Below are 58,223 nucleotides of genomic sequence, written 5' to 3' on the forward strand. Positions count from 1 at the left end.
AACCAGTACTAAGCTTAATCAGTGGTTTATCTTCCTCTTCTGAGGGTCTAGTCATTATTTGAGATTTCCTCTCAATAACTGTGACAACTGAGCTGTCTGAGCTATCAGTGTCATCATCATCAGTACCACTGAAATCTGTGACATCAGAAAAATCATCATCATCAGAATCATCTGTGGAAAAAGTGTGAACAATCACTCTCTCCCGTTCAGGAGCACTCTCTAGATACTTTGTGAGAATCACCTGACCAGATTCAGACAAAATTACTCTGTAGAGACCTTTTTCATAACCCACGAAGATGCCTCTGGCATTCTTTACCCCACTTGGAGCTTCTGTTCTCACGTGAGACCCGAAAACCTTGAAATAGGCAACAGAAGGTTTTCTATTAAACAGCTTCTCAAAAGGAGAACATCCCAACTCTGTTGAGACTTTTCTCAACCACACATGAAGATAGGACGCTAGAGATTCGGCCCAATAATCATGTGGCAAATGTGAACTTAGCAATTGCGCATTCATCCCCTTTTGCAATTCTTTGTTCACCCTAACACAGACACATTTCTTCCACGCTTCTTCGGAAGTAGCAAGTTTGTGTCTTATCCCTTTTCCATCCAGGAACCTCTGGAAATCCTGTAAAAGAAAAACTGGCTTGTCATCTGTGAAAAGACAATCAATGTTAGCATCATGCATACTTTTAACCTTGTCACAAAACTCCTGAAACTTTTCTAAAGTTTCCTGCGGTTTCTTCATCATATAAACCCAAGAATAATTTGTGTAACAATCAACACACACAAGGTAATATTTTGCACCGCCCCTAGATGGTTCTAGAGGACCAATCACATCAGCATACACCCGCTGAAAAGCTCTGTGGACCTTCTTAACCACCTTCTTGGTGTCCTCTTTGTTGGTCAGACCTGTAAGAGAAATTTCGTTAGAATCAGAAGTATTACATTTCATGTAATCACTTTGATCAAAAGTCAACAAATACAGTCCATCTTTCTCTTTGGCAGTAAGAAACAGTTCTCCATCTTTGTAGATCTTGCATCTTTTAGCATCATAGTACAGTTTTAGTCCCTTCTTTGCAATCTGCGAAGCACTCAGCAGACTAAATTTCAGTTCTGGAACCAGGTAAACATCGCTTATAGTCAAGTTCAGACTCTCAAGATACACAGTTCCAATTCCGGTCGCTTCCAGTTCTTGACCGTTGGCTTGTTTCACAGTGAAGCTTTGCTTCTTCAACGTCGAAAACAGTTCTCTGTGTGGGCAGAGATGCTTCGTGGCGCCGGTATCGATTATGAATGCGTTCCCAACATCTGGCGTGGTTCCTTTCGCCATCATCGCCTTTGCAGTTTTCACCTGGCTGTTGGTACGGCTTTTGCTTGACGCCTCAGGCTTCGTAGAGCTGTTCTTGGCTCCTTTTGACTGTCGCGGCTTCTTACAGTTTCGCTGTAGATGCCCAGTCTGTCCACAATTATAGCATCGGACGGCACTCAATGCTACGGCATGCTCTCCAGTAGCATCACCAGTGGGAAGATTTGAACTCTGTTCTTGCCTCCCTCTGTCTTTCACTTCCAGTGCAGCAAGTCTGTCGTGTTCGTTCAGGACCACAGCACACACTCTTTCCGCGGTTAGCTGAGCCGCCGGTAGGGAACCAAGCTGACTGGCAACAACCTTGTAGGTGCGGCTAAGGCTGTTTATCATCATGAAGCAAAACACTTCCTCCTGTAGACGGAAATTGCGTTCCACCATCTGTTGACGCAGATACTTCATCTCTGTCAGGTGCGCTTGAACATCTCCATCAGGCGCTAATCTCAGATTGGTCAACTTCTCAAAATACAGCAACGCTGAAGAACCAGCATCTCTCTGATGCGTTGTACGCAGCGCGTTCCAAACCTCTTGCGCAAATTCCAAATGCTGTATATGCACGAGCTGCTCATCTGAGACACACAGAATTATAGCAGTCCTAGCCTTCACATTCTGTGACTCCCAAGCACGCGTTGGTGCTGCTGGGATGGGATTCTCAATCACCCCAAACAGTCTCTGATTCTGCAGCAGGGCCTTCATCTTTACAGACCAAGATGAATAATTGTCATTGGTCAGGAGGGGTGGAGAAGGCAAGCCTCCCCCCTTCTTGGCATCCATTTTGAGTCCTTGCATTGACTCTAAAACACAAGCCTCTAAAATCCAATAGCTGGCTTGTTTACACTCTTGACACCTGGCAACTCTGACACTGGCTGCGATGGAAAGTCCCTTCCAGCAGTTCGTGAGGACCTAGTCATAACAAAACTTTGTTTACGCCTCTCTGAGGCATAGTCTGACTGTCCAGCCCTCTCGAGTAGCTTTCCATTTCTCCTCTGTGAGGCACAGCCTTCTGAAGGACGTTGCTTAGCAACAGCGCATTCCTTTCCTCGGACAGGAAACCACAAAAATGCCTGGTATGCAGGCCTCTTCTAAGTTGGAGCTGTTTTCCCACACTCGATCTCCGTGAAGCAGAGAATGAATCAATCTGCATTCACTCTTCTAAGCCCTTAAAGTCTCATACCTTGAGCATTGGCTTGGCTGTCAGCCTTCTTCTGGTCAGCTTCTGGCTGCAGAGAATCAGCCTCTCAATTCAGGCTTCCATGGAGCAGAGGAGGACAATTCACCAGCCTCTCATACAGAGGTCGATGGATCGAAACCATCCTCTGCTACCACTGTTGGAATTCTGCTTGGGTCAGAGGAATGTGCCACAGCGTAGGCACCGGCAGATATTCCTGTCGACCTCCCCGCGTCTCCACTCTGCTGATAAGCAGGCGAGGTCCCGGCGATTCATCTCAGATGTGTGAGAGGAACACACCGTTCACCCTCTCTCCCCTTTGGTGTCCCCAAGGAGGGGAAAGAAGCAGACAGAAAACTATTTACATCTTTTATTTCTGTCTCTCATATCAGTACAGAGAAACACGTCTGCACTCGACAACAGCAAGAAGAAACTCCACCCATGTACTTCCAGTACAGGTCATATGACACACACACTGAGCTAACATCCGGTGCTCAGTTCAGATTGGACTGCCCCTTTGTTTCCATGGCAACAGTCACAAACATCCTGTCTGGCTTTCCAGCCACAAGCAGCTGACTGAGCTGCTGGAGCCTTTGCTTGCTGCAGCATTGGTGCTTTATGGTAACATAAAAACTACGTGCATGTTATGGTCGGGTGCGTGTTATAGAGCGAAAAATACGGTAAATCCTGCAGGGCCCTGGTCTCATGGGACAGAGCATTCCACCAGGTCGGAGCCATCACTGAGAAGGCCCTGGCCCTGGTGTTTGTGCCTCATTCCCTCCCTTTCCCCTGCCTGAACTTTTTCGCAGCCCCCGGAGGGGCTAAGGAGAGCCTCCCCCATGGAATTGTGAGCAAGGCCAGACACCATGTGTGGAGTAATACTTTGCCCATTTTACGCAAGCACTATACCTAATTTCTGTCCCACAATACCATCCAATCAAAGAAGTATTTGCAGAGTTTAGAAGCATGATAAACCCCTGTTTGACCAGAGACTATAGCACATTTGGGAGGGATGAAAACCTTTATACGGAGCAGCAGAAGAGCCATGGGATTCTGTTAATAGCAGACACGCTGCGAGACAGAGAAATGGAAAGGGGTGCATTTCAGATTCTGCCCAGTGCATCCTCTTTGCCAGCAACAAGCTACAAAAACAGTCTTTAGGCGCACCAAGGAATCTATTACAGGTCAGTGCAAAGCAGCAAAAAGCTTATTATCAGTGGACTTGTATGCTTAAGACACTTCTTTTTTAAAAAAACAACAGTTTGGGAAAACATTAAAACAAACTGCAGAAGAGACTGTCAGTCATCCGACCACTTATGCACTCCTTGGCCATTTCATGAATATACTCATATTTATGCCCAATATGTTGTTGTTGTTTAGTCATTTAGTCGTGTCCAACTCTTCGTGACTCCATGGACCAGAGCACGCCAGGCACTCCTGTCTTCCACTGCCTCCCACAGTTTGGTCAAACTTATGCTGGTAGCTTTGAGAGCACTGTCCAACCATCTTGTCCTCTGTCGTCCCCTTCTCCTTGTGCCCTCCATCTTTCCCAGCATCAGGGTCTTTTCCAGGGAGTCTTCTCTTCTCATGTGGTGGCCAAAGTATTGGAGCCTCAGCTTCACAATCTGTCCTTCCAGTGAGCACTCAGGGCTGATTTCCTTAAGAATGGAGAGGTTTGATCTTCTTGCAGTCCATGGGACTCTCAAGAGTCTCCTCCAGCACCATAATTCAAAAGCATCAATTCTTCGGCGATCAGCCTTCTTTATGGTCCAGCTTTATGCCCAATATAATTTACCCTAATATATGCATTTTTGCATTTCACTATACACACACCTAGGGACATGGGTGGCACTGTGGTGTAAACCACTGAACCTAGGGCTTGCCAATCAGAAGGTCGGTGGTTCGAATCCCCACGACAGGGTGAGCTCCCGTTGCTCGGTCCCTGCTCCTGCCAACCTAGCAGTTCGAAAGCACGTCAAAGTGCAAGTAGATAAATAGGTACTGCTCTGGCGGGAAGGTAAACGGCGTTTCCATGCGCAGCGGCTTAGTCATGCTGGCCACAAGACCCGGAAGCTGTACGCCAGCTCCCTCGGCCAGTAAAGCGAGATGAGTGCCGCAACCCCAGAGTCGTCCACGACTGGACCTAATGGCCAGGGGAACCTTTACCTTTACCTTTATACACACACCTGCTATTTCAGCCATGCACCTTCGTTCCTCCAGTGGGCCCATAACACCCACACAACTACCCTTTGTGATACTTGGGCAACACCTGCTATTCCAACCAGCTTGAATCCAACGTTCCGCTTTTGCTATTCTGCTCTGGCTCCATTTCTGCATAAATCATTCATTTTCTGTTTACATTTCTCAACCAGGGATCAAGACAGCTGCCTTAGTTACACTGATGCTATATCTTTTTTCTTCTTTAATAAATGAAACAAGTCGGTGTCCTGCTGAGCATCAACCCATGTGCCTCTGTGGGGGCTTTCCTGGTGCAAAGTCTTCAGAGAGCACAGAAGGGGTAAGGTGAGCTCCTAGCACTTCTGACATCAAATCTGACATCAAGAATCACAAAACAGAGAAACCAGTAGGAGAACACTTCAATCTCCCAGGACATTCTATACAAGATCTCAAAGTAGCTGTTTTACTACAAAGGAATTTCAGAAATAGACTGGAAAGGGAAGCTGCTGAATTGCAACTCATTACCAAACTTAAAGCCATGGAGAGACCTGGTCTGAACAAAGACATTGGATTCTTATCTCATTATACATGACTAAGCCATTTCTCACCTTCTCACCCCTTGCCTTTTCCTGTAAGACCTATTACAGTCGTTAAGAGTCGTCAACAGGCTCATCTCAGCTATCTGCCAATCTCCCATTCCCACCACCCTTCTGAGTAATACCCCTCCCCACCTTCTCACTATATAGAAGGATCTGGCAACTTCTGTTTCAGTGTATCTGAAGAAGTGTGCATGCACACGAAAGCTCATACCAAGAACTAACTTAGTTGGTCTTTAAGGTGCTACTGGAAGGAATTTTTTTATTTTGACTATGGCAGACCAACACGGCTACCTATCTGCTCCTAGCACTTCTGACAGCTTTGTTCTGTTCTGATGCCCAAAGCCAGGGATCCATGGTTTCTGCAGGCTGCAATGGTACAGAAAAGGGGGCAAGGGTGGCCCTTGACTTGAGCACAGTCCCAGCAGGCCCTTCCTTCCCCCACCCGCAGGGAATAAGAACAGCCTGACCCTTGCCAGCCTCCCATGTAATCTCCCGCACGCTGATAAAACTCCTGAAGATCATGCAGGGCCTCTGCTACTGCCCTCCTTCTTGTGCATCGACTCAGAAGGCCCCTGAATGCTATTTTTAGTGCAGTGATAGGATCAGGTAGAATAAGCTCCCTTAAAGCACACTCTGCGTCCCCAGGCGTGTCGCTAAAGGGTCCCGAGAGGTTGGTCCTTTTGCGGGTAAGTTTGGGCTTCTCTTTTTCAGGGGTCGTCTTTGTGGGAAATGAATGCCCTTCTCCCCAGTGCATAGATGGGGGAGGAATCATGCTCACGATGCCCTTTCGGCAAGGATGTCAAAGGGTCTAGGCATTTATTCAATGTATATAGCCCTGATCTCAGAGTAAGGGAACCCTGAGCACTCGGCTGGACTGTGATGAGTGAGGGTTGAGGTTATTGTCCCCTCCCCTGTTTTGCTTCCCCCCAAGGACACGCTCTATGGGGAGTTGGCTTTGGGCACCAGTCCCACGGGCAGATGTGGCATTACAAAGATTTCTGCAAACATGGCACGAAGGCTGGCAACATCAACCTGGAGGCAGACAGTCAGGTTGTGTATCCACAGCGGTGACCAGAGGAGGAATGGTCGCTGGGAGGAGCGCAGAGAGAAGAAACGCCATGTTGCATCTGCAGCAGCACACCTTCATCTGCCCCAGCTGCAACAAAACATGTCTCTCCCATATCGGTCTCTACAGCTACAGCAGATGTTGCAACCTTCCAACAGTTTGACAATGAAGCATTTCTCCATTGTCTCCCGAGACAGACAGATGCCAAGCAGGTTTTGCATTCTCCAGGGTAACACCCATCTGACCAATGGATCAAGCCACTCTGCAATTTAAAGATGGCAGGCAGGGTTGGTACCACATGAACCCTGGTCCCCGAATGAAGCACCAGCAGGCACTTGCGAACAACTTCCTTGAATGAGCAATGGAGGCCACCCTGTAAAATAATGGGCATCCCTTTTGTAGGCTGTGTGTGTGTGTGTGTGTGTGTGTGTGTGTGTCTGTGTGTCTGTGTGTGTGTGTGTGTGTGTGTGTGTGTCTGTGTGTGTGTGTGTGTGCACGCAAGCTGAGAGTGACAAGGTCCACATAAAAAAGAGCAAAGATTGTGTCTTTGATTTGACAACAAAGCCTGCTTCTGCTTTTCTCTCATGTGAATCTAATACGCAAGTAAGTTTTTAAAAAATGAGACATGTGCCAAATTCAATATACAAAGGTTCAAAGAAAACAAGATAAGCGAGAGCCAGGCTGTGTGAGCACTGAACCTTTCGCAAAGCTGGGGAGGAATTCAGTCGCTGGACACGTGAGCCTGTTGCAGCACCGCGTTGCCCAATAGGCAACTGCCCCCAAAGGTCTCTGTTATGCACACCTCAATTTCCAAGCAGTGGGAGACTCAGAAATGCCAGCCCACAGCTCAGGCATGGCTTCCTTAGAATGAAGGTCACTGAAGATGGTGGCGTCTTTGTGATATATTATTATTATATTTATTGAATCTGTATACTGCCTTTTATCTGAAGATGGTTCACAGCATAAGAATACAAGACAAAAACACAAAATGCATAATAAAAACAAAACAATAACCCTCCTCCCACAAATATATGAATATATGAGATTCATGAGATGGAAAGGATTATAGCAGTAACATTCCAATAGATCTTGTTCCCCTCTTAGGTTTCTAGGGGGCTCTCAAAAAGCCATAGTTTTAGATTCAGCACAAAGAGCAAGTCAAACTCATCCCAGCTCCATGCAAGACTGCCTATTTCCCTTGTTTATTTGATTTTATTTATTACTTAGCAAAATGTATATCCCACTTGATGGGATTAGAACCTCTAATGAACTTACAAGAAATATTACAATTATCAGTAAAAAATATGTTTAAAAAATAAGAAGAAGAAGTTTAGAAAAAAAATGTAATATTTGTTACTATTTTAAAAAAAATTAGAAAAAAATTGTAACAAAGATTCAAATATGTCAACATCTATGTGTCTGGATAAGGTTGCCTTAACAAAAATGTTTCAGTGCCTGCCTGATGTTCCCTTATACTCAGTGATAACATAATCTCCAACCACAAAAGAGGGGAAAGCAGTGCTCCCTTTTGCTCCGCTTCTAGATCTGAAGCATCCCCAGCTAGCCATTTCTATGGCAATTCCAGTCACCTGTGCGCATTAGTCTTACAAAGAGATACTTAACTGACTTGATTGGAGCCGTTAACTTCAGAAAGCGGCAGATACAACCACTTTAGCAGCCTCCCTTTCTGCAAAATCTTAAAGCCCCAAAGATGTTCTCTAGGCCAGGCATAGGCAAACTCAGCCCTCCAGATGTTTTGAGACTACAATTCCCATCATCCCTGACCACTGGTCCCAAACCATCTGGAGGGCCGAGTTTGCCTATACCCCGCCTTCCCCCAGTTCTTCCATTTCTGCACATCTCTTGGGTATCCCTTGAATGCAGAGCAGTTTATAAATCCTGAAGTTATGATAGCCATCTTCAAACATCTCAAGGGCTGTCAAATGGAAGAGGGAGCATGCTTGTTTTCTCCTGCCCTGGAGGGTAGGACCCAACCAATGCCTTCCAGTTACAAGAAAGGAGATTCCAACTAAACGTCAGGAAGAACTTCCTGGCAGTAAGAGGTGATGGACAGTGGAACAAGAGTCCCTCAGAAGGTTGTGGACTCTCCTTCCTTGGAGGTTTTCAAGCAGAGGTTGGACGGCCATCTTGCGTGGATGGTTTAGTTGAGATTCCCGCATTGCAGGGGTTTCCACTAGATGACACTTAGGGGTCTCTTCTAAGATTCTATGATTAAATACAATAGATAAATTGCACTCTCTTCATGAGACCATCACATCTGTGCAAAAACAGCTTCCTCCTCCCTATTTGCGGATTTCTTATTTCAGCCAAAGCTCACATACCTTTGTTCCTTCACACATGGCTACTTTGGCCAACTTGAATCTTGTTCTGTTTGGCTTCCTGTCACCCCATTAATGATTCATTTTCTATTTGCCTCCCTTGACTGTGGATCAAGGCAACTGCTTTAGCTTTGCAGATGTTGCATCGGTATAAAACGGTGCATCTTTAAGCATCCCCCTGCGTGTGTGCGCATCTCTGGAAGGACACTTCACATGTAAACTCCGAAGGGAGAGCAGAGAAGGGGTGAACTGAGGAAGCCAGTTTCTACCACAGCCAAAATGGAGCTTCTGGCAGCTGCTGTGCTGATGGCGGTGCTGCTGGGCTCTAATGGCGAAAACCAAGCCGCCGTGGTTTCTGCAGACTGCAACGATGCAGGAATAGAAAGGGATGCTGGAGTGGCCCTCGACTTGATCAATAAGCACCGCAAGGATGGCTATATTTTCACCCTCTTGCGTGTTGCCGATGCTCACATACAACATGCGGTAAGTACTACAGCTCTGACTGGCTCCTTTGCTGACTTTTCTCTTAGGAAAACAGTGGTACCTCTGGATGCGAACGGGATCCGTTCCAGAGCCCTGTTCACATCCAGAAGCGAACGCAACCCGCGTCTGCGTGGGTCGCGATTCGCCGCTTCCGCGCATGCGCACGACGTCATTTTTACCATCTGCACATGCGCAAGCGGCGAAACCTGGAAGTAATGCGCTCCGTTACTTCCGGGTCGCTGCAGCGCACAACCCGAAAATACTTATCCCGAAGCTACTTCAACCCAAGGTATGACTGTACAGGGAGTTGCCTTATAGCGAGTCCTCTGGCCCATTGTCTACACCAGGGTATCCCAAATTTGGGTCTTCAGCTGTTTTTTGGACTACAACTCCCATACTCCCTAGCTAGCAGGCTCCATGGAGGACAACCAAACCTGTCTGAAATTGTCTCAAAGCGAGACGTTTCATGCAAGAACACACTGGTGTGAAATACCTCTATACGTCTGATGCGAACTGGAGAAATGCCAAACCAATGATAGCAGACATTCTGACCAAGCCACTACCAAGAAACCATTTTGGGAATGAATCAAAATGGGGCTCTGGGTGGTTCCTTAATTGTGCGTGCAATTGTTTATATTTGCCAGAGAGGGCGTTGGTGGGATAACCCACCTCATATAACCAACATGCTTAAATCTAATTGATGCGTGAAGAGGTTAATGTCATAGAATAAGCTGTCCTCCCAGGTTTAGCTCTATGTGGGATGAACTAGGTAATCAAACCTTTGTCCCCCTCCAGTCTACCTGAGAAGCTCAGCTTGTAAAGAGGACATAGCTGGTTGCTCCAAGCTCAAACCACATGACGCTTACAATAAGTTTTGTAAGGAGAAATATTGCAGAAAAGATTTATGAGAATGGATTTTAAGCTATGGGTTATTAAAAGTAATAGTTAGGATAACAAATGTAAGATTAAGAGATGAGGTTTGAAGACGTGGTTGATGGAAGCCTCATGCTAAAATAGCCAAAATGTTGTATAAGATGAGATGAGATAGATGTTCTGGTTGGAAAATATATGTAAAAACTAATAAAAATGTGTATTTTTAAAAAATGACTCTCAGAAGCCATTATAGAGTAACTATACAAATAATTTGGGAACTTTAACCACTTTGTAACAGCTAAGTTTTACTGCCTGTGCAGTCTATTTGGGAGCACATGAATCTGATCATTGGTTAGTTTGAAAGTTAACCCTAAAAACATACACACAAAAAACCTTACCCAACATATTGCCTTTTTATATGCTAGGGGAAGAGGGAAACTTTGGAAGGAACTCACAAGGGCATATTTTAAAAATCTAACAACCTATACTTCCACGCTTTAATTTGCTGCATATTTTGTTGTTTTAAATCTCTGCTGCGGTTCTCTCACCAAAGATTACTTGCCCCAAAGCTGGATCTTGGCATCCAGGGAAGTCTCCTTTGATACCTATTTCTTTTCCTTGCCACCAACTCAAGGCATGCTGTAAAGGTGCCTGCCTGCTGAGAAATACAGCATTCCCTAATTTATTGCTGCAGATATATCCCGCCTTCATTTAATTCCCACAGCAACTGGCAAGGCAGGTTGGGCTGAGAGAGAGGACGTCTGGCCAAGGCGAGCTTCACAGCTGCAGCGTTTGAATTCTGGCCTCCCAGGTCCAAGTCTAACACTAACAACTAGGTCACACCAATCGCAGGGGGAATTACTAAAAAAACCCCAAACTGTTGGATTGCACAGAATTGGGGGTGGGGGGTAAATGGGGGGTAGCTGGATACTGCCAAAATATCTTCTGCAGAAATGCATTTGATTTTGTTGCATTTCCTCCCATTCCAGGGAAATGATTCCATCTTGTACTTAACTCTGGATGTGCTGGAAACAGAATGCTCTGTATTATCTCGGAAAAACTGGTCATCTTGTGGAAACAGGCCGTTCTATGGCTATACAGTAAGTAACAGCATCTTTATTCCTTCCGGCAGACTCACGGGTACTGCCGATACTCTGTGGCAAGCATAGGCAAACTCGGCCTACAATTCCCATGATCCCTAGCTAACAGGACCAGTGGTCAGGGATGATGGGAGTTGTAGTCCCAAGACATATGGAGGGCCGAGTTTGCCTATGCCTGCTCTATGGATATCAATGTTTTTTGTGACTAAGGATGTGTACTGCAGCTCTGGCACACTCCCACCACTGGCGTTTGAAGCTGAGAGTGCTTGTCATTAGCCACAATCTCTATGCATTCTGTGGGCCCTTGAGAAATTCTACTGCTTGGTTGATTTTCCCTCAAACCGGCTTCCATCCAGCTTGAAAACGTATGCCATAGTTAAGCTGAGATGTGCACATTTGAGACAGCCGCCGCACATGCGCAAATGACTGTGCATGCACAGAGGGGACAGCTTCAGGCAACAGGAGTTTGCAGGGGCTGCAGGTGCAAATCAGGTAATGTGCATCAGGTGAAGACATTCCAAGCCCCTCATCAATGTGTACAAAAAGGTAAAAATGTGACTTGAATTGCAGCAGCGGAAACAGCCTTCCAGTGTTTTAAGTCACTAATGTGTACACAGCTTAAGAAAACTACAGTAACTGTCAGAGCAGGGAGGCAAACATCTCTTGTTGCTTTTGGAAAAGACGGGTGCTTCTATCAGAGCTTCCGACAGATGTCTGTCTTTTGCCTTCTCCAGGACTTTGGGCGATGTAAAGCTGTTGTGCAAATAAACCGGTTCCTTGAGGAAGAGAAACTGCATGGATACAACTGCACTGTGAGCCCAGGTATTCATAGCTTCCAAATCAAGTGTCTGTGAACTCAGGCAGGATACAGACAAAAAGATGGGTCACTGCAATCTGGCAGCTCACTCACGGCATTACAGGGGAAGCTGCCTTATAACGAGTCAGATCATTGGGTCCATCTTGCTCAGAATACCAGGGCTCGGGAACCTTTCTAAGGCCATTTCCCGTGGAAAGCCTCCTAAGGGGCGCATGGGTGCCGGAGGCAGGAATGGAACGGTAGATGTGAGTCTTAGCCTTTGTGCACAAGGCTACATTCCAGACACACAAAAGCAGGTGGTTTAGTCTAAAAGGACTTGAAGTGGCCCTCTAGAGATGCTAGCTACCTTTGAAGGTGACCTGGAAACTACAGCTAATCCAGAATGCGGCAGCTAGACTGGTGTCTGGGAGCGGCCGCCGAGACCACATAACACTGGTCCTGAAAGACCAACATTGGCTTCCAGTATGTTTCCGAGCACAATTCAAAGTGTTGGTGCTGACCCTTAAAGCCCTAAACGGCCTTGTCCCAGTATACTTGAAGGAGCATCTCCACCCCCATCGTTCAGCCTGGACACTGAGGTCCCGCTCCGATGGCCTTCTGGCGGCTCCCTCACTGCGAGGTTACGGGGAACCAGGCAGAGGACCTTCTTGGTAGTGGCGCCCGCCTTGTGGAACGCCCTCCCATCAGATGTCAAGGAAATATGACTTTTAGAAGGTAGCCCTGTTTAGGGAAGTTTTTAATGTTTGATGTTTTATCCTGTTTTTAATATTCTGTTGGGAGCCGCCCAGAGTGGCTGGGGAAACCCAGTCAGATGGGTGGGGTATAAATGATAAATTATTATTATTAATATTAGCAGGGATTGAACCTGGGCCTTTTCCATGCAATCCAGATGGTCTGCCACTGAACCACAGCCCTTAATTGACATCATATGAATTATCTTTTCTCCCAAGCTGATCCCAGTAGAAACCTCCCTCCCACACACTTTTCAGCAGATGCTGGCAGCAGACTTTGGTGATTGGATAGGGATTTGTGATGTCCGAAACCTACTTTTCAGGACCATTTTTCAGCTTTAATTTTAAAAATACACCGTCTTAACTTTCAAAGGTATAAACGCAGTATCTTTAAAAACACAGCCAGGTAATTCACCTGAAGAGAGAGAATTCACTCGGGATTTGATACGGAGGAAGATACAGGGCGAGGGAAGTCAGGGATTAAAGGACGACACTGGGATATCGGACGTGCTATAAATCAATGACTTCACCATGCATGTTAATTATAATCCCAGGCAACAATAATACAATGCTGATAACTGCTCACTTTTCTCAGTTCCACCTGAATTATACGAGTGCAAGGATTGTCCAGTGAGGGTAACAGTCATAGAAGCCACTGAAGAGCACATGAAGTACGCCAACGGGGTCTTGGAGCAATACAATCAGGACAGCAACCAGACGAACTATTACAAGGTGGAGGAAATAAAAAAAGTTTTCAGTGCGGTATGTATCAGTCTGCCCTGGAACTTAAATTGTTGGGTACAGGTGAAGCTTTCCCCATCTCCCATTCATAGCTGTCAACCGTCCCTCATTTGGCGGGAAACTCCCCTATCCCAGCGCCATTTCCCGCTGCTGTCCCGGATTGATGATGTCCCTTAAATTTCCTGGCTTTCAAAGAAAGCAGCTCCTCTCCCTCCCTCCCTCCCTGCCGGCCAGGGAGGAGGGAGGCTCCAACTGTGTTGATTGGCTGCGTTGCTCACCCAATAAGGAGTCTAAGAACGACTGAGGGGTGGAGCTTGCATGCCTTGTGCCGATCAAATTGGCCGCGTTGCCCGGGGACTCGCCTTTGCTCAGCGTTTCCCGTTGGTTTTCCTTGCTGCATCCCCTTTGCCAGGTTGCTGTGCTGTGGGAACCACCGCTTGAGGCTTTGATTGGCTGCTGGTTGACTAAAATCCCTTATTTTGGCTGCTGATCCCTTATTTTCGTTTTTTTTCAAAAAAGATTTTTATTGGTTTTACAAAAAAAATTTTTAAAACAATACAAACATATAAAAAGACATACAAACATGTATAGTTTCGTACCCTTTTTTTCATAAACCTTGTTTCTCGGACTCCCCCATACCTCCCCTTTCTGTATCCCAATGTCCAAAGTTTTTCAGCAACTTCTAAATAGTTCTGTCACGCCTCTGTCCTCTTAATCTTTCCTTCATTCTAATCTTATATCGCTGTAACCCTTTCTTTCTCAAAACCTCGACATTCTAACATTCATGCAGTTTATAGTAGTCCTTAAGGTAAATTTTAAACTTCTTCCATTCTTCTTCCGCCGTCTCCTTCCCCTGATCACGGATTCTGCCAGTCGTCTCAGCCAATGTCATGTAGTCCATCACTTTCATCTGCCATTCTTCCAAGGTGGGTAGATCTTGTGTCTTCCAATACTTTGCGATAAGTATTCTTGCTGCTGTCGTGGCGTACATAAAGAAAATTCTGTCTTTCTTTGACACCAATTGGCCGACTATGCCCAAGAGAAAGGCCTTTGGTTTCTTAGGAAAAGTACACTTAAGTACCTTTTTCATTTCATTATATATCATTTCCCAGAAAGCCTTAATCTTCGGGCACGTCCACCAAAGGTGATAGAAAGTACCTTCAATTTCTTTACACTTACAACACTTATTATCAGGCAAATGATATTTTTTGCTAGCTTGACTGGGGTCATGTACCACCTGTAGATCATTTTCATAATGTTTTCCTTTAAGGCATTACATGCCGTGAATTTTATACCGGTGTTCCACAACCATTCCCAGTCAGCAAACATAATGTTATGACCAATGTCCTGTGCCCACTTAATCATAGCCGATTTAACTGTTTCATCTTGTGTATTCCATTTCAGCAGCAAATTATACATTCTTGACAAATTCTTAGTATTGGGTTCTAACAATTCCGTCTCTAATTTTGATTTTTCCACCTGGAAGCCAATTTTCCTATCTTGTTTATAAACCTCCATTATTTGATAATAATGGAGCCAATCTTGTACTTTTGGTTTCAATTTCTCATGGCTCTGTAATTTCAATTTATCTCCATCTTGTTCCAAAATTTCCCAATATTTTGGCCATCCGGCCTCCATATTGAGTTTCTTCAATGCCTTAGCCTCCAAAGGTGACAACCATCTAGGGGTTTTATTTTCCAACAAGTCTTTATATCTTATCCATACATTAAACAACGCTTTTCTAACAATGTGATTTTTAAAGGCCCTATGCACTTTAATTTTATCATACCATAGATATGCATGCCAACCAAATGCATTATTGAAACCTTCTAAATCCAAAATATCTGTGTTCTCGAGGAGCATCCACTCTTTCAGCCAGCAGAACGCTGCTGCTTCATAGTACAATTTTAAGTCCGGCAGGGCAAATCCCCCTCTTTCTTTTGCATCTGTAAGTACTTTAAATTTTATTCTGGGCTTTTTGCCCTGCCAGACAAATTTCGCAATGTCTTTCTGCCACCTCTTGAAACAGTCCATCTTGTCAAGAATCTGCAAAGTTTGAAACAAGAATAACATTCTAGGCAATACATTCATCTTAATAACTGCAATTCGGCCTAACATTGACAATTTCAAATTTGACCATATTTCTAGATCTTTTTTAATTTCTGAGCAGCATTTTTCATAGTTGTCCTTATATAAGTTCAAATTTTTAGATGTCAGATAAACCCCTAGGTATTTCACCTTCTTAACCACTGTCAAACCTGTCTCTTCTTGGAATTTCTCCTTCTCCATGACTGTTAAGTTTTTTTCTAATACTTTAGTTTTTTGTTTATTCAGTTTGAATCCAGCTACCTGGCCAAATTGTTGGATTATCTCCAACACCCTTTTCGTACTAGTGTCAGGCTCTTGTAAAGTCAATACTAGGTCGTCTGCAAAAGCCTTTAGCTTGTAATGTTTAACCCCGACCTGTACACCTTTAACCTGCTGGTCATTTCTAATCATATTCAGCAACACCTCCAGAACAGAAATAAAAAGCAATGGGGAAATTGGGCACCCCTGTCGTGTTCCTTTTTCTATCTTCAATTCCTCAGTTATCACATTATTTACAATCAGCTTAGCTTTTTGTTCAGAGTATATCGCACCCATACCATTCTCAAATCCTTGGCCTACCCCTGTAAGTTGACAGCTATGCCCATTTCTTTGCTAGGAAAGAGGCCATGTGCTCTTTTGTGTGCTATTAGGATGGTGTCAAAGGCCCACAATGCTTGGCAAGTACATTCCCAGAGTTCACTGGGGCAAACCATGTCTATTCAGTTAATTCGACAGTGCAGAACTGGCACTGTTACAAAGGTGACACGTAATGCTTGTTCCGCATGCAAAAGAAATGGATTTCTTTAGTGTGGTGGCACCTGCAGTCTGGATCTCAGTGCCTATTGACATCTGGCAAGCTTTGGGAGTAAACCTTACATCACAAAACCCAAGGAAAAATCCATACATTGCAGGACATCTTCGGGAGGAGGAAAGGCCATGAGGAGTAAAGCCTACGCAAATCTGGAGTGGAGTCCCTAAGACGGTTGGATGGCGCCTTTTATGCTCCCTTCTGGCAACTCCTGTGGCCAAGCTGGTGCCAAATGTCTCACTCTGCTTTCCTTTGGACCACATCAGTGAGTCCGAGAGAGGGGTCTTCTTGTCTGGGCAGCCCAAGACCTCCATACACATTGCCCAGGCTTGTGGCCTGGAGAGATTGTTGCAGTGCTGCTTATGCAGCAAAAACAACACAGGAGGCAGCCATTCCAAGTTATGGGTCTCTGCAGCCACAGCAGGCGCTGTGATTCTGCAGCAGTTTGACTTCACCCCCAGAGGCATACTCTATTGTCAGATGCCAACAACAAAGGCACCATAAATGCACGCTGTTCAGCGCCTGCTTAAATCACTTTTGTTTAGGGAAGCCTATCCCAACACAAAGAAGTTACAAGTGTTATGTTTTATGTTTTAATCATATTTTGAATATTTTTAAATACCTGCTTCCGACTGTTTTTAATCTATGATTTTAATGTTTTAATTTATATATTCGTAAACCTTTTAGAGGGGCAGTGATTTGGGGTTGTTACTGTTTTTTTACAATCATGTGATATATAATTTTTAGTAATTAATGAAATTCAGCTGGTTTAAATTTGTCGTGTAGCTACCAGGGGCCCAACGCAAAGAGGAAAGGTATGCATTGGCATTTCAAATGGCTGTGCCACCTACATCATTCTGCCCGGACACTGAGGTCCAGTGCCAAGGGTCTTCTGGCAGTTCCCTCGCTGCAAGAAGCCAACTTACAGGGAACCAGGCAGAGGGCCTTCTTGGTAGTGGCTCCCGCCCTGTGGAACGCCCTCCCACCAGATGTCAAAGAGAAAAACAACTACCAGACTTTTAGAAGACACCTGAAGTCAGCCCTGTTTCGGGAAGCTTTTAATGTTTAATAGGTTATTGTATTTTAGTGTTCTGTTGGAAGCTGCCCAGAGTGGCTGGGGAAACCTAGCCAGATGGGCAGGGTATAAATAATAATAATAATAATTATTATTATTATTATTATTATTATTATTATTATTATTATTATTATTATCATTTGGGATCCCCTACAGATGGCCGATCGTACGGCGTACGTTGTTGAGTTTACCATCAAAGAAACCTCATGCCCCAGAGCCAGTCTTGCAAGGAATATCTCGGCGTGTGAATTTCTCCCTGACAGAACTGCGGTAAGCGAAGAGTCTAGCATAAGCTCTGCAACATGGTGCTTTCTGGGTGTTTTGAACTACAACTCCCACCAGCCACAGTTCGACAGGCTGTGGGTTAGCTAACGCTAGAAGCTAAATCGTGAGGGGAAATGTGAGAGGTTTCTAGACACACACTCACAGCTCTTCGCCGCCTATCCAGACAAGCAGGAGCCATTATCAGAGTTCAAGGATGCAATCCAGCACTTGAGGAGGGTGAGGAAGGGGGCGTGGCCTGGGGAGAGGGCGTGGCCTAGTGAAAGCCCCAAGGGCCTGGTGGAGAGGTCTTGAGGTCCACATTTAGCTCACAGGCCTGAAGTTCCCCCAGGCTGATTTAAATATCATCACAATTACAGCGTAAGTCTTCCTCACAAATTTATTAACAGCTACACGAATTACGATGGCTAGGAAGTGGAAGGGGCCAGCAGAATATAAAATGGAAAAATGGTATAAAGAGGTGTGGGATATAGCTATTAATGATTAATTCACATGTGCCATTAAGGTAAAACGGGGAATATGCAGGAGAAATGATTTTGAGGAGATATGGAGGGCATCTGTAGAATTTGTACTGTTAAAACGGAAAGGGGTCAAACCATCGCAAGAGGTGTTGAAATTTTGGGAGGTTGGATCGTTACAATGGAATGGTCTCAGCAGTGGGGTGCACATTTTTATTCTTATTTGTTTATGATTATTACTATGTAAATAAAAATATAAAAATATAAATAAAAGAATGAATAAAAATAAAAAACAAAACAAAACAATTACAGCGTATATCATGCAGAATAACAAACAAATCATCAGTAAAACAATTACAAATCTTCAGTAAAGGTATCCTGTTAAAGGGATCTGGGGTGTGACATACTGTCCGAAGCTCCTACAGGGACCCCTTGGGGTGGTGCCTCTTGTTTGAATTCCTCCTCCATGGTGGCAGTCATGGGATTGTTGTCTATCACATGACGGTGTGTGTTTTGACTCCACAGAGTGGGAACTGATGGAGACAGGATGTTTGTGTTACTGTGTTCCGTGAAGTGGGATTATTGTCCTTTGTTCTCTTTCTTTGCTGTCTGATGCTAGAGAGAAAGGGAGCCATGTTGCAGTGCTCCGTGTGTGTTTATATGTAAATAAAGTAGATTAGCCAAAATGCTGAGTTGCTGAGGTCTGTTACACAAGCTGTGAAGACTCTGCGGATCCCAAAGTGTGCCAGTATCTGTTGGCATCGGTCGCTGTGACTGTTCGGGCTGAAGAAAGCTTTTGAAGCTCCCGAACGATCGACCAGGAGGGAGGGAACATGCCAGTCGGGCATGTTTCTCTGCCAGGGTCCTACTCGAGTGTAGGACGAGCTCCTGACACCTCTATCATAGGTGTAAGTCATAGGACACCCTCTATCAGTGGTTTACCTTTCCATGGACTCCCTACAGATGGGCAGGAGTCAAGATATAGCCTAGCTTCACCCCAGCACCTAAGCCAAACTGCTCACATCTGTAACCAATGAAGTTGTGGCCTATTTGAACCCATAAACCAAACTACTCTGTGACAGTGTGTTTTATTGCCTTGACACCCAAAAGAATCCGCAGCACCATCCAGCGCAGGGGCACAGATTCACATTGACATTTCCTCCTTCTCCGCAGCACAAAGGACTCTGCAGAGGAAAAGCCGTTAAGGAGTCGGGTGCAAAAGATCCCAGTGTGATTGAAATAGAGTTCTGTGAAATCTACGATATTCAAGTAAGTCTATTTCCCTGCCCCCTGCTCCGTGGCTAAAGGGAGTGGCCTTCCCACCTACCTTTAAGTCAGGCTTCCTCAACCTCGGCCCTCCAGATGTTTTTGGCCTACAACTCCCATGTTGCCTAGCTAGCAGAACCAGTGGTCAGGGATGCTGGGAATTGTAGTCTCAAAACATCTAGAGGGCCGAGGTTGAGGAAGCCTGCTTTAAGGCAAGGACAGAAGCAGGCAGCATCGACAGAAACAAGCACGCCGCCTTGCCTCCATAGTTGAGGGGGCCGGTGCCCGCAACATGCGCAAGTGACGTCAGCACGCCACAGGACGTGCTGATGTCATGCGCCATGTGCCGTGCTTGCACTGTGGACACACGATGAACTGCGTGCTGATGGCAGTTGCGTGACTGTGTGCAATTAAGGTAAGCATGTTACACAGCATGCATGCACAGCCGCTGCAGGTTTTTGGGGGAAGCGGAACATTGAAGGGGGGAACATTCAAGGACACAATCTGTGCAGCATAAACCAATCCACCAGGTGGCGGCAGAAAATTTAGGTGCACTGCAATTACAGTGGAACCTAATCCGTTCCGGAAGTCCGTTTGATTTCCAAAATGTTCGAAAACCGAAAATCAAAGGGCTGTTGGCAACGTGAATGGTGAAAATGGAAGAATGTGCCACAGAAGCCGTTTGACTTCCAGGTTTTCTGAATTGTTTGGCAGCCCAGACATTCGAAAACCAAGGTTGCACTGTACTTCCGTTAGCAAGTGGTAATAGCAAATTTGTATTCCACCCAGCAGAGAACACCAAAGAGGGTTCTATACTGTGCTTTCTTTTGGTCTCTAGAGTTTCAATGAATAGGAAGTACAAGCTGCTAATGTAGCTCACATTAATTGGAGATTTTGCAAAACGAAAACAAAAAACTCAGCAAAACTCAACAAGTTTGTGAAAAAAAGTTCAGCAACTTTTGTGCCCGGAATTTCACTTTTTGAAACATGGCAACCGTATACTAGTGATTTATTGCAAGAAAATGCAACCCACTTATAACGACATGAGCCAGGAAGAATTGCAGCATTCCTTAAAATTAGGAAATCTCTTTTCAAGGATCCAATCCTGCAGCAGTTCAGCTCCCTTCAGGCTTTACTCCACAGGAGAAGAGAGCAAGTGGCCCATTTCAGCCTCCTTGCCTGACTTCTGCAGCACATCAGAAGCCCCAATTTCACATTTCATTAGTGTGACACCAGGTCTTACTTACCGAGAGTGGCTGGGATAGTGCCACAAATGTCCCAACAAGCACTGGTTTGCTGGCTAATATATTACAAAGGTGACAATTAAGCATATGTTGCAGCTCTACCCAACGTGCAAATCAGGCTCCTTCACAGCCATGCATCTGAGTATTTTTGGGTGCTTTTTGCAATAACTGTGCGCTACCTGGCTCCATCATTTGGCGGCTTCTGTTTTTCCTCCACAGCTTTGCACATAGACTGCTATATCGGAGCCATTCAGCTGTAAACTAACACATGTGTTGAACACATCACAGTATATCTATCAAATCCAACTCTGCATTGCAATCATTGCAGGGAAATTGCCAATCCTGATTGGCTAGGCTTATGTCCAGCATCTCTGCAGGAAGGGAAGGTTTTCTGGGATCTAAGCAATATCAGCAACAGCAGGAGTAACTTTGCGACGGAAGAGATCCTAAGGACGGAGGGGAAGAGGAAAGTCTTCAATAGGCACAGAAAAGACCGAAAGGATTGCATGTGTCTAATATCTAGCAGGAGAGAATCCATGAGGTTAGGTGCCACCACACCAAAGCCTAATTCCTATTGCAAGCAGACAGGACCTCCTGATAAGGATGCCTTTTCCTGCAGGACACAGTGAAAAGTGCAGATGAGACAGATAAATAAGGCCAAAAAAGGCAAGTGAAAGAGAAGATTCTAAGGAAATCTCACACTGCTTAAGGCAGGGGTGCCTAATTGTGGCCATTCACAGGATCATAGAGTTCTGGAATTGGAAGGGACCCCAATAGTCATTTGGTCCAATCCCCTGCAATGCAGGAATCTAACTAAAGCACCCATGACAGGTGGCCATCCAACCTCTGCTTAAAAACCTCCAAGGAAGGAGCGTCCACAACCTCTCAAAGGAATCTCTTCCACTGTCAAACAGATGTTGTTGGACTCCCATCAGCCCTAGTCAACACGGCCAACATCCAGAGATGGTTGGGTTTTGTGCTGGGCCCGGGGGTAACCCGTGAAACGCAGTCCTGGAGCGGACCAGAATCCGGAGGTTCTGCTAGGAGTCAGTCCGACAGGGCCAAGGCAGGACACAAGGCAGGAAACTAGACAAGGACAGATACAGAATCTCAGGCAGGATCTAACATACAGCAATGTTGCTCCCACAACCTGGGGTGGGGTCCAACAGCCTTTTATCTTTGTCGGGGTAGCGGCCGGTCCTGATCCCCCAGAGACTCACCTCCCTGTTTCGCCCAAAGGCGAGCTCTCCTCCTGCGAGTACTCAGGTCTCTCCTTCTCTCAGACCTTAGTCTCTGCAGCTCGGGAAACGTTGGTGGGTTACTAGACCCAGGGGCCGCCTCAGCCTCCCCTGACCCAACCGGTAGTGGAGCAGCTGTAATGGATGGCCCAGCTGAAGGCAATGAGGTCATCCCCACATCTGGAGCCAGGGCAGGATCAGGCCCCTGACTCGGCCCAGCTGGTGCTTGTTGCAGGGGAACCTGTGCAGACTGGGACTCTTCAGGATCAGGCCCCAGACCTGATTCAGATGATGCCTGAGGCAAAGGATACAGTGCAGACTGGGTCTCCTCTGGTTCAGAGTCTGAGTCCGAGTCCCAGGCCATCACAGGCTTATAAAGAGCACAGCTTACAGGCTTACAGGCATGGAGAGGACAAATGGTAGGCTGCTGTTTCATGGTGAGCGTGATAGCAGCCCAAAGTCCAAGGACTGACAATCTACATCCAAGGCAAAAAGAAAGGAGTTGGGTGCATTCGCTGGTGCAATGAAAATTGTGAAAGGTTCGTAAGCTAACTCTCTTTCTTTCTTTCTTTCTTTCTTTCTTTCTTTCTTTCTTTCTTTCTTTCTTTCTTTCCTCCTTTTGCTTCCCGTTCTCATGTGTGCTGCATGCACACCTGGTGGCTGCGCTCCAGGATACAGGAAAAGGTTGCCATGTGTGCGGGCACACATGCAGGCACCCGCCACAGGGGCACCATCACAACCATGACCACCACCACCATGGTCCTTGTCGCCATCATCACCATCACAGCTTCGGACCTCACCATCGGCATCACAAACATAATGGGCATCACAGGCATGGGCATGGGCATCATGGGCATCACGGGCATGGGCATCACGGGCATGCAGGGCCCAGAGATGACCACAATTGCTCTGAAGAATATCCTGACTTTCCCCCTCCTCCAGGACCTTGCTACCCTCCTCCACCCCCTGGCGGACCACACCATTTCCCACCTGTTAACGGTCCCCCGCCTCCTCCAGGGCCACCACATGGGCCTCTTTGCCATCCTCCGCCCCCTCCTGATGTCCCCAACGATCGTCCCACGTCTCCCCCAAATCAGCGGGTTCGCAGGAATAGCGGCCACCACAAGCGCTGTCACGGCCCCAGGTGTCGTATGAGGTCAGCTAGGAGAAGAGGAGGAGGATCCTCTGAAGAGCACAGTTCCTTTGAAGACCACCACCCCTTCCACGGCAGCAAAGCCGGGTCGGTCTACTACATCCCAGTTGCGAGTCCAGACAATGTCCTCCAAGTTCCTGGGGCAGACTTCTTTGGCAGCCCAGACAGTCAGCAGGGAGGCGACAGGGGGCCGCCTTTGTGCGGCAAAGGCCTTCGCCAGAAACCAGCACTGCAGCCATTCCCAGAAGCTGATTCAGAGTCAAAATCATGCCCAGGGAAGCCCAAGTACGATCGGCCGGGCTTTTTGTCTTTGTATCCGCAATGAAACACATTCCCATTAAGCCGAAGTGTTTCCGTAACTACATAGCTCCACGGCCTTCAATAGTGAAAAATAAAACATCTCTATACACAAAACAGTTTCTTTTATTCTGAGAGGGAATGAGCATTTATGGAAAGAGGTATGTCTCAAGCAGAAAACCTATGTTTGGTTTGTTGGTTTTATTTGATTTATATATCAGCCTTCATCATAAGCTCTCAGGGCAGTTCACAGAATAAAATACAGGATGAAAACACGAGAATAAATAAAACGGAACAGCACAATAATAACACACACACCCTTCCCACAGACACTTTTAATAGCCTGTAGAACATTAATCTGGCTGAAGAGGAACATTTTTGCCAGGCACCTAAAAATATATAATGAAGGCGCCAGTCGAGTGTTGCCACCTTCTGAACCTCACGTGAAGGAGGCACATGAAGAAGGGTGTCAGATGATGAGTGCAGAATCCAGGATGGCTCGCTCCATCTTCCATATGACAACCCTTTAGATGTTTGAAGATGGCTATCATATCTCCTCTCAGTCTCCTCTTATCCAGGCCAAGCATACCCAGCAACTTCAACTGTTCCTCATAAGCCTTGGTTTCCAGACCTTTTATCATCTTGGTTGCCCTCCTTTGTGCCCATTCCAGCTTATCAATATCCTTCTTAAATTGTGGTGCCCACAACTGGACACAGTATTCTAGGTGGGGTCTGACCAAGGCAGAAAAGAGCATTACTATGACTTCCCTTGATCGGGACACTAGACTTCTGTTGATGCAGTCTAGAATAGCCTGAGGTTTTTTCTCTTTTTTTGCCGCTGCATCACACTGCTGACTCATGTTAAGTTTGTGTTCTACTAAGATCCCTAGATCCTTTTCACATGGCAGGCCAGGTGTCTCCCTTCTTGTATTTGTGCTGGTGGTTTTATCTTGCCTAAGTGCAGAACCTTACACTTGTCCCTATTGAAATTCATTCTGTTTGTTTGGGCCCCGTTCTCCAATCTGTTAAGCTTATCTTGAATTCCAATTCTGTTTTCTGCAGCAAGTTGCTACTATTGCTTCTTCGTATATACAGCCCTTCACATTTGGGGATCAGTCTACTTGTGAGATTGCCTTACCCATATAGGACCGTGCAACTGCTTTGATCTGAAGAACTGGCACTGTTACAGGTGCAAATATTCATTCTGAAGTTTTAAGTAATCCGTACTTTACTGCAGCAGAATCTACACTTTGGAACTCCCTGCCGATTGAAAACAGGCAGGTGCCTTCCCCTTGACTCTTTTTGGCACCTGTTTGAAACATTGTCGGCCTACTTGGAGAAGTGTTTTAATCTCTTTTGCTGTTAATTTCAATTATCTTTAAATGCTTCTAGTTTAGTTTGTTTTTTAATCATTTTAAACAAACTGGTTTTATTGATCATTGTAATATTATAAACCACTCAGAAGTTTTGTTGCAATCAAGCGGCCTTCAAATTTTAGCGAAATAAACAAGCAAATGCCAAGGTAAACAGGTGCCAGGTGTGTATCTCAGGGCAAAGCATCCCACAATGACTGCCTATGCAGCCAGGGACCTGTATCTCTCCCCTAAGTCATTTTCTTGGTTCTCACCTCCTTGGCAAACTTGCATTCTCTGAAGGATGGTGTTGCAGAGGGGGAAAGTTCCCCTTTGGGGGCTGGAACAGGGCCTCTTGGTTTGTTTTCCTGAGGTTCCACTTCAGCTTTCTCTGTATGCATCTAAGTTTTGAAATCGGCATATTCACCATAAGACTGCAGAATGTTCTAGGGCGTACAAAACATGACCTAGAACTGGTAATCTTTGTTCTGACCCTGACATCCTGAGGTTCGCCCTGTAACCAGAGCGGCAGGTGAACAAACGTGGTGTCATCACAGCGCAGGGCTGCCTCTTTAAAAAGGAAAACAGCAGATGTTTGGATAAACCCAAAAGGTTGTTTGCACTGTACACAGGAAGCGACAAGAGTCCATCAAGCCCTCCTGCCCTCTTTCTGCTTTCGCTTGATTACCTTAAATCAAAAGAAGGCTGTTCCAGTCTTCCACGGCAAGGCATTTCCCCGCCAGGCTTTTGGAGAGTCTTTTCTCTCCCTTTCCCTCTCCCCAGGTTTCAGGACCTTCTTCCTCGCCTGGACATGGGACTCTTCATTCTGTTAGCCTTCGCCTTCTGCTGCTGCCATGCCAGCCCTCTCCAAGGCCAGAAGGTCGACTGCGATGATCCTGGGGTCTTTAACGCAGTGGATCTAGCCCTGAAGGAACTGAATCGAGGCATAGCTAGTGGCAACAAATATGCACTCAGTGTAGTCCTTGATGCCAGCAAAACAGTAAGTAAACTCTGGAACAGCAGAAAAATCATCTCTAATTATTAATCTTCTCTTGCAAGGACTATTAACTTGTTCTACAAGAAGACATTTCCTACAAATCAATGGGATCGGTTGCAGGAGGGGACATTGCTCATGAGTCAGGAGTGCTAATTTTCTCTCTCTCCTATCGTTGTTGCTCTCATATAGTTCTCTCTCTCCTTAATATTGAAGCACTCTAACTGGTATAAAATTAAATGAGCACCAATTACGACTCCGTTTACTGAATATTTCAATTGTATTAATAATTATCACTGCATAGAGCTCACGCCGGACTTCAGAAAGTGTTCACCCACAGAGTTTTATGCTGGTAACTTGCAACTTACATGAGGGTCCGGTTCCGTGGGTCCATGCAAGTACGCAAAAATGCGTAAAGCCAGAAATTCCGGGAACACCGCTCCCCAGCAAGGCGGAGGGGTGCTTTCCCAGTTTTGTCTTTTTCTAAACCTTTAGTCCTTTTTTTAAGCACCTCTCACAATTTGATTAATACCTCCACTCGGTAGCTGACGATTGTGCAGTGGGATGGCAGTGCTCAAAAGACCACCCGTAAGTTGAATGGTTGCTGTTTACTGGGAGGTAGTACTTAGTTTTAGCATTATATTCCATCTTTCCTCCTGAAGGAGCCTAGGGTGGCAAGAGTGGGGGGAGGGCAAGGCAGCAGGGAGGGTGGCACGGTCCACGTATAATGGCAAGAAGTGCCAGATTGGCTCCAGTGTCAATCTCATTGCTGCCTCTCCTCCTCTAAGGCATCAGTGTGACCAGTTAAAGGTCAGGTGAGCATCAGCATCCACTACTGTCTCTGCTCTAGGCCCAGATTACATTGTTATTATTACAGTAGTACCTCCAGTTATGTAACCCTTTGGTTACGTAATCTTCAGGATGCGAAAGCGGCAAACCCAGAAGTATTTGACCAGGTTTCGCCACGCGCACATGCGCAGAAGCGGTCCTCAGGTTGCGGAAACCTCGGGATCTGACCGGACCTCCGGAACGGATCCCATTTGCAACCGGAGGTACCACTGTATTATTATCATTAATTGAAGTTATATTGGCAAACTGGCCAAAATGTATTTAAAAAACCTCAAATGTTTGTTGGAGATTTAAAAAAGGGGGATGGTACCTTCATGCACATGTGGTGGGACTGTGTGAGGATACGAGAATTTTTTGGATATAATATACAACAAACTCAAAAACATCTTTAAATTCTCCTTAAACCAAAAAAACCAGAAACCTTTTTGTTAGGCATTATGTCCACTGAAATCCAAAAAAAACATTAGAACCAACTATGGCGGCTAGAATTTTAGTAGCAAAAAACTGGAAATGTGACTCAATTCCTACAAAGCTTGACTGGCAGGTGAAGATGATAGAATACTTGGAACTTGCAAAGATGACTGGGAGAATGAGAGGAAACTCAAACCAGAAAGTGTGTAAAGAATGGATAACATTTAAAGAATATCTAAAACAATATTGTGAAAATGCAAATCTCCTGACAGGTCTAGACTGAATCTTGAATATTAAGGAAAACTATAAATGTAGAAAAAATTCTGGATATGTAACAGATATAACAGGAAATGCGTAAAGTTTAAGAATATGTAGAAAACACAATGAGGTGAATCGGAAGTCAAAAGTGTGTGTGATGTTAGATGATATGTTGTTCATTAATGTTTAGTTGTGGTTCGAGGACCCGATCCCCGCGTAGTGGAATGAAAACACAAGGACACGTGATATAAGGTTAATGGGCAAGAAAAGGCCACAACTTTATTGATTACAGCAAGTGAAAAGGTATTGGCTTAGGCATTGGATTACGTCAGCTGACTCCACCCACTCGGAGAGGGGTGAGTCTAAAAGGGGGGGGGTTATTCACCAGTAGGTGGAGCCTGTTGATGCTAATCCAACTATAAGCTCTCTCCTGATGTCACCGAGGGTCGTGCCATGGCCTCCCGCCAAGCAGGCATCGGACAGAATACACGACCGCCAGATTCCTTTAACGGAATACCCCAAAATTGAAGGCGTAGGCGATGGCCACACCTAGCCCTTCGACACGCCACAACACATTATTCCAATGCCTAACCTACCCACCAATACCACGAAAGTTGTGACGATTGCTACGAGGTAGGCGAAAAAACCAAAAAGCCTAATGCCAAATGGAAAAAATTCCTACCAGGCCCCCTGGACAACCAGGGCGACCAACCTAAGGTCCATAGCAAGGCCAAAAGAAAACTGAGACCCTGAGCTCTAAGGGAGTGGAGGGTGGGTGACTCGCGACGGGACGACGAAGAGTGAGGCCGGGTGGCTGGCACCGCCGCAATTTACACTGCCGTTCATGCCCCCTTGGAGGCACCTGGTTGGGTGCCTGTCCATGGGCATGGGCGCCAGCCAGGTGAGTGGGAGGCAGGGGGCTAATGCCCCCTGCTTGAGGCAGAGACCGGCTCCCGCCCACAACCACTCCCCTCTTTTGCAGGAGGAGAGTTTTTGTCATTGAGGTGTTGTCTTTGTTTGTCTGTGTTGTTATATGTAAATTGTTTTGCAATACAGTGGTACCCCGCAAGACGAATGCCTCGCAAGACAGAAAACCCGCAAGACGAAAGGGTTTTCTGTTTTGGAGGCGCTTCGCAAGACGAATTTCCCTATGGGCTTGCATCGCAAGACGAAAGCCCATAGGGAAATGCTGGCGGTCGGGAGCAAAGACTTTCGCCCACAGCCGGCCTTCAGAAGAGGACCTCTTCTGAAGGCCGGCGGGGGGCAAAAGTCTTTGCTCCCCCCCGCCTGCCTTCCCCCCCCACCTGCCCCGGGCGATCTTAAAATGCTGGCGGGCGGGAGCGAAGCGTTCGCTGCCGACCCCCAGCATTTTAAAATCTCCCCGGGACAGCAGAGAAGTCGGGAGCATTTTAAAATCTCCCCGTGTCCCAGGGAGATTTTAAAATGCTGGGGGGCTGCCGACCCCCAGCATTTTAAAATCTCCCCGGGACAGCAGAGACTTCTCTGTCCCGGGAAGATTTTAAAATGCTGGGGGTCGGGAGCGTTCGCTGTTCCGAAGCGGGGCTGGGGGCGGGAACACCTTCTGAAGGCAGGCAGGGGGCGAAAGTCTTTGTCCCCCCTGCCTGCCTTCCCAGGGGCTTTTAAATCGCCCCGGACAGCGGAGAAGTCCTCCGCTGTCCGGGGCGATTTTAAAATGCCGCCCGCCAGCATTTTAAGATCGCCTGGACAGCGGAGAAGTCCTCCGCTGTCCCGGGGTTTTTTAAAATGCTGGGGGTGGGAAGAAAAGCCCTTGTCCCCCCCCCCCCCAGCCTTCAGAAGAGGTCCGGGGACAGACTGTCCCCGGACCTGGTCTGAAGGCGGTTTCCCTAGGAACGCATTAATTGATTTTCAATGCATTCCTATGGGAAACCGTGCATCGCAAGACGAAAAACTCGCAAGACGAAGAGACTTGCGGAACGAATTAATTTCGTCTTGCGAGGCACCACTGTAAAGTTTAAAAAGGGGGGGTTATATACCGCCCAATACCAGGGGGGTCTCACAGAATAAAATCAATGTTTCTAGGCCTATGTGAGTGAGTGTTTTAAAGACAAAAAGTTCCAATGAATTTACTTACCTTCCCTTTACATATGTTTTAGATCAGAATGTCCTTCCCAGAGAGGCTTGCTTGCTTGGTACTACCCTTTATGGTCATTTTGGTGCTAGGTGAAGACTTTTAAAAATTATTCCCTAGCTTTTTAAAAAACAGAAAACCTGAGATTTTAACAAATCTGTGATTTTAGTATCGCGAGGTACTGTTTTTACATGCTGTGCATTGATCTGCTTTTACGTTTTTCTCTGCTCAGCACCGCAGTGCTGCAATGCTATGGTATTTTTGCACTGCGTTTTTAATTGTATTCTGACATTTCGTGCCAGGAGCTGCCCCCAAGGACCATGTCTTTGGGTAGCTTTCTGTTAATATTGTAAATAAGTAAGTAATTTGAGTCCGCATTAGAAATAGTCGCTGCAGCGTTGTGGGATGGAATTCCACAAGCACTGTGTGAAGAATTGCTTCTTATTGTAAGACCAAATTGCTGCAGATCAGTTTCTCTGAATGACCCCAAGTTCTTTGTTATTGTGAGAGGGACTCCAATAATCCCACTCATTTGTGACACTTCTGAATGACACACCAAGGTGGCTGCTTCTAGCTGAACTTTGCTTCCCATGAAATTACATGCTTTGGGGTTCTACAGTAATACAGTGGTACCTCGGGTTATAGACGCTTCAGTTTACAGATGCTTCAGGTTACAGACTCCGCTAACCCAGAAATAGTACCTCGGGTTAAGAACTTTGCTTCAGGATGAGAACAGAAATCGTGCTCCATTAGCTAAAGTGGTGCTTCAGGTTAAGAACAATTTCAGGTTAAGAACGGACCTCCAGAATGAATTAAGTTCTTAACCCGAGGTACCACTGTACTGAAATTAAAATGGTTTTTTGAGCTGAAGTTGATGCTAACATAGGAGAGATTTGGCTCATATCTATCTATCTATCATCTATCTATCTATCTATCTATCTATCATCTATCAATCATCTATCATCTATCTATCATCTATATCTATCTATCTATCTATCTATCTATCTATCTATCTATCTATATCTATCTATCTATCTATCTATCTATCTATCATCTATCTATCTATCTATCATCAATCTATATCTATCTATCATCTTTCTATCATCTATCATCTATCTATCCATCCATCCTAAATTTATTCTAGAATATAGGCATTGCTGCCCTGCTGGCATTTCTTAAATGGATCGTTCAAACCCATCTATTATTGATGGACTAATTAAGCATAAAAGCTTGCTTGTACAAGTGACCGGTGTCACTCTGGTTTCAAGCACAGTGGGTAGGGCTCGCCATCGTAGGAGAAAACAGCACGTAGCTTTATCAAAGGAGCCAAATATTGATGTTGCGGTGGGGCAAGTGCAAGTCTGGATGCAGCTGTAGATCACACAGTGCGTCGACCGCAGCAGAATTTGGAACAAGTCTTCTGCTTGGAAAGTTCACAACACGTCGGCTGAAGAGCTAGCTTTGTTTACAGAGGTTAAATATTCCCATCAGTTACCTTTCATTTATGAAATGTTTGCTCTGCTTTGCAGCTTCTGGACAACGGTTCAAAGAATGCTTAGCTGAAAAGGCTGCTTCACGGCATGTAGCAGAGAAACACAGCAGTGTGCTAGGTCTAGTTTCATTCTGTTGCTTCTGTGTTAACTCGGCACAAATTACTGCAGTTGAGTTAATGAGTCTGGGTGTTGTGTCCGATTCTGCCGTTTCACACGTGCAACACACTTCTGCTTGTGCAACTCCTCTCTCACACAGCTCCCCCCATGCACAATCAATATCTGTTCCAGAGGATTGAGTGACCCTCTGGAGCAGATTGGGGGAGAGGGCACAGAGAGAGGAGAGGAAGGGAAAGTCCTGTTGTGAAAGCAAAAATATTTATTTATTTGAAGTGCTTAATATTTTTTAAAAATCTGTAAGCGGTATACAAAAATGACACATATTAAAAACAGCATCAGATAGATAGATAGATAGATAGATAGATAGATAGATAGATAGATAGATAGATAGATATAGATAGATAGATGAGAGATGAGAGATGATAGATAATAGATAGATAGATGAGAGATGATAGATAATAGATAGATAGATGATAGATAGATAGATAGATGATAGATAGATAGATAGATAGATAGATAGATAGATAGATAGATAGAGCTAAAAACAGGAATTCGGAAATTATGGGCTCTGATCTTAAGTGCCAGGGAAATACCAGGCAAAACAATAAAACCTCCAAGAGATATCTGAATACATCTGATATATGCTACAATTTGGCATGTGCTGTCATCTTCTTTCTTATGTGTAGAGGATTTTTTTATTTTTCTTTAAAGAGAAGTGTATATTATTTATTTCATCTGCAAATTGCTTCCCATAAGGCATTCCAAAGTGATTTAGCATCAGGCTATGAGATTCCCCCACATGCAATGGAGCTACCTAAACACAGGTTTATCACTTCATTTGCCGTTTTCGAAAAACTAGGCCTTACGGCAGGGGGCACCAACCTTTTTGGACCAGTGGGTACATTTTGAATTTGAACTTTGATGAAGTGCTGCATTCTACGATTCTATGAACAGAATGGGAGCTGCTATCGGTGCCCCCACCACCACCCTGCTTAACCGCAGACAACTCCAAGCTTACTAAGAGAAATCGTCAATACGTCCTGCTGGTTTTGACTGTGGCACACAACTGGGGCACATTAATTTCATTGGGTTTTCTTTGAGTAAAACCGAGCTGGACACAAGCTTAAAACACAGATGAAATTGGCAGCACCTTCAAAACAAGCATAGGTGACTGAATCGTATGTCCGGATTCGGCTTGCAGAAAACAATGATAAAAGGGTTTTAGATACTTCTTCCACCTCCAAGTCCTCTTTGCACACCTAAAATCTGCTCTGGAGGATCTCCCCAACCCTCTAGATGGTGGGCAGGTGTTTGCAAAGAAGCTATAGAGGGGAGGAGAAAAAGAAGGTGGTTTGTGGGACCCTTCACCATCAGGGTCCCAATGCAGGCTACAACAATTTAAACTTGGCTCTTGAACTTAATCCGTTCTAGGAGTCCGTTCAACTCCCGAAACTGTTCAACAACCAAGGTGCAGCTTCCGATTGGCTGCAGGAGCTTCCTGAACTCAAGCGGAAGCTAATAATAATAATAATTTATTATTTATACCCCGCCCATCTGGCTGGGTTTCCCCAGCCACTCTGGGCGGCTTCCAACAAAACACTAAAATACAATAACCTAAGCTGCGTTAGATGTTCAGCTTCTGAAAAACTGGAAGACCTAATTCTGGGTTTGCAGCATTTGGGATCCAGGGTGTTCGAGTACCAAGGTACCACTGTACCAAAAACAGTTCAAAACTAAATACAGTGAAGAATTTGGGGTATTTACTTAATTTTCATGAATATTGATCCAAGGGTAGCGGCACAGGGTATGTGTTTGATATATGGTAATTCTATTTTGATATTTAATTTGATTGGGAAAGTCTTTATCAACCTCCTCCAAACTGAAGCCATGTGGTTTTTTTAGACTCTAGGGCCATCTTCCCTAGTTAGCATGGTCAATGGTCAGGGATGAGGAGATCAGTGGTCGAAAACATCTGAAGGGCTCTATGTAGAAAGCTGATTTAAATATTCATTTTACTATGCAACTCCCACTTGGGATATTTAGGTGTAGTAATTTCAATTTGTCTACCACTGGTCGAACAAAAGCACTGAAGTATTCTGAACAGAAACATTTAAAATGTAAAAAAAGAAAGAAAGCTGAGAATACACTGTCTACCAAACAAAATTTCTTGCACACTTTTAGGAAAATGGGTTTCCAGCAGAGAAGAGCCTGGTCATTTATGATCCTGAGGAATAGGCCTCATTTAAAATGCTGCACATATTAATAAGTCATTAAGAAATCCTTCTGAAAACGATCTTCCTGGCTCGCTGTGGAAATGATGAGCACTTACATAAATGTTTTCTTCAGCCAGGCCCTGGCCAAAATTACATTGTGACATATCAGCTGAAGAAAACCTCTTGCGTTGCTGGAGATGCGACTCCCTGGCAAAACTGCGAGTTCATGCTATTATCGGAGGGAGTAAGTATCTCTATTTTCTCTCTAAAATGTATGTATAATTTAGCACAAACGTGGTGGGAAGGTGCTACAGGAGAGGGCAACAGACACAGGTGCATGCCGCTAAACAGTCCCGATTTCTGATTGGATCAGACCAAAAGACGCCCATTTTATTTTATTGTATTGGTCTCATGCTGTGGTGCAAGTCAGCGGATCTGCGCCAGAGTGCCGGGCCAAAGGGCTATCGTTTTTGGGTGTCTCATGTTCTTGAGGGAATCCTCTGGTTTCCACGAAAACTGGAGACCAAAAAACCAAGCATCCCAATTTTGATCAGGGGGAAGTTGGAGGGTATTCAGTGTTAGGATACAGTTCCATTCCACCTTAAAAGGGTACAGGCATGACGTTTGTGTATCACATGCCTGTTTACTGCCAGCACTGTCTGCTGGGAACTTCCGTTGCGTGTTGCTTTTGCTATGCGGCTGTTTTTGCTGGACACAAAGGCAAGCAGTCATGTTTTCCTTTGTTCCTGGACTACGCTGAATAAATGCTGTAAATGATGCTGGCACAACTCTCTTTGTCTGCCTCTTCCATTGTGGATGATTTATACACTCTGCTGACAGAGTGTGCATGGGTCTCGGAACGTATCTGAGGCTCGTGTCGCTGACTGACTGATGCTGTTGCACGGGAGTCCGGTGATCGTCCGGAGCCAGCTGGGGGCCTGCCTGATGCCCCCGTCTCCCCGGCAGTATCCCAACATGCAGGAGCGCCCATGTGGAAATGCTTTAGACAGAACATGGGAGAACTGTGCTCTGGGTACAGGTCGCACGGACATCTTTATTATTATTTTTTAATAAATATTTTTATTAGATTTTCCATTAAAAAATTTTTTTACAAAATTATACATCCATTTTTAACTTAAACCCTTTTTTCCAGAACTTCCCTCAGCTTGTCTGATAATTTTCCGTTTATTTTTTATCCTCGTCTCACATTTCACAATATTATATTGCACTCAAATACTCTTAATCACATCATATTTTTTAAACAATATTTCTAACAGTAATTTCACAGAGCTTCTTGAAAGCCAACGAACGTTATTTGCTCATCACAGAAATTTTTGATATACTCTGTAAATATCTTCCAGTCCTCGGAGAATCTCTGGTCACGTTGGTTCCTAATTCTCCCCGTCAATCTGTCCATTTCTGCGTATTCCATCAGTTTCCTCCTCCATTCTTCTTTCGTGGGCATCTCTTCCTGTTTCCATTTCTGTGCCAGCAAAATTCTGGCTGCTGTTACTGCATACAAAACTAATTTCACATCTTTTTTACTAATTTCCTTATCCAGTATTCCCAACAAGAGAGCTTCTGGTTTTTTAACCGCACCGACATCTTTAGCAGGGATTCCAATGATGAAATTGTGTTGGTTGCCCAAGCATGCAAGCTACAGTGTGTATGACCCTTTGCTTGTATGTACAACTCACCAGCGTCTGAAGGACACATACCTAATGTCAATAGACATTACAGCAGTTTCCAAGATGGAAATGGAAGAGAAGCGCTTGCTGGATCCGACCAGAGGCTCTCGCATTGGCCAGCCAGATGCCTAAGGGAAGCTCAGTGTGGAATAAGGGCTTGTGTACATCAGAAAGCTGATCCGCGAGAGCAAAAAAAAATCCTACCAACTGCTATATTGTAGTGCTACTATTGATATATTTACTGCTGAAAAACCCAGAGATTCATTTCCATGCTAATTCCATCTTTACAGGGATCAATATATTCGCCATTAGCACTACATCAGACTACATCCACACAGGGTTTTTTTTTTCAAACAACTAAGCAAGATTATCCCTGCTTCAAAGTACTTTGTCATTCATTCGTGAATTACGGTTAAGCAGTTCTCCAGCAAACATTAATCTTTTTAATAAATAAATAAATAAATAAATAAATAAATGAAACCACCCACAATGGATAAAAAAAAACCACATTTGCAGCACTGATCCATTATATGATCAATTTTCCTTTATCACGTGCTTTCAACTGACTTTCAATGTGAGATTAATCCTTTTCGGAAACAAATCACACGATATCACCTCAGGATATCGTTTTGGGTAAAGAACGTCTGCTTGGATTAGTTCTGGATGAGAACATTAACAAATGATAGTTTCCAAAGGAGTTGGCTAAATCAGCTTCAAATATCAACCCTAAATTATTCACCTAGTTTTCCATTTACACATAGTCTGCCTGAAGGCAACTGAGGCGATGTTTGAACACACCCTAAAACAATAATAAAATAGAGGGCAATAGAATAATTTTGAAACATTAGTTAAAAGCCAACGGCAACTAGAGATGGGGAAATATTTTTATTCAGTCCACTTTTTTAAACAAAAATGACCTAAATTGTATAATAATAATAATAATAATAATAATAATAATAATAATAATAATAATATATTATTTATACCCTGCCCATCTGGGTGGGTCTACCCAGCCACTCTGGGTGGCTCCCAACAGAATATTAAAACACAATGAAACATCAAACAGTAAAAACTTCCCTAAACAGGGCTGCCTTCAGATGTCTTGTAAAAGTCAGATAGTTGTTTTATTTCCTTGACATCTGGTGGGAGGGCGTTCCACAGGTCAGGCGCCACTACCGAGAAGGCCCTCTGCCTGGCTCCCTGTAACTTTGCTTCTCTCAGGGAGGGAACCGCCAGAAGGCCCTCAGTCCTGGACCTCAGTGTCCAGGCTGAACGATGGGCGTGGAGACGCTCCTTCAGATATACTGGGCCAAGGCCATTTGGGGCAGGCTTTCTGAACCTCGGCACTCCAGATATTTTTGGCCTACAACTCCCATGATCCCCAGCTAGCAGGACCAGTGGTCAGGGATGATGAGAATTGTCGTCTCAAAACATCTGGAGGGCTGAGGTTGAGGAAGCCTAGTTTAGGGCTTTAAAGGTCAGCCCCAACAATTTGGATTGTGCTCAGAAACGTACTGGGAGCTAATGGAGGTCTTTCAGGACCAGTGTTATATGGTCTCAGCGGCTGCTCCCAGTCACCAGTCTAGCTGCCATAAGAATGGAAGAAGACTCTGCTGGATAAGGCAGTGGCCTATCTAGTCCAACATTCGGTTTTTACAGTGGCCAACCTATTGAAAACATGCAAGGAGGAGCCAAACATAAGAATACTCCCCCTTCTTGCAGCTTCTAGCAATGGCTGTTGAGAGGCATTACTGCCTCCAACCGTAGAGGCAGAGAATAGCCATCACATCTAGTAGCCCAAACTAATGCACAAATCGGAGCGTAATTATTAGGGCTCTGCCCCTGATTCAGCTGAAGCCCTAATCCCACACCAGATCAGGTTGATCTGGACTGCAGCTGAATCCAGTTGAGATGGCTTTCGATCAGTCACCTGGGGTTGCCAAAAGGCAGGACAGTTGGGTGGGAGGGGAGAAGGAGAGACAAACAACCTCTGCAGTGTTTGCCGCAGGGAACTGGCAAAGCAACACCCAGCAGGATTGAACCCTCTATTCACCAGCTGGTGATTGGAAGGTATGATCCTGCTCTCTGCAGTGGAAGAAGGAAGGAGATCTACGGTGTCTCCATCTTCCCCTCCCAGCTCCCAATCATAGGCTTGCCATACGTCAGGAAAATTCCTGACATGTCCTGGTTTTTGGATGTAAAAATGGCGTCAAGGGGGAATTTTCCTGAATCGGCAAAATGTCAGGGAAAACCCAGGTGTATGGCAACACGGTGGGAAAAGCAGAAACAGCTCCAAAAACTTAAAATTACCCAAAGAAGCTCAATAATTTTTGAAATATGGCAACCCTACCCAACCACATGTTTAAAAGGTAAAGGTAAAGGGACCTGAGATAGTTAAGTCCAGTCGCGAACGACTCTAGGATTGCGGCGCTCATCTCACTTTACTGGCCGAGGGAGCCGACGTTTTGTCCGCAAACAGCTTCTAGATCATGTGGCCAGCATGACTAAGCCGCTTCTGGCGAAACCAGAGCAGCACACAGAAATGCCGTTTACCTTCCCACCAGAGCGGTACCTATTTATCTACTTGCACTTTGACGTGCTTTTGAACTGCTAGGTTGGCAGGAGCAGGGACTGAGCAACGGGAGCTCACCCCGTCGCAGGGATTCAAACCACCGACCTTCTGATTGGCAAGCCCTAGGCTCTGCGGTTTAGACCACAGCTTAAAACTGTAATTAAAGTTGTGAGTGGGGGAAGTGAAGCCACATCTTCTTCCCCTGCCCAACTCCTGACCACAAGTTTAATCAGAGTTTTAAACCCTGATTAGCACTAAGGTTGGCCTGCAAATTGATTTGAGAGCTTGATCTGAGTCAGTTTGGCCCTGGGTCAGTGCTGAGCCAAAGTGACAGACTGAGGGGACCTTGCAAAGCCTTAATTCTTCTTCAGGTATTCCTTTATGTATCAAGTTTCTTTCCTTTTTAACAATTTTTTAATTAAATTTTCAACAAAAATAACAAAAATAAAAAACAATAACGAATACAACAACAAAGAAAGAAAAATATACATGAAAACAATATCAATTCCATAAAATGGGATTCTCTGAATCCCGTGACACACACACATACACACACACACACACACACACACACACGGTTCCTTATTTTTTTCTTTTCAGCTGCATATCATTTCTACTCCAAATTATTTTTTATCTCAAATTTCCTATACTATCTCTATACTTACAAGTGTTCTTAAAATGCTGCCAATACATTAACCTGTTTACAATACTTTTGCAAATATATAATAAACATTTCCCATTCTTTTTTAAATTTCTTGTCGTCTTGATTTCTGAGCTTTCCAGTTAATTTCACCATTTTAGCATAGTCCATTAACTTGGTTTGCCAATCTTCTTTGGTTGGGACTGCTTCCCTTTCTATCCTGCCCTTCTTCCCAAAGAATCCCAGGCCTGCATTTCTCAGAATTTTGCAAGTCTTCAAATTTTGAAGCACAGTTCTAGCAGTAACTAACAGCGTAACTACCAGGGAAGAGGTAAACACTAATCATTGTCCTTCTCACTCCTTGTAGGACTCCGGCGAGTGTAACGCTGAAGTTCACATCGATGACTCCGCTGAACATTCCAACGTTTTGCAGAAATGCACTAACATTACTGGTAGGTGGTATTTTTAAGTTAGCACACAGTAGAGTGACCGAATAGGAAAACAGTGACCAGGAATGGGCAGAAGAATGGTCCATGTTGATAAATGCAAAGAAATGCTCCCCAGGAAAAGATGAAAGCCCCAAGCTTGGTTTTATGTTGTTGTTGTTAAGTCGTTTAGTCATGACCCCATGGACCAGAGCACGCCAGGCACTCCTGTCTTCCGCTGCCTCCCGCAGTTTGGTCAGACTCATGCTGGTAGCTTCGAGAACACTGTCCAACCATCTCGTCCTCTGTCATCCCCTTCTCCTTGTGCCCGCCATCTTTCTCAACATCAGGGTCTTTTCCAGGGAGTCTTCTCTTCTCATGAGGTGGCCAAAGTATTGGAGTCTCAGCTTCAGGATCTGTCCTTCCAGTGAGCACTCAGGGCTGATTTCCTTCAAAATGGATAGGTTTGATCTTCTTGCAGTCCATGGGACTCTCAAGGGTCTCCTCCAGCACCATAATTCAAAAGCATCAATTCTTTGGCGATCAGTCTTCTTTATGGCCCAGCTCTCACTTCCATACATCACTACTGGGAAAACCATAGCTTTAACTATACGGACCTTTGTCGGCAAGGTGATGTCTCTGCTTTTTAAGATGCTATTTACTGAAATTAAAAGGATCCCATTTCATGATGGGTTACTTTAGTACGTGTGGAGCAAGATAGGAATTGAGAAATGGGCCACATGGAGATATTCAGCCAATAGGTCCGTGTATTTGAAGGGGTTTGTGTGTCTAGGAATATATTTGAGACCTATATGCTACCAGTACTTACCCTGAGGCAGAAGGAAGCCTGGCTAAGACCCCCATTAATATTTCCCAACATGTACATATTTCATTTAGATTTATGGTTTGTTGAGGTAATTAAGAAACAAGGCTAGGAACTGAAGGCCAGGCTGGCAGGACTGAAGCAGAAGCCTACCAAATTCTCAGATGGACACATGTGAGCGGGCAGTGCCCAGATCTGAAGAATCGATGCCCATTGATGTGTCCGAGGCCTGAGGATTTGCAATACGGTTTGTCAAAGCCATTTAGCACTGAACTTGGAGCTGCAACTCCAGCTTCGTGTGGCAGCGCTGCGCCAAGTTATGTTGTAGCGCCTGTGCAAATGCATCCCCGATTGCTGAGAACCTGAACTGCTTGCAAGCACCTTAGCTAAGCTCCGTTCTGCGAATGGCTGTTTGGCTTTATTTTTACCTACCAGCAAGTCTTCTAAATTCATTCTCAAGCACATTTATAAGGCAATGGTGACACCTAGTTGTCACTGTTAAATGGTAGCTGTATGCGTTCTGCAGGGACACTTTCTGGCCCCTTTGTGAAAGCTGAAAACTAACATGCGCTGTGCACCGCTGGAAAATACGGTTTCCAAAGTCTGGGAAAGTTCCCCGTTGTATCTGAAGAAATGTGAAAACTAGAAGTACCCTCCAAATCTATTGAAGGGTACTTCTAGTTTTCACATTTCTTCAGATACAACGGGGCCAGAAAGTGTCCCTGCAGAACGCATACAGCTACCATTTAACAGTGACAATTAGGTGTCACCATTGCCTATTGAATAGGATTTGCTACGTTCAGGGTGCCTTGTCAATCACAGGAGCCAATTCCTAGGAACTGTGGGGGCTTCAGCCCTCACAATAAAATATTTGAGGGGGCCGCCTCCCCAAGTTTTGGGACATTTCCATTCAAAGCGGGACTGCATTGTGTCACGGGCCCCCACAATATTTTATTCAAATGGCACCCCAGTTGTCAATAGCTGGATGAATTCGCATGGCCATGGAGACCAAGAGAAGGCGAGATTGCCAGTTTGATTAATGCTGCAGCACAGCATTAATCAAATAAAAATTGCCATGTTCGAGCCCAGCGATGGACTATTTGTCTACAGTGCTCAGAACTACTCTGCCTCCAACTTCATTTCTCTGGTCCTTCCCCTCCTATGTTTTTTATTATCTGTAAGCTGCCTTGGGTCCCTCTCAGCTAAAAAGGTGGGGCATAAATAAATTTATTAGTAGTAGTACCACTTATAAACGCCATCTCCAACTCCTCGAAAGATTCCATCAACGGTGTCTCCAAAAATTTTTACACATCACTTGGGAAGACAGGCGAACTAATATCAGTGTACTGGAAGAAGCCAAGATCACCAGTGTTGAAGCAATGATTCTTCAACATCAACTTTGTTGGATTGGTCATGTTGTGCGGGTGCCTGATGGTCTTCCAAAGCAACTACTCTATTCCGAACTTAAAAATGGAAAGCGTAATGCTGGTGGTCAACAAAAGAGGTTTAAAGATTCTCTTAAGGCAAATCTAAAAAAAATGTAGTATAAACACTGACAACTGGGAAACACTGGCCTGCGAGCGCTCCAGTTGGAGAACAGCCTTTATGGAAGACAATCTTACTCGGCTACGAGTGATCGCCAAAGAAGAAGAGTAGTATTTCTTTTCCCTTGCCTCCCATAGGAGCCCAATGTAGCAGAATAACAAAACAAACGAAATGAAACAAAAGCAGTGTTTTCACATGCTCATTTTCTCCCGCAGGACTATAGCTGTACAGTACAAAGGGCTCCTTCTGGCTGGTGTTCTATGGCAGGTGTATTACGCAACATGTTCCTGTCTCAATACATTAATGGTCGGTTGATTCTGCATCGTTAGTTCTTCTGCTATGCTTCCTGAAAGCTACCACATTACTACTGTTGGGAGGCACTATAATAGCGCAACAAACGCAGGGCAAAGCCAGAAAGTTTGCAATATGAAATGTCACACGATTTCAGCAGGACGTTGTAGGATGTGCACCAATTGCAAGTTAAGCATTGGCTGGATGTTAAGCAGTTTGCCCACCCCTAAGGCTTTGCAGGTGCAAAAGTGGGGTGACGTATGACCACTGAGATCCCATCATGAGCGCAAATCATCATGAATGTGCAATAAAAGGGAGGTTTGGAGGGGCCCTACATTTTGGAGAACTGGGCTCTTGCTTCTATTTAAATTTTGATTACTGTAAAAGCAGCCACAATTAGACTGGGACCACAGCACTGAGGGAAGAGGGTTGAACATTTTTCTTAATGTTGTTCATCGACTGTGAATGTCTTACCTGAAGCACTATTTCCCCCAGGAAATTTCTTTCTTTCTGCATTGTACCAGCTTACCGAAGCTGTCATACTGCTGTTCTTGTTTTGCTTGTTCTTCAGTCCCAGACAAGGTGACCAGGGCGCATGCCGGATGCCTAGGCTGCTGGCAATCCATATCCACCAAGATTTTGGAGTTGCTGCCCATTTTGAGACACGCCATACAGCTACATAACAACCAGAGTGGAATGCCAAACCTTTTTGAAGCTGGAGAGATAGTGAAAGCCCAGCGTCAGGTTTGTATATGTCTGGGGTGGAGGGAACCTAATGTCATGCGCCCCTTGACATCTTCTGGGTCTCCATACGCTGGTGTCATGACCTCAGGGTCTGCCTCACCCTCTTCTTTTTTTCCAAATAATGTTTATTAAATTTTCACAAACAATGAAAAGTTTCAAAATTTCAACATAAGAAAAACTACAAAAATGAAAAAATACAAAAACAAAACACATAAAAAATACACAATAAAAAACAATTAACAAAAGAAGGGAAGGGAAGAAGGAAAGGAAGGAAAAAGCAAAAAGCAAAACAGAAAATAGATTAATATTTTCATATCTTATACTTCATTCACTAGTTTCTTAACCTCCTCACACCTCCCATTTTGTATTCCAGTTCAGATATTAAATTCAGCAAGTCCTTACCCTCTAGCATTTATCCTCACTCCAGATATTAACCTATTATAAATATCAATTTTCCAGTTATCAATCCTTATTTACATTTTCTTAAAAATCTTTTTACCAATACCACTTATTTTCCATCAGACATCGTTTTAACATTCCTTAATTTTGCAGTGCTTCTGCAGGTAGTCTTTAAATTTCTTCCAGTCTTCCTCCACCGACTCTTCTCCCTGGTCACGAATTCTGCCGGTCATTTCTGCCAATTCCATGTAGTCCATCACTTTCATCTGCCATTCTTCCAATGTGGGTAGCTCCTGTGTCTTCCAATACTTCGCGATGAGTAGTCTTGCTGCTGTTGTTGCATACCACGCTCTTCAGGGGATAATAATAATAAATTTTAATTTTTTAAATTTATATCCTGCCCATCTGACTGGGTTTCACCAGCCACTGTGGGCAGCTTACAACATATACAGTCGTACCTTGGTTTTTGAACAGCTTAGTTCTCTAATGTTTTGGCTCCCAAATGCCGCAAAACCGGAAGTGACTGTTCTGGTTTTTGAATGTTCATTTGGAAGCCGAACGTCTGATGGGGCTTCCACAGCTTCTGATTGGCTGCAGGAGCTTCTTGCAGCCAATCAGATGCCATGCTTTGGTTTCCGAATGTCTTGGAAGTCGAACAGACTTCCAGAATGGATTGCGTTTGACTTCCAAGGTACGACTGTGTGTGTGTATATGTGTGTGACATATATGTGCGTGGCTCTTGCGGGCTTTTCCCCAGGAGGGAAAAAGGACCGCCGCTCCCTGACCTGTTCTGGGGGCTGGGGTCGGGGGAAGCTCGGGTTTACCCCGCCCTCAAGCACCGCAAGCTCCGGGAGCGGAGGCAAGGCTGCCTGAAACCCCTGAGCACAGCGGCAGTTTGAGCTGTGCTCAGGGGCTTCAGGCTGCTATCCACAAGCCTTCAGAGTGCGGTGGGAGTTCCCCCCGTGCTCCGAAGGCTTGTGGATAGCAGCCTGAAGCCTGAGGAGCACAGCGCCAACTCCCGCTGCGCTCCCTGGGCTTGGGAGCGTGCCCCCAGCCCCGCAAGCTCCCGGAGCGGCGGCAAGGCTGCACGCAACCTTGCCACTGTTTCCGGACCTGTTCTGGGGGCTGGGGTCGGGGGAAGCTCGGGCTTCCCCTGCCCCAGCCCCGCGGCTAAAAACGAAGCCATGACAGCGAGCGGGATCCATCCCGCTCGCTGTCTTGGCTTCTGCCAAAGCCGCGTGCAGCCTCTCCCGGCTGGAGAGGTTGCACACGGCTAAAGAAGAAGCCAAGACAGCCAGCGGGATGGATCCCGCTAGCTGTCTTGGCTTTTTTGCTCTTTGGGGCTGGTGGGGGGAACTAAATTTTTTTTTCTTTAATTCACCCCCTAAAAACTAGGTGCGCCCTATGGTCCGGTGCGCCCTATGGAGCGAAAAATATGGTAAACATTTAACCAACACCAACCCGACAAAAATGAAACAGAGGTGCCAAAATTAGAACATTTTAAAACATTTTAGCTAGTTGCCCCAATCCAAGATTTGTTCCAGCAAGAAGAAGAAGAAGAAGAGTTTGGATTTGATATCCCGCCTTTCACTCCCTTTAAGGAGTCTCAAAGCGGCTAACATTCTCCTTTCCCTTCCTCCCCCACAACAAACACTCTGTGAGGTGAGTGGGGCTGAGAGACTTCAAAGAAGTGTGACTGGCCCAAGGTCACCCAGCAGCTGCATGTGGAGGAGCGGAGACACGAACCTGGTTTCCCAGATTACGTGACTACCGCTCTTAACCACTACACCACACTGGCTCTCAAGACTGTGGACTTGGAGCAAAAACAATGGGAGGAGTGGGAATTGCCCACACAGCCACTCCCAATGGTCCTCACTGCGTCAGAAGGTCCAGCATGGGAAGAGACGTTCACTTCCCCAGCCTGAAGAGGTTTCATTGCCCCTTGTGACTTTGAGAACTCCAGCCCAGAAGCTCGGCAGAACCTCCATCTCCCTTGAGCTGTAGGGGAACTTTTGTGAGTCATTTACAACCTCTCCTAAACGTTTCTTCCAGGTGGTGGCTGGATGGAAGTATAATTTTGAGTATTTGGCCAGAGAGACAAATTGTTCCAAGGCTGAATTTACAGATTTGACTGCAGACTGCAAAGCTCTTCCTCAAGGCGTAAGTGAACCTCTCTGTTTATTCTGGAATAAAGAAGGGTTCCAGAACTTTGTGCAAAAAACACCTCAAAATGTTAGAATCACCAAACGTACATGAACCAATGGATGAATGAAACATACAAATTGGACAAATTACAGTGGTGCCCCGCAAGACGAACGCCTCGGAAGACGAAAAACTCGCTAGACGAAGGAGTTTTTCGTTTTCTTAGCCGCTTCGCAAGACGCATTTCCCTATGGGCTTGCTTCGCAAAATGAAGCTTGCCCCGCAAGCTCCGGGGAAGCGATTCTCCCCGCTGCCCCTTCCCTTGCTTTAAAACGGAGATTGCGGGGCAGGCAACGGGGAGAAGCAATCTTCTCCCCGCCGCCCCTTGCTTTAAACAGGTCCAGGGACAGAGGGGAAGGCGCGCGGCGCTTCCCCTCTGTCCCCGGACGGTCTCCATAGGAACGCATTGATTGATTTTCAATGGATTCCTATGGGAAACCGTGCTTCGCAAGACGAAAAACTCGCAAGAAGAAAAAATTGCGGAACGAATTAATTTCGTCTTGCGAGGCACCACTGTAGTACTTTTGAAAATTGCATACAATGTGCATATTTGATTTAGACAGAATTTGGGAAATAAGTCTGAAGGAGGACAAAGACAGATGGAATTGTATGTAACCAGCAGAAAAAATACAGAGTGCATAGAAATGTGATGGCATTTGATGTACCTTTTGATGTACCTGAGGTTGCCCTCCATCCCTAACCTCACTCTCAACCTTTATAATGTATGATGGAGATTGTGAGCAGAATCGCCAGGGAGCCAGAGCAGGCAGACCAGTTCAGGGAAGGCTTTCTTTTTCTTTTCTTGAACCAAACCTAGGGACGAAGGAAAAACTCAATTCAGCTGGTATTTCTTTTATTAATTAATTTATTGTTTTATTAATTATTTTTTTATACCGCTCTTTATCTGTAGATCTCTGTGAAGTTCACAACATTTAAAGGCGAACTTACCAAGTTAGCACTTTCCAAAGCAATACACGCACCAAAACACAGTCGTATACTGAAATTAACACTTTTCTGAATTTTGCAAAGCAATTCTAGAGTCAAGTGATATATACAAAAATGCAGTGCTTTTTCCCTAAAAAACAATATGTTTAGGGGTAGTCTCATTTTGACTCGAGAAAATCACTATTTTATAGTTCAAATTGGGAAAAATCAATACAGGAAATGGAGATTCACAAAATGTTTCAGGGTATGCGTACGCCTGCGTCTCCCCTCCCCAGAAAAAAGCACTGCAAAAATGCATATACTAGGGGATATAAATGTATGTATTTGTGAAAATAGCATACAAAAGCACATTACACATGGAGAAATTGCTTTGCAGAAATGTTTATATTAGGAGACATTATTTGCAAAAATGTGCACATGGGAAGAAATTAGCAGTAAGATGCTGTTAAATTTTCATGAGAACGTAAACTTTTTTTTTTAAAAAAAGATTTCAATACTGTTTGCACCTGCAAAGGTTTCAGGGTGGACATACTGTTTTGTTTCTAATCCATACATGTCCCATAGCTTCCTGCTGAAGTCCTGTATCTTTTCAGACCACAAGTGTTCTGGTCCCATCCCCCGTCCCCCAGTTTTGTTGTGCTATACTGCAAATATTGCCCCTCCAGACTGCAATATTGCAGTAACGTTAGGCTAGCATCCCTGAACAAGTAATAAAGCAGAATGATGTGTGGACGCTTCGGTATAAATCCGCCTTCGACGCATTATTATTGTGTCAATGACATGTTGCAGAATGCACCTGCAAAAACAACACCAGCCTGGTGGGATCCCGGGGCTGAAACAACATCATAGCAAAAGTGGGAACTAAAGTCCTGTCTAGCTCCTAGACGGTAGCTTCCTCCGGGGATGTTTGGCTGGGCAGCCAAAAGCACTTCAGGAAACAGCAGTCTAATTCATTCTGTTTCTCCTCTTGGCCAAGAGAGCTGTGCTGGAAGAGTTGCCAAAAGAAATAAAAAGATTAAGACAGCAACCAATTTAACTCCCGGCAAATATTTCCATAAAAAGGAAGTTGTTAAACGATCCTCTAAAGCGCATATATATCTGCAATGCAGTTCAGAGGAGGGATGTTTCGAGTGGGGGGGAGATTATACATATACATACATATACATACATACATATATATATATATATATATACACACACATTTTATATATATATATATATATATATATATATATATATATATATATATATATATATATATTCCAGCCAGAAATTTACTAGCTACTGCATTGTTAGAGACGCCTCTGAGTTAGAAAGAACAGCTGATTTGCTTGTTCTTGCTCTGCGATTCTGCCTCCTAATTCCCCCATCAGTGGTCCAGGCCAGATTACAGGGGATCGGGGGAATGTGGATCAGGAACATTGTTTGGAGACCCTGCAAAGCAGGCGTGGGGAACTGCAGCTCACCAGACTACAACTCCCATCATCCCTGTCCATCAGCCAGGATGGCTGCAGCTCATGGAAGCTGGAGTCCGACAGCTGCTGGAGTTTCTCAGGTTCTCCACTGCTGGAGTAGACGAGAAAGAGGAATACATAGGAAGAGCTGTTAGCCATGAGAGTTAATTGAAACCCTAACCCCTATCATAATGAAAGCATGGTACTGTTCTCGCCCCCTCGCCCCAACAGCTATGGCTATTGCCTACCCAACTTTCTTAAGGAACTGCCCAGCTGAACTTAAGCCTCGAGGGAAGCAATGGACATCAAAAAAACTCCGAAACAGAAACAAGGTCATGAGAGGGTAGGAGAGGGTATATTAATTGCAATTCATCCCTCCATATGTGTGAGTCGAATATACACTGAGCAGATCTTAAAGTCCCACCCTTGGCAGAAAAATGGAATGAGATGCCTCTGCTCAGCTTCTAAACTATGGGTTACTATTTGACTACAAGAACTCAAGGGACGCAGGTGGCGCTGTCGGTTAAACCACAGAGCCTAGGACCTGCCGATCAAAATGTTGGTGGTTCGAATCCCTGCGACGGGGTGAGCCCCCGTTGCTCGGTCCCTGCTCCTGCCAACCTAGCAGTTGGAAAGCACATCAAAGTGCAAGTAGATAAATAGGTGCTGCTCTGGCCGGAAGGTAAATGGCATTTCCATGCACTGTTCTGGTTCGCCAGAAGCGGCTTAGTCATGCTGGCCACATGACCCGGAAGCTGTACGCCGGCTCCCTCGGCCAATAAAGTGAGATGAGTGCCGCAACCCCAGAGTCAGCCGCGACTGGACCTAATGGTTGGGGTCCCTTTACCTTTACTGTTTCAGACACTGCAAATTTGGGAGGATGAACCGAATCGAATTTCTCTTCCATCCCTGCTGCCCTATGAATATTAAAAAAGGAATGGGAATGGGGGGGGGAGGTGTGGTATGTCCTTAACATCTGGGGATTCCCTTTCTCCTTTTCCAATTCAGCCAAGAGGACCACATCAGGACATCAAAAAGAAGAGCAAAGCTTGAGATGTAGCGGCCAACACACAGCATTTGCTTTTATTTTCGGGGTTTAATGACCACTTCACCTTGTCTTCTTTTTGCTTTCTGTCCTCCCTCCAGCACATAGCTAGTTGTGTAGTTGATGCCGTTGTGGACTTGAAAGGGAAGCTTGTGCATGCTGAACAGAAGTGCATCCTTCGAGGTTTGTAACTGCAGTATTATTAAAAAAAATTGGGGGGTAAAGTTAGTATTCATCATCTCTACGTGGGGGCAAAAAAGGTAGGGCACTTTTTGGCTCTGTTTGGGCCACAGTGCTGTGTCACACGGGACCTGGCATTAATTCCTATGGGCCAAAGAGGCAAGTGAGAAACGGAGCGGATGACAGAACGCAGGCTCAGCTTACTTAGGACAATGCGGAGATGGGAGATCAAAGCGTAGCCTCTTCGATGTAGCTATGGCAGCAGCACCCATGCCCACTGTCAGGGGACTGCCATCGGGACTGGCGAGGGAGGCAGGGGGGTACAGGGAGCCTCCGACGCTTCTGAGGAGCAGCCACTCGTCAAGCGGTGGGGAAAGCCACACCTCCAGTGGAGCGGAGGGGGAAGGGGATAGCCAGGCGAGGGGAGGGCTTGAAGATGCTACTGAGAGCCCAAGCCTCTCACCTAGCCTGGCTGGCCAGCAGACAAACATGCCGTTTCCGTCGCCCAGCTTACGCAGAGGGGTGAAACGTAAGGAGGGGAGGCAGAGATTTGGGGTGTCTAAGTTCTTATGTCGGGGGAGAAACCGGAAGGGGCCACTCCCGGAAACTGCAAGCGACTAGGACGGACATGAACTTTGCATTTCTGCACTGTATATAGTTTGCACCAAATAAAACCTGTAAAAGACAGGTCTGAGTCCTGCCTGGCTACTCGCAAACAACAACCACCAGCGCCTGACACCGACATAGGCCTTCTATAGCTTCCTCTGGGCTTCCTCACCTCTCCCCTCCCCGCTGAAATTAGGCTTGAAAGAAGCACTCTGTTGTAACCAACAGAATGTGGTCGTGGCATGTGCTCAGTCACAATACATGCGTGGTGCCTGCAGCAAGGTCTCCATTTTGAAAATTATTTGATTTTGATGAAAGCTAACATGTTTTACTTAGTTTGTTCGTTTACTTACAGAAAAGGAAAAGTTTTCTGGCGCTGTTTGTCCTGGTTGCCCTCAACGTATTCCAACAGACAGCCCAGAACTGAAGGAGCCACTGGCAGTTGCCCTGGAGAAATACAACTCACAATGTGGTGGCGATTTCTATTACAAAATTGAAAACATTACAGAAGCTTCAAGCCAGGTCTGAACTCTGTTGCTACCGTTATATTTCAATGTAATGTTTTAAGAAAATTGACTCAAATTGGGATGAACTGTTCAGTGGTGCCTCAGGGGGTGAAGTCAAACCGCTGGGGAATCACAGCGCCTGCTGTGGCTGCAGAGACTGATGACTCATAACCGCTGCCCCCTGTGTTGTTTTTGCTGCGTTATCAGCACCAAATTGGCCTCCCTGGGGCACAAGCCTGGGCAGTGTTTATGGAAGCCCTGAGCTGCCCAGACTAAAAGACCCACCTCTCAACTTCCAAGACCCCCTTCTCAGCCTCGCTGGTGTGGTCCAAAGGAAAGCAGAGCAATCCGTTTGGCACCAGCTTGGCTGCAGGAGTTTCAAGAAGGAGGCATACAAGACGCCATCCAAACACCTTAGGGACTCCACTCAATTTGTTTAGGGTTTACTTCTTAGCCTTTTCTTCTCCCAAATATATCCTGCAAGGCAGAGGAGCTTTAGAGTCAGAGCTTTCCTACTAGAAGGGCCACCTTCCCAGGTTGATGAGCCCCACCTGTCCCTTATGGGAACATACAAAGCTGCCTTTTACTGAATCAGGCCAACGATTCATCAGCTCAGTGGTGTCTACACTGGCTGGCAGTGGCTCCCCAGGGTTTAAGGCAAGGGACAATCTGAGCCCTACCTGGAGACGTCAGGGATGAAACCTGGGACCTTCTGCATGCAAAACAGGCAACCCATCACACTTAGCTGCAGCCCTGCCCCAAAATTTAGACTTTCCCATACTGGGAGTCAAACCTGGGCCACTTGGGTGAAAACTGTGGGAATGTTCAGGGATGCAATTTAGCAGAGCAACTTTCCTCTTTTTTAAACTTGCACAGCAGATGTGTTTGCTCAGGCTCGCTAAAGCCTCTAAAATACGTTTTCCTTTTTGGTAATTCCCCATTTAGTCCCTCATAAAAAGATAGACACGACACAGTCTTCTTTAAAAGTATAAAAAGAGTTTACTCACACATTCTGTTCACAATTGGATCACAGAAGGCAGACTTAAGTTGGAAAAGTAATATACACCTGGAAACTATCCCATAAGGAGACGGCTCCTTTGTCCATTCTTGGCTGCAAGCTAAGAGAGCATCTTAGGCAAAGCAGGTGTTGCTTCTTCGACAAATGTGGTCAGAGAGAGAGAGATGGCTGACCAGTCCTGCTCTTTTGTTACCTGAGCAGGTGAGCTCACGCCCACCTCTAGTCACATACAGAAGAAGTCTGTCCCAGCCAAGGAGAAACAGGAAGTTCCGACTGGCTGGTCCAGACACCCCTTTTTATGTCCACTCTAGGGATGTTGTACTTGACTGCTCTTGTGTTTCACATCCCACAAAAATCAGGATTCCTAACTGCTAGACCACATGAGAATATATACATTAAGCCAGATGGGATAGTAATTTCCATGCAAGACATGCCCCTACTGCTTAACCCTTTCTGTGCAAAAGTCCTGACTTGGGTTTTGAGGCTGCGCTTGAACTGCGTGAAGGCTTCACTCCCAACATGAGGTGTGTCCCATCTCAACGCCATCCTGACAACCTCCACACTGTTTTTAAATATAACAATACTAAGTATTCACAGTGTGCTCTACAACATCCATTCCCCTTTACTCATGCTTTTCCTGATCATCTTTCTCCTTAAATTTCAGGTTGTCGCTGGAATAATGTACCGAGTTTACTTTCAAATTAAGGAGACAAATTGCTCTAAGCACATTGTCCCGAAATTGAATGATGATTGTCAGACTACAGAAGACAGTGTAAGTTACTGGGAGAGGTTCTAAGATGAATATTTTATTTCAATCCGCTAAATAAATCTTAAATTTGGATGTGGGTGGGAATATTGCAGATCCATGTGGTTATTTGTATTCTTACTTTTTGAGAAGTCCATTCCTGATTCACTTTGATTTAAGCTTCTTTAGTTCCCTGGTTAGACCTGAATGCTAGGTAATATTTAATTCAGTTAAGATTTGTAGCCTTAATTTGTGTTTGGTTTTGGCCTTAACGTTAATAAATTTTATTCCTCTTCACATGAAAACCCAGCACAACTGTTTATAAACGAAAAGGGTTTTTTTAAAAAAAAAATACAGATAAGAAAATGCCACAAGCTTTCACAATAGCATTCCGAGCTATAATAATTTGCCAGGGTTTGTATTTCATGATAACCTTTGACTAGAGATGTGCCACTGCTCTGTCTTGTTTTGGCTACAGAAACTGTTATACTGCTACGCATCTATTTACGAGAGACCCTGGACGTCAGAAATCCAGCCCAAATTGAAATGTGGTGAGGAACCTCAGGAGGTATGAAAATCCACTCTGCCAAGCGGTAGCAAAAGTCCAGGGGTTTCCAGACACTCATCCAGGGTCTGTGTTCCTTCGGAGAATTGAGACACAGCAGGGACTGTCGTAGCTTTAAGAAATATGGTTTATTCACTTATTTACAGCTTCTGTTTGCACGGAAGGAGTCCAGATCTTGCAGCATGGTCATTTCAAGAGGGGCTTGGAGTCCAAGGCATCTGTCCCAGCCAGCCTTCAGCCAGCCAGCCCAAGATGGATCCCAGTCTTTCTTCTCCCCCTTCTTCCCAGCACACTTTGCTAAAGACTCGCTTTTCCTGTCACCTCACATCTAGTTATCCTGGCAGCCTTCTGTCTGCCCAGGCCCCAGATTCCTCTTAGACGGGCCATCAACCCATTTTGTCATATGAATACCTCTATCCCAGGTGATAAGAGTTTTAAGATGAGGCACTGCTGTTTTTAATATTGAATTTTAAATTGCTGTAACCTCTCCTTAGAGGAAGAGCAGGTAAGAAATTGAAATAATAACGAGCCAGATAAACTTGGAACAGTCTTGTCCAGTGATATCTAGAAGGCATCTGGTTGAAGAGCCAGTGTGGTGTAGTGGTTAAGAGCGGTGGACTCCTAATCTGGTGAACCGGGTTCGATTCCCTCCTCCTCCACATGCAGCTGCCAGTCACATTTCTCTGAAGTCTCTCAGCCCCACCCACCTCACAGAGTGTTTGTTGAGGGGGAGGAAGGGAAAGGAGAATGTTAGCCGCTTTGAGACTCCTTCGGGTAGTGATAAAGCGGGATATCAAATCCAAACTCTTCTTCTTCCAGTCAAGATGTTGATTGCATTTGGCCTATAAGACTTAATGCTCTTAGCCCAATGTACAGTGGTACCTCGGGTTACATATGCTTCAGGTTACAGACGCTTTCAGGTTACAAGACTCCACTAACCCAGAAATAGTACCTCGGGTTAAGAACTTTGCTTCAGGATGAGAACAGAAATCGCGTGGCAGCGACAGCAGGAGGCCCCATTAGCTAAAGTGGTGCTTCAGGTTAAGAACAGTTCCAGGTTAAGAGTGAACCTCCGGAATGAATTAAGTACGTAACCAGAGGTACCGCTGTATCTGAGATTCTTGCTTTTCTGTGTGCCATTGTAGGAAACAGAAGAAAGCTTGAAGAAACCAGTCATGACGCAGGTACAGGCAACACAATAATGGGGGGGGGGCGTGTTATGCTTTAGCCATTTTGGAGCCACCCCTAGAGTCTAGTCACTCTGGGCACATCTGTTGCTGCAACCTCATAATTTTAATAGTCATTGTGACTTCTCCCATAGAATACTTGGATTTGCAGTTTAGTGAGGATTCTGTTAGAAATCCTGAACTTCCCCTCATAGAACTGCAGTTCAGTAGATCCCTGTCTGGGCTGAGGGAATGGCTTTTAAGCCAGTTTTAAGCCTGAAGTGGAGCTATGCCCTCAAAGTTCAGAACAACTTCCAGAAGGTTCATTATTGGGGCTTGTGGGGGGGGTGGGGTCCTGGATTCAGCATGGTCCGAGTTTCCAATTTACATTCCACCATATTTTAAGAGTTAAGTCTAATTCTTGTCTGTCATTGCGCAATCTTGACTTTCGGGATGTGTTGGTCTGTTTTAAGCACCTAATTAAATACATTGTGATGGTTTTTCAGCTTATGAGGAGACCTCCAGGTTACACCCCATTCCGAAGTGCTAATCTAGCCCTCATCACAGGAACAAGCGGAGGTGAACCAAGTGGGGCTTGTAACCTAGGCTTTGGCAGCAATAATGGCCACAGCCACAAACATGGCCACAGCCACAAATATGTCCTTAAAAAGCCCAAAAGCAAGCCGAAAAACAAGTCTTCTGAAGAATCTGATGAAGACAAAACTACACTTACGCCAGCTGCTGAAATCCCAGAAGGGCTACCTACTTTAGACGTGCTTCAAGAAGAGGAAGTTGAGACACCACAAGACATCAATGGACCTCCACCTTCTTTGTTTGAACCTTTACCGGATCTGCCAGAACCACCAGCTCCTAAGTGTCCAGGGAAACCGTGGAAACCCATTATAGCCCTTCAGGAACCCAGTCGTGACTTCACACTCGAAGATCTTTTACCTCCCTCTGTGGACACCGCTGAACCGATCGAAACAACACCAGCTCCCAACCCGTCAATCTCCCTCGATTTTGATCTCACAGATGCTCTGTAACCAGTTTATTATTTCTTCAGGAATTCATGAAATCCCACAGCAGTTGAAGTGGGAAAGTGACTGGGATTTTAAGGCTGCGTGCAAACATAACACTGAAACAGGAGTTGCGGCAAATTGTTTTCCCACACAGCAAACCTGCCCCCCCCTTTTGCAATGCAATTGGCAGGTGTGCAACCCCGAAATGTAAACGTTGAGTCAGCAACCTTGCCTCTCACATGCTTTTTTTGTTTTGTTTTTCGAATTATTTATTTCAGCATTTGTCCTCTTCCTCCTTTTCTTACACTGGGACAAAAAAGCAAAATTTAAGAGTTACCAAAGTGTTCCAAGGAGTGGGGGTGGTAGGTTCAGTATATCACAGGCAACCTGCCAATCTGCAATGTATAGATGGCTCCTATAACAAACTCTCAGAACTAGTTGCCTCTGTACCAATCCCTGGAAAGAATCATTTGTTTGAACAGAATGTCCTAATTGCACTTTTCGAGCAACCTCGCTACACCAATAGTGTTATGTTTGTCTGCAGCCTTGTTAGCCAGTAATTTTCTGAATGAATTCCAAGTATGATCTAGCATATTGCACCTGATTATTTCCCACTCCCGCCCCGACTCAGTTGAAATCAGTAGAATGTTCCAGCATTGAAACAGTAAGGATGAAAGCAATGTAGCCTACTTACTCTAATGTAAAGTACATTTGGTGATTGAGCTGCGCTCTCTTCCCTGGCTATTGCAAATAATAAAGCAAGCATTGAAAAAGCACTCAAGTACTAAATATACTTTCTTGGCAACGAACCAGGAAGGTCTTTGAAGGCTTGGCCAGAGAAACTCAGTTTTCTCAAATGCCTCTGGGCCTCAAACTCAGAGCTAAAGCAAAATTTAAAAAGTGACAAACCTCGCTAAATTTAGGCACCCCCTACTTCATGAACCACAGCAGCTGAAATCTTGAATTTTTCAAAAATAGGTTGGTTATGAAATCCAAAATGATGAGTCTCATTCCAGGCAATGTATGCAGCATCATCTACTGATAATAATAATAATTATTATTATTACTATTTATTAAATTTGTATACCGCCCTATACTCGCAGGTCTCAGGGTGGTTCACAAGATAAAATCACAATATAAAAACACAGAATACATAATCAAAACAAAAACAACTCAATCGTCATGTGGCACCGTGAAGCCCGGAACACATCATAGGATATTGTCACCTGTTGTATCTGTCAGGAGTTCAGCCTACACTCAAGTAGGACCCTGGCAGAGACACATGCCCAACTGGCATGTTCTCTCCCTCCTGGTCGATCGTTTGGGAGCTTCAAAAGCTTTCTTCTGTCCGAACATCACAGCGACCGATGCCAACAGACACCGGCACACTTAGGGATCTGCAGTTTGCGCATCATGCGTAACAGACCTCAGCAACTCAGCATTTTGGCTAATTTACTTTATTTACATATAAACACACACGGAGCGCTGCAACATGGCTCCCTCTCTCTCTAGCATCAGACAGCAAAGGGAAAAAGAACAAAGGACAATAGTCCAACTTCACGGAACACAGTAACACAAACATCCTGTCTCCGTCATTTCCCACTTTGTCAAAACATACACCGTCATGTGAAAGACAACAATCCCATGACTGCAATCATGGAGCAGGAATTATAACAGTATCTGTTTGAAACTTTGCTTTCTTTCCCTTTCCGTGTGATGCTTTATACATCAGGGCTAAGGAACCTTCATTTTATTTTTTTTTATTTTGAGGGCCACATTCCCTAGTGGATAACCTTTTGGGGGCTGCAGGCCAGGTGTGGGTGGGGTTGGAGGCAAAAGGGTGGGGCAACAGGTGTGACTCATACCTTTTGCAATATCAGAGGTTTATACACATACATCTCCCCTTTCAGGAAAGCAAGGTTCATCATCATGCCGCAGCCAGGCAAAAAAACTCAAGGAAAGCAGGACATAGGGTTGGACTAGGGAGAGGTAGGGGTCATGGATTGCACTTGCTTCTGGACGCGAATGGGACTCCAGAACGGATCCCGTTCGCATCCAGAGGAACCACTGCAGATTGTATGGAGGGATTTTTTAAATCTAGATTTGATAGATGGCACTTGTGCCCTCACTGTGATCTGAAATACAAATTCCTCTCTCTCTAGCATAATAATAATTTATTATTTAGACCCCGCCCATCTGGCTGGGTTTCCCCAGCCACTCTCCTTCAGGTATACTGGACCAAGGCCGTTTAGGGCTTTAAAGGTCAGCACCAACACTTTGAATTGTGCTCGGAAACGCATACTATTTTCTGATTTAGCCTTCTTCCTCCCAGCCTCACCTTCAGAGGCTATGCATTTTTCCAGCATAGTCATGTTCTTCATTTATCTTATGCAGCAGCCTTCTCTGTTCTTTGGATGGGCCACTGGCTGAGAGATACATGCATCATTCCTGCCCTGCCAAAAATGAAAACAGGCAGGCAGCCATCTCAAATTGTTGTTACCCTCTAACTGCCACACCACCCGCAAGACTTTTTCATCTTTTGGCTGCTTCTAACAAGTTACTGTTCCTTCCCTTTGGCCATTAGAGGGCAGCTTGTTCTGAATTTGTTCTCAGAATCTCCTTGTCTGTTCACCCTGCCAGTTTGCAGAAAGGGGTTTGTGCAGATAATGCACGTACAGTGGTGCCTCGCAAGACGAAATTAATTCGTTCCGCAAGTTTTTTCTTCTTGCGAGTTTTTCATCTTGCGAAGCACGGTTTCCCATAGGAATGCATTGAAAATCAATTAATGCGTTCCTATGGAAACCGCTTGCCAGGCTGGCGGTGCGGAGAAGGGCTTTTCTCCCCACCGCAAGCCTTCAGGACAGGTACGGGAACAGAGGGGAAGGGGCGCAGCGCTTCTCCTCTGTTCCCGGGGCTTGCGGTGGGAGGAGGGTTTTTCCTCCCCACCGCCAACATTCAGAACAGCATTCTGAATGTTGGCGGTGGGAAGGAAAACCCTCCTCCCACCGCAAGTCTTCAGGACAGCCTTCCGAAGGCTGGCACGGGGAGAAGGGCTTTCCGCCCCACCGCCAGCCTTCGGAGGAGCCTTCCGAAGGCTGGCGCGGGGAGAAGGGCTTTCCGCCCCACCGCCAGCCTTCGGAGGAGGTCCGAGGACAGTGGGGAAGAAGCGCTGCGCTTCCCCGCTGTCCCAGAGATTTCCCTATGGGCTTTCGTCTTGCGAAGGAAGCCCATAGGGAAATTCATTTTGCGAAGCACCTCCAAAACGGAAAACCCTTTCGTTTAGCGGGTTTTCCGTCTTGCGAGGCGTTCGTCTTGCGGGGCACCACTGTACCACGCCTCAGCTTACTCAAAAGGTGACGCTGGATTGGCCTATCAAACAAGGTTGCTCCCCATTATCAGTGAGAAGATACAAGGCATTTTCACGTCTAAAACGGATGGCTAATAATAATAATAATAATAATAATAATAATAATAATAATAATTTATTATTTATACCCCGCCCATCTGGCTGGGCTTCCCCAGCCACCCTGGGCGGCTTCCAACAAAATATTAAAATACAGTAATGCATCAAACATTAAAAGCTTCCCTAAACAGGGTTGCCTTCAGATGTCTTCTAAAAGTCTGGTAGTTGTTTGTTCTCTGGTGGGAAGGCATTCCACAGGGCGAGTGCCACTACCGAGAAGACCCTCTGCCTGGTTCCCTGTAACTTGGTGTGACGTTAACATATGAGAGTGCTGGAGGTGAAATAGTTAAACAAGTTACCCAATCAGAACCCAGGGGGGTGGAGTCAGAGGGACTATAAAACCAGCTCTGGGAGGGGCGAAGGGAGGAGTTCGTTGGGTGGTTGGTTGGAGTGGGAGTGAATTGGGATAGAGTTTGTGGGTAGGTTGAGTTAGTGTAGTGAAATAAGCTGAGTCAGGAACAGTTAGGGGCTAAGAAGACAAGTAAATATCTGAGAGGTGGTTTAGTGAGTGAGAGCAGGTTGAGGAAGTTATAGGTCTGGATAGGCACCCCAGGATTGTAATTGACCGATACCATTTATGAAACCACACGCTTGTTAAACTGCAATAAATAAACAGAAGCTTATGATCCAATTTAACCCTGACTGGACTCAGTATTGTACCAGGTAGGGCCTGGGTGGTGGCAGCGGGAAATAAAGTGGTGGCACAGGGATCAATAGACGGTGAAACTTCTGGGGACCCTGTATGATTGCTACACTTGGCTTCTCACAGTGAATCTCTGCAATAAGCCAGAAACCCACAATCTCACCCCATTTCTTCCGCTCACCATAATATGAGCTGCATTCCTGTCACGAGCATCAGCATACGTCCAGCCACAGTTCGGCCTCTGGCTCCTATGGCAGGGTCAAGAGCAATGAGGGGAGGGCTCGGGGAATTGAGGGGGAAGAGTTTGGAGACCCACACTTAGGTGAGCATGAAGGTAGAGGCGTAGCAAGGTGAGGCGGGGGACACCGGGTGTCA

The 58,223-nt window shown here is 45.3% G+C and overlaps 2 protein-coding genes across 2 annotated transcripts; both read left to right on the top strand.

Moving 5' to 3' along the window:
* Positions 1-8,856: 8,856 nt before the first annotated feature.
* On the top strand, positions 8,857-23,484 carry HRG (histidine rich glycoprotein). Its single transcript, XM_081191981.1, has 7 exons — positions 8,857-9,196; positions 11,059-11,169; positions 11,904-11,991; positions 13,313-13,479; positions 17,586-17,699; positions 19,343-19,438; positions 22,589-23,484. Exons 1-7 carry the CDS (start codon positions 8,993-8,995, stop codon positions 23,393-23,395), a joined length of 1,587 nt encoding a protein of 528 aa, XP_081048107.1. The 5' UTR covers positions 8,857-8,992; the 3' UTR covers positions 23,396-23,484.
* Positions 23,485-25,334: 1,850 nt separating this feature from the next.
* Positions 25,335-54,518, top strand: KNG1 (kininogen 1). Its single transcript, XM_081190737.1, has 11 exons — positions 25,335-25,719; positions 33,298-33,408; positions 38,432-38,516; positions 41,720-41,892; positions 44,344-44,451; positions 48,039-48,120; positions 49,079-49,245; positions 50,912-51,019; positions 51,471-51,560; positions 52,703-52,741; positions 53,230-54,518. Exons 1-11 carry the CDS (start codon positions 25,531-25,533, stop codon positions 53,764-53,766), a joined length of 1,689 nt encoding a protein of 562 aa, XP_081046863.1. The 5' UTR covers positions 25,335-25,530; the 3' UTR covers positions 53,767-54,518.
* The last annotated feature ends 3,705 nt before the right edge of the window (positions 54,519-58,223 follow it).

This window comes from Podarcis bocagei, assembly GCF_964188305.1.
Source record: "Podarcis bocagei genome assembly, chromosome: 4".
NCBI classification, from domain to species: Eukaryota; Metazoa; Chordata; class Lepidosauria; order Squamata; family Lacertidae; genus Podarcis; species Podarcis bocagei.

Coding starts and splice junctions, on each gene's coding strand:
- HRG (XM_081191981.1), top strand. CDS start 8,993: ATGGAGCTTCTGGCAGCTGCTGTGCTGATGGCGGTGCTGCTGGGCTCT. Junction 11,170..11,903: donor GGCCGTTCTATGGCTATACA/GTAAGTAACAGC, acceptor TGCCTTCTCCAG/GACTTTGGGCGATGTAAAGC. Junction 11,992..13,312: donor CAACTGCACTGTGAGCCCAG/GTATTCATAGCT, acceptor CACTTTTCTCAG/TTCCACCTGAATTATACGAG.
- KNG1 (XM_081190737.1), top strand. CDS start 25,531: ATGGGACTCTTCATTCTGTTAGCCTTCGCCTTCTGCTGCTGCCATGCC. Junction 33,409..38,431: donor TCATGCTATTATCGGAGGGA/GTAAGTATCTCT, acceptor CACTCCTTGTAG/GACTCCGGCGAGTGTAACGC. Junction 38,517..41,719: donor GAAATGCACTAACATTACTG/GTAGGTGGTATT, acceptor CTTGTTCTTCAG/TCCCAGACAAGGTGACCAGG.